Raw genomic sequence first — 69,502 nt, forward strand, 5'->3', positions numbered from 1 at the left:
AATCCAATGTTTTTTCCATGACCTACTCCTAAAAGAGTTTAGAGCATCATAGTTCTTATCTGAGGAGGCAGATGAGGAAAGAAGTCAGGAGGAGATAGAATATGGTTGTTGGGCATCGGAGTGACCAAGGAGGTCAGTGACACAAAAGAAAAGTTTCCCCTTTCCCTACCGCATACCCAATATAGTCAATTGCAGCAAAGACCTGTAAATAAAGCAGATACCCATAAGTTGGGGAATGGCTAAACAAATTCTGTTCCATGAATGTAATGGAATATTATTGAGATCAAGGAAACAACAAACAATAATAGTGAATATTGATATAGAGCTTTAAGGTTTGCAAAGGGTTCAACATATATGATCCCATGTAGATCCTCACAACACTGTGAGGTAGGTACGGTTATTATCATCTCCATTTTATAGATAAGAAAATTGAGGGTGGCTAGGTGGTGCAGTGGATAGAGCACCAGCCCTGGAGTCAGGAGGACCTGAGTTCAAATCTGACCTCAGATGCTTAATAATGACCTAGCTGTGTGGCCTTGGGCAAGCCACTTAACCCCATTGCCTTGCAAAAAAAAAACACCCTAAAAAAAAAGAAAACTGAGACTGAGAATAGTTGTGATTTACCCAAAGCCACCCATCTAGTCAGTCTGAGACAGCATACAGACTCAAGTTTCCCTATATCCAGGTCCATTAGCAACAGCCATTGGCTGCAGAGACATATGGAAAGACACTGAATTGTTGAGTCAAGTAAATAGAGAATGATAGCCCCAACTTTTTCTTTTTTTTTTTTTAGGGCATTAGCCAAAAGTTTTATTTTTAATTCAGATCAAAACGGAAATCTCTAAATAATTAGAAATTAAAATGTTTAAATGGTCTTAGGGATTCATTTTACATTAGGAATATGAATCTCTAAGTGATCTTAGGGATTCATATTAAAATCATATTAAGTCAATAAGTGTAGACCCAGCTTCTACAATGATGTAAGTGGAAAGAGTGACAATCATGGAAAGGATCAAAAATGAAGGTGGCAAAATAGGGATGGCCTGGAAGGAGAGAGGATTCATTATCCCCATTCCTTTGCAGATGGGGTGGTTGTGGTAGTAGTGGGTGCTGGTAGTGTTGGTTCCATGGTGTGGAACTTTTTTGAAGTATTGATCAGTTTTGTTAACTTTAAAATTTTTTTTCTTTCAAAAATTCTCTGTTTTATGGGGCAAGGGAACAGGGAGAAGTTTAAGTGATGTAAAAACAAAAGTGAGCCCTTCCCTCTCAAAAAAATCAGTAAAAACAATTAACAACAATGAGGAGGTATTAGAAAGAGCCAGAAAGTCTTGCTTCCAGTCAGGGCCTGATTCCCTTTCTCTGGACTCAGTTTCCTTTTTTTTGTAATAAAATTCCTCCATCCCCCCACCCACCCCAACACTTTCTCCTTAGGACATGCTAGGAAGAAAAAGGTCCAGGAATGGATGGATGCTCACGTCATATGGTAACCTCAGCAGCTTCAACTCCTTCTAAGTCTTTGGTGTCTACACTGCCAGCCCCCCACCATCACTGGAACATTCCTGCATTCCATCCCAGATTGAATTTTTCAGCTGTGTCCCCCTGAGTGGTTGCATTAAACCACCCAAACTCCCCGACTCTCTCTTTTGTGATTAAAATGAGTTAGGGCTGGGTCCAAGGGTCTGGAACTGGGCTCTGGGTTCAGTCTGAGGCCAAGGTCAGAAATTAGTTTGGGGTCAGGATCAAGGGCTCCGTCTGTTTTGAACTGAGCTAAGTTGTTCAGCCCCACTTCCAGCTTTTGCCCCTCTCTCCCCCCAGGCCTCCTGACCTGATCTAAACAGCTCAGCTCCTCGAGCTTAGTTTGGGAGCCAGATAAATCCAGGTAATAAATATCTCTCCAATGAAATATTTACACTGGCTGCTGGCCCAGGCTGAAGTGTGTGGGAGCCGGTGGAGGAAGGGTGGGGTGAAGTCCCCTTCCTGCATGTCCTCCCCTAACCTCCTCTCCCCACCCTCTGCCCCTCAGCTCAAGCTTTGCCAAGGTCCAATGAGGGCACCTCCCAACAGAGCCCAGCTTAGCTCTCTCTCCGGACCTCCTCCCCTGGGCTTGCGTGCCCCCCTCTCAGCACAGGGTCTGGGGGAAGGGCCATGGACAGACTTGAGAGGAAGGATGAAGCAGCCTTGAAATTCCCCAGGCTGCCCGCTCCGGGCTCTGCCTTAGGGAAGATGGAAGAATTCCCTTGGGGAGCTCACTGTCTATCAGACTGGGAGATGAGCTGTATTCCCAAAGGAAGGGCCAGGTGTGAGCCAGGCTTGATAGAAGAGAATAAAGGGGAGATTGTGTGACTGACTAGTGAGAGCTCCTGAACCGGAGCTGGGATGCAGAGGCAGAGAAGAGATGCCATGGAGAAAAAAGCTCTGGGCTTTGCAGTGGGGGAGGCCAATAATGACATAGAATGTCCCTCAGGACCTGGAATGTCAGAGCTGGGAGGGTCCTTAGAACCCAGGATGTCAGAGCTTGGAGGACCCTTAGAGCGGAGGATGTCAGAGCTGGGAAGACCCTTAGACTAGAAGATGTAGGAGCTTAGAGGACCCTTAGAACCCAGGATATCAGAGCTTGGAGGAACCCTAGAATACAGAGTGATAGAACAGGTATAAGGTCCTTAAAAGAGAACGTCAGAGTTAGGAAGAACTTGGGGACTACCGAATGGAAACTCCTCATCTTACTGGTAGATCTGGCTGAGGTAAAGTCACTCAGCGAATCACATCAAATAAATAAACAAATAAGTAAATGAATGAATGAATAAATAAGCAAATTAATTCTCAAAATAACTAGAATCCAGGTCTTGTGATTCCCAGCACTGGCCTGTCTCTTTCCTGTTGCCTTGAATATGGTTTCTAAGGGGCATAATTCCTTCTCCTCATCCAGACAGGAATCTCTTGGGGAGCTGGAGGGGGAGATTTCCCAGAGGTTGCCATACAGATTCCTGGACTGGGCAGGAGCTGAATTTCTGATTTATCTTCCATTGCTGTGGATAATTGAGAAGTGGTCAGATGATCTTGTTTAATTGCTAAAATCCAAGTGAAAGCCAGAGGCAGCCCCTGGCTCCCCCCCCCCCCAACTCTAATGCACAGAGGCCCCTGCTCAGCCCAGAATCAAAACTGAAGAGGAAGCACAAAAGGCCTGTAAATATTTCAGGCAGCAGCTGTACCTGGCCCTCTCAAGGGCTAAATATTTAACATGTCACATTCCAACCTCATCTCTTATTCACGATGTTTTTTGCTCCCTGTCTGAGGGCAGGCAGCCCAGATCAGCTCACCCTCTGCCCTACCAGATGACCCCCTCCCCAGGCGGCCTGGCCCGTCAGTGGGGTCGTGATGATAGACCAAAGGACCAGAACAACATAGCTTTGCTTGTGGGGGGATGGAGGCATCCCTTTGGATACTTTTAACCCAGGTAGAAACTACAAAGGCAGAGAGAGCCCTTGCAAAAAATATTTTCCCCATTCTATAGAAGAAAAAATTAAGATCAAGTCACTTCATGAACAGACATTCCTAGTCCCATCACACCCACACCCAAGGCAAAATCAGAAAAGTTTAGCTGTTTTCACTTAGTAAGACTTCCTTGGAAGTTAATTCCTGCTCACAAAATTAACTTATTTTATTTCTTTTAAGGGACTTCCCTACTCTGACATCCTGTGTTCTAAGGACCCTCCCAGCTCTGATATTCTTTATTCTAAGGACTCTCCCAGTTCTAGTATCCTGTGTTCTAAGGACCCTCCCAATTCTGACATTCTCTGTTCTAGAGGCCTTCCCAGCTCTTTCATCCCACCTTCTAGGTCCCCTAAGACATAGAGGTCATACAGGCAGTGAGGAAATGTTAAAAATTTAGGGTGAGAGTTTAGCTTTAGAGGATGGAAAATTTAGAATCGAAAATGAGAGAGGGGGCAGCTAGGTGGTGCAGTGGATAGAGCACAGGCCCTGGAGCCAGGAGGACCTGAGTTCAAATCTGACCTCAGACACTTAATAATGACCTAGCTGTGTGTCCTTGGGAAGGTCACTTAACCCCATTGCCTTGCAAAAAAAAAAACAAACAAAAAACAGAAACAAAAATGAGAGAGGACACCACGGAGGGGGTTGGGGGTGGGGTGTGCTAGTGGAGGTGGGGATGACATCTGTTGTCTTTGCCTCCTTGTGGTCAGTCTCTTAGAATCAGATGTGGAACTGAGAAACACCTTTTAGGTCATCTAAATCAGTTCCCTCATTTCACAGAAGAGGTTCAACACCCTGGCCATACTCACACAGGTAGTGACTTAAGTTAGAATTTGAACCCAGACCCTCCAGCAATCAATTTCAGCATTCTTTCTCCTTTACCTACTTCTGTTTTCCCATTTCTGTGTCTCTGATTTGGCCTGTCTACCCCCTCTGCTTGAGGCTTTATGAGGTTGCTGGGGTTCAGCCACTTCTTTGGAATTTGAATTGCCACCTCCTTCCCTCAATGTCTCCCAGGAACACACTTTCAGCTTTATTTCAAGTCTCACTCCCAGAGAACTATGTGGTTTAGGGTCAGAGAATTAAGGAAAAAGCTAGTCAAGCCTTCCATCAAAGCCCCCTCCCCCCCACCCTGCCCAAGTCCAAGGAGACATGACCCACAGTCTTACTAGGTCTGGGGAAGGTTGGTGTGGCTGGGCTTGAAGCTGAGGATGGGCTCTGGTGACAGCTTCTGCCTCTCTCCCCCTTTCCAGGAAGGGGCCTTTGAGTTGGGGGAAGTTGCAGGAGCAGATAGAGCTCCAGGGCTCTAAAATGAGCAGGTCAGTGTTCAAATTCTGCACCTGCCCTTGCCTCAAAGAAGCTATTCTTTCAGAGCTGGTATAGGCCTCAGAGGAACTGCCATTCAAACTTCCATCTCCTACAAGAATCATTTCTAATACCAACCTGTCATGAGTCCCCCTCCACTGGGAGACCTCCTGGGAGAAAGAGCATCCTGAGCCAGGAGGCCCTTGAGGGTTAGCTTGCTTCATTAGCAAGGCTTTTCGTCTACTGAGCTAGAATCTGCCTTCCTAGAATGTCTCCTCACTGCTTCTAGCTGTCCCTTGGGGGGGGGGGGGGATGTGGAATGCTGGCATCTTGTGCCTTGTGATGCCTTTTAAGGCATCTGAGATAACAGTTGTTTCTGTCTACAGTTGCCTCTTCTCCAGGCTAAACATCCTCAATTCTTTCAGCCTGGTCATGATCTGGTCACTTGCCTTCCTCTGGAAATGTTCCATCCACATTGTAAGAGTCACTTCTAAAATAAAATTCCAGAACTGATATAATCTCAGCAGGGCAGAATACAAGGCAGCATCTATGTAACCTCCTATGTTCTGGAAACTATTTTTCTATGCATTAAGGTTCTTCCCAGTTCTGACATCCTGTGTTCTAAGGTTCTCCCAGCCCTGACATCCTCTATTCTAAGGGCTCTCCCAGCCCTGACATCCTCTGCTCTAAGGGACCTCCTGGCTCTGATTGTGTTAGCTTTTTAAACTGATATATCACACCTTATAGTGTAACCAAATCCCTAGATTTTTCCCACATGAATTCTTGCTTAGTTACCTCTCTGTTCTTGGGCAATCAGTCTTTTCAGATCCAAGTCCATGGTTTTCTGTTTCTTTCTCTTAAATTTCATCTTATGAGATTCAGAATCTTATGAGATTTTTATGAGAACTCTTGCCCATTGAGGCTTCTTTGCCTGCCTCTGGCATCCAATGAGTAAGCTATCCCAGTCAGGTTCACATGGTCCACAAATAAAAGCAAGGATTGATAGGAAAGTTCCTTGATTCATTTGATGAGCTTTCCTGGAGTCAAAAATCATGGAAACTGGATCCTTCTCAATGGTAGCTCACCCTTCATTGCCTTAACCAAGCTTACTGATCAAAATATTTAACACATAGGACCAAGTGTGGAATCCTGAGGCTCTCCGTCTTCCAAGTTGACTAGAGTTGCATCTGGTCATTTGGTCCCCACTTCTAACTGCACTTTCATACAATCCATATTTCTCCAGCTTTTCCCAGAATGAACATAGGTAGGAGAAACTTTGCAAAATCATCTGCTGAAATCCAGGGATATGAATTCTATTGTCTGATTCACTTTATCAAAGCATTTCATCCTTGGGGGTATTCCCTTCATGGACATAGATCCCAAGCCCTCCATAGTTGAGGAGCTTCATAAGTTAATTTTTAGGGATTGAGAGTTTTCATCAGAATAAAGAATTTTAAGTGTTGAGCTTCCTCTAGCAAAACAAATGAATAGTTTACCTACAACGTCTAGGTCTAGAGTTGAAAGGGACCTTTGGGCCCCTTCATTTTGACAGGTGAAGCTAACTAGATCCTTCAGGGCCTCCTCAGTCAAGGTGTCTCACATCTGGCCAGGATTCAGACAGAAGGCCTGGGATTCCAAGTTGGGGGTTTTTCTCATAGCACCATAATGCCTCGTTTTCTACTTTGGTTACAGAGGGCAGATTTATGAACAGTTAGCGGGATGGCCTGGAAGCAGAGGAGAAGGTGGTGAGGGGAAGTTAGGATTTCAGTTCAACCTTAGGAAAAACTTCCCAACAAATAGAGCTGTCCCTTAGTGGAAGAGATTGTCGTAGTAGGGAGGCTCCCCCACCAAGGAGCTTCCAAAAACTGGAGGACCAGTGGTTGGATATGAGTCAAGGGGGTTATTGCTTGGGGACAGGTTAGACTCACTGACCTAATCTAAGATTCTGTGATTATTCATTTAAGTAGCAGTTCAAAGCTGACAAGTTTCTCTATGAAGTCTTTGATAGTCTCTATACCTCCCCCAACCCAACCTGAAAATGTTCTCTCCTTCCTTAGGGTTTTCTATGTAACTTTTGTCGGATGTTCTTTTATCCCCATCACAGTCTACATTGGATGAAATGAGAAATTTGCAGTTTGCAAACCTTACAGCGTCCTAGAAATGCTAATTATTTATAGCTTGCAATATACTCATTTGTTAGATCATAAATTTCCAATCTCCCTTCCCTTCCAGAAGACTGTCAATCCCTTGAGAATAGAGACAGAGCCATTTTAAGAAGGTAGTGCTCTGGGTGGGACTTCTAAGGAAGGCCTAATGAAGAATAAGAGAAGAATCCTAGAATCCTAGAATTCCAAAGAATTTCTGAGTCTAGAGAGACTTCAGTGGATAGGTTTAGGGAGTTAGGAAGACTTACTTTGAGCTGTGTGACAAGTCATTTAACCTCTGGGTGTCTCAGATTCCTCTTAAATAAGGATAATTGCACCCACTATCCAGGGTGATTATGAGGATCAAATAAAATAATCTTTGTAAAGTCCTTTGTGAATATATGATGCTTCATAAAGGCCTGCTTTCTTCTTGCCTTCCCAAAGTCATCTAATTCTTCTTTCTTCTTGATGTCATTCTAAACCTCTTTTCACCCTCATTACTCTTTGCTCTCTCTTCTGCCCTCTGAGCAGGTAAAATGTGAATTTCTTTCACTAGATAGTCTTTCAGCTATCTGAAAACAGTGATTGTGTCCCCCAAAGTGTTCTTTTCTTCAACCAAAGTGTTCTCTGCCTCAGTTCTCCCATGCAAAGTCTTTCCATTGTACTATCTCATTGGTCAAGTGGAGGGGCAAAGATGGGTTGTGATCTATGCCAATGAAAGGCATACATTTCAATGAGATCACAAATGCACAGAAATATTGATGCCTTCCTTCCCAGAACTTAGCCCACTTCACCTGCTTGGGAATACACTGCCCCCAGATTCTTAGAATCTCTAGCAGCTTCTTTCAAAGCTCAGTTCAAATTGAATTTCCCACATGAGGGTTTTCTTGAAGCCCCTCCCTCTCCAGATGCTAGTGCCCCTCTGAATCATCTTGTATTTATTTATTTTTTCTATATGTGTACAGGGAGGCATGGAGTCAGGAAGACTCCTCTTTCTGAGTTCAAATCTGGCCTTAGATGCTTACTAGCTGAGTGATCTTGGCTAAGTCACTTAACCTCTTGTCTCAGTTTCCTCATCTGCAAAATGAGCTGGAGAAAAAAAATGACAAACCATTCCAGTTCTTTGTCAAAGAAAATCTCAACTGGGATCAGAAAAGTCAAATAACAACATTTTTATGTATGTATGTGTAGATGTGTGTATAAACATACATATATCCATGTTGTCTCCCCCTACATTGGCCCCTTGCAAGTAGGGACTTTTTTTTCATTTTTGTGTCTGTATCCCAACATCTATCTTGGGGTATAACAAGAGCTTACTAAAGGCATGTTGATTGACTGACTGATCTCCTTGCACATTTTTGCTGAATTTAACCTAACTGAATCCTGACAAGAAAAGATGAGTTTGGTGAATTGTTCCCCATGAACTTAGATTGGGTCCTAGTAATCTGTATTTTCGATTCTGTTGCTCATTGCCTGACTTCCTTTTTTTCTTTTAAATGACAGCCCAGATTTGAAACTTTGAAGTCATCTCTGACTCCTTTACTCACATGTCCTTTCTGTCATCAGCTGATTCTTTCTGTTGAACTACAAAGACTCCTGTCTTCTCTGTTTCCAGCTCTTCCCCTTTCCGTCTATCCTGCCTAGATTAATACAAATCCTGACTGGTCATGACTCTGCCCATAACCTTGTACTACTCAGGTATCTTATATGGCTTCTCATGGTTGGAAGGAGTAAGTCTAAATTCAACTCTACACAAAGTAACTTTGACCTTCCTTAGCAGTTTTATCTCACTCTTTTAGGGAACAGGCTTCCTTCTCAGAGCTTTGTCGGTATTTTATATCAGAGTAATAGAAGTATGTAACACAGGATATCAGAATTGGTGATGGGGGGTGGGGGGGTGGCTAGGTGGGGCAGGGGACAGAGCACCAGCCCTGGAGTCAGGAGGACCTGAGTTCAAATCCGGTCTCAGACATTTAATAATTACCTAGCTGTGTGGCCCTGGGCAAGCCACTTAACCCCATTGCCTTGCAAAAAAATCTAAAAAAAAATTGGTGACTGGGTTGTATGTCAATGAGATCACAAAAGCACAGAATTGTTGAAGTCGTTTTTCCCAGAACTTAGCCCGCTTCACCTGCTTGGGAATACATAGAACAGAGAATGCCAGAGTTGGGGGGTATTTCAAAACAGAGAATACTGGGAAGAATCTTAGAACACAGACTGTTGGAGCTAGCCTTGAAATACTGAACATAGCCTCCCCCTTTCATGGTCTATGTTAACAAACGAATTCTTCTCCAAATCAATGTGCCATCTCCTGCCTCAATGCTGGTCATCTCCCCTATTAGAGACTCATTTGCCTTTTAGAATTCCTCCTGTTTCCACTGGGCAACGGAATTGTGCCAAGTCCTGGATCTGGAGGCAGGAAGACCAGAGTTGGCACTCGACCTGAGGCAGGTGGGAGTTGTGTGACCCTGGGCAAGTCACTCGGCTGCGAGCCTCGGTTTCCTCACCTGTCAGTGGGACCAAGGAACCCCTGTATAACTTGCATGGCTATCCGTCGTTATTCCTGACCTCCCTGGACCCCCCCCGGAGGATGCCAGGGCGGAAGACCTCCCAGCTGCTTCATCTCCCGCCGGACCGGGGGTCACGCGCACCCAGGTGGGGGAGGGGCAGCCCGGGCTCCCGAGGGTCCTCTTCCCCGGGCGGGGGGCGCGTTGGGGGGCCTGGCCGGGGCCACGGCGGAGGATGGGAGCGGCTCCCGGGGCCGGCCGCGGGAAGCCGGGCCGGTTAGATCCGTGTGCGGTAATTATACTGTGCAGCCGCTCGGCTCCGGGCGGGGGCGGGGGGAGGAAAGCGGGGACCCACGTTACTTTGATTGACAGCCGCGAGCGACGGTTCGCTTGGCCTTGTGGGGCTTGTAGTCTTTCAGGCTCAGGCCGGCCCGGAGCTGACTGCGGAGGCGGCGCCTTCTGTCCGGGCCCGTGGCGGGCGGCTGCGGGCCGGCTGGTTGCTCAGGACTCCGGAGTCCTGGGGCGTCCCTTAGCCTGTGCCAGCCCGCCGGGAGGGCCTGCCCTGCCCGGCGCCGCTCTCCGGCCCGCGTCCTCGCAGCCCGCAGCAGCCCGCGCCGCAGCAGAGGCGGCTCCCCAGGGCACAGCCTTCAACTCTGAAACCCCACCCGATTGGCCCGGAAGGCCCCGGGCGCAGCCTGCCATTGGCCAGCCGCATTTACCTCCCATTGGTCAGCTGCGGGCGTGACGCCACAGGCCCCACGTGGGGGCGCCGCCGGCCGATTGGCCGGCGCTACTGGCCAACCGCAGCCCGGGGATGGCATTTCCACGGTAGCCAGGGTTGCAAAGCTCTTTTAAGGTGGTCCCTCAATCCGTCTCCAGGGCTCCTTCTTTCTTCCTTCCACCTCCCTTGTTTTTTTTCTCTTTAAAACTGAATCCACATAATAAAGTCTGGGGATGGAGCCAGGAGGAGGCCGACAGCCCAGTGTACTGGAGGGCTCTCGGGCCAGCGGGGAGCTGCCAGATGGAAGGCCCAGAGAGGATGGGTGAATCCCTCAGGGTCACCCGCCTACTCGGGGGCAAGGCCCCTTCCCCTCTCTGGGTTTTACCTCATCTGTCAAATAAAAGGAGTTGCAGGGCCGAGAAGGGGAGAGCTATCTGAAAGGCTGTCTAGACAGGCTCCATGTGAGGGAAAGCACAGTGAAAGGGAGTGAGCTCTCCATCCCTGGGCAGTCACACAGTCTGGGCCACCTGGTTAGGTGTGGATTGGACCAGATAACTTCCGTGTTCTCTTTATTCTCTCAGCTTCTGTTATTGTGAACATTCAGTTCTCCCCCCCACCCCACCCTCACTCTTTCCCAGCTTTGACATTTTGCAAGCTTCCCCATCCAAGGGCTTCAGTTTCTCCATCTGTAGAACCAGGGAGTTGTACTAGCTGATCTCTAAGATCTCATCCAGCTTTCACTCTGTGTTCCATGCTATGCTGGCTTTTTCCAGTTCTTAATAGTTTTCTGTACTTTATTCTAAACTCCCAGATCCATAATTGTGTTCCATTAGAAAGTCCTCTCAAAATGTGAAATACCATATTCCAATTTCTAAATATTAAGCTCTTTTAAGTCAGAAATCGACCCAGCACCTAGGACAGTGCCTTCCTATATTAATCACTTCATAAAGTTTTTACTGACAGCACCTAGGGTGTGCAGAGAGCAAGCTATCTCTGAAGATAAAATCTTTTTCTAGAGGAAGGCAGAGTCTAGAATAAGCATAGAAGTTCTAAGGTCCCTTCTAGCCTTGACTTTCTATTTTATGATTCTCCCTTGTTCTGACATTCCGTTTTTTTAAAAAAAATCTTATTTTCATTTTATTTTATATTACCTTCATTTCCAAAATTTAAAAGAAAAAGGGGGAAATAATTTAATAAGACCAAGTATATAAAATATAATATATATAATATGTACAGTTATGTATATTTTAAGTATATTTATGTAATGTTTAATATATAAATATATAAAAAAGAATGCTTCACTTCCTTTCTCACCCACTTCTGTAAAGAAGAGAGGTACATATTCTCATCTCTTCTTATAGACACTCTGCTCTAATAACAGTTTGACATTTATTTATTATTGTGCTATTAGGTTTGGGAACTACTTTATACATGCATTCAACATTTATATATGTTTCTATTTATATAATAGATTCAATTTATATATATTTCAATGAACTCAAAACAACCCTGTGAAGTAAGTATCACCGATATTATGGCCCCCACTTTATAGATGAGAAAATGGAGGCTTAAGAAATGTGAAAGGATTTTCTCTATATCACCTAGTTAAGTGTCAGAGATAAGGTTGGTATCCCCTAACTCCAAACTCAGCATCCAATCTACTACAGTTCTAAAGTTCCTTCCAGATCTGACATTCTGTGTTTGATGTTCTAAGGTTCCCTCTCGCTCAGACATTGTGTCATGTAAGATCTTTTGCTATTCTGGAGGCCCTTCTGGCACTGTCATTCAGTGCAGTACAATTCAGCCCACAGATAGCAATCCATTTTTTTGGTTGCATTGAAGTGAATTTAATTTGTACAATCATAACAACTCAAGATGGAAAGGAAACTCAGAGGCCACTTGTCCAGTCTATAGCTGCATTAGCCTTTCCAGGGCAACATTTTGGACAAGTGTCCCATTTGGGCTCTGCTTAAAGATCTTCAGTGACCATACATTTTTTAGTCACCTGCAGAAAACAAAGGTCTCATGTTCAAAGTTGAATGTACCAAGAACTATCCAAACAATCCAGATAATTCCATAAAGATTTATTGATTGCCCATTATGTGCCAGTTATTGCCTTTGGCCCAGTGAATACAAAGATTAAAAACGAAGCAGTACCTTCAGTAGAGGAGCTTACTTTCTACAGAGAGGATGCAATATGTAAATAGATAAGGTGATATGAGAAGGAAGAATATAACTGGGGTTGTCAGAGAAGGTTTCACAGAACCTCAAATTCATAGAATTTTAGCTCTCTGCTTCTGTTTTCCTAAAGCTATCAGGTCAATAATGATTTATTAAGGACTGTGTTAAGAACTGGAAACATCAAGGAAGGCAAAAACAATGTCTGCCTTCAAGGAGTTCCCAATCTAATGGGAGAATATGGGAAGAATCATATTCTTTAAGGAGGGAAATGAAGTACTCAGATTGTCAGATCTGTACCTTACTTAGGAAAATTATTTGATTGTCATGTGGGAGATGTATGGGGAGGAAATTGAAAGAAGGGAGACCTTTTAGGAGACTGTTCCAGAACTCTAGGCAAGAGTTGATAAAACCCTGAACTCCACTGATGACTGGATGAAAGAGAGAAGAGGGTACAAGTCCAAAATTTTTGGGAGGGAGATTTCATGTAGGTCTTGCTCTAAGGAAATTTACAATTGAGGGAGCAAATCTATCAATAACTCTGGTATGAGGCAGAGTGGGAGAAGTGCCAAGAAGTGGTTGAGGTCCTGAGAAGATGGAGAAGAGTTGACATTCCTATGAGGGGATTCAAGAAAGGTTGTATGGAGGAGGGGACCCCTGATTTGGGACTGAAACAAGGGAAGGAACTCCAATGGAGGGAAATGGAGGGAGAAGAGTCTATTTGAGCCAAAGCAGATGGATAAAGAGAGGTTAGGAAGAGAATGAGGGATGGAGAGACTGCTTGCCCAGAGCATAGCACGTGAGAGAAGACTAGTCCTAGATAAAGTGGGGGGGGAGAAATTGGATTGTAGTGATCCTGGACCAGCCAGGCACTTAACCTCTCAATTCCTCCCAGGCAGCTCTCTGAGCCTTTAAATTGCAGAATAGTTGCCAATTCTCATTAGCAGAGGGAGTTTTCATACTAAGAACTTGCCATACCAACAAAGCCATGAGTCTAGACCAAAACAAAATTAAATAAATAAATGAAGGAACAGGAGGCAAATTGCATGGTTGAATGTAAGGTAAAGGAGTGTCTACTTTTTAAAGTAGACAATGGGGAGCCTCTAAAGGTTCTTGAGCAGAAAAGGGATACAATTCAAATATTGCATTAGGGAAATGGTTTTGTCAGCATGTGGAAGACATTCTGGAGAGACTAGAGGCAAGGTGACCAGCTATCCAATATAGGTTTTATAACTGGAAGGCACCTTAATGACCATATAGTCTACCCCTCAAGGAAACTAAATCTAATCTAATTCTAATTAACAAGCATTTATTAAACCCATACTATTTTTTGAATGTCATTTTATTTTATTTTTTCCAAGAACAGGCAAAGATAGTTTTCAACATTCATCTTTTTGTAAGCTTTTGAGTTCTACGTTTTTCTATCTTCCTCCCTTCCCTTCCCCCTGCCTGTGATAATGAGCAATCTGATATAGATTATATAGATATAATCCTGTTCAACATATTTCCATATTAGTCATGTTGGAGTACATACATTTGCAAACTTTTGTAGCAAGTTGGGCATAGATGCAAAAACAAAATGAAAAACTGTCAAGTAATTTATTCACCATTGGAAGTCCTGATAGATTCAATGATTTCTCAGATCCAGAATCAAATAGTCACTAAAGTTCTTATTGAACGATTATACTATCTATCTATGCATCTACTATAAGTGACAAAGTGAACAGAGTCCTAAGCTTCAAAACAGGAAGACTCATCTTCTTGAGTTCAACTCTGGTCTCAGACATTTATTTGCTGTTTGGACAAGTTGTGTCATCCTCTTTGCTCCAGTTTCTTCATCTGTAAAATGAGCTGGAGAAGAAAATGGCAAACCATTCCTGTATTTCTGCCAAGAAAATCCTAAATGGGGTTCGACACAACTGAACAGCAACCAGTAGAATCGTTCAAAGACTCTGATTCTAACTCTGGTGTCTTGGTTGCTCCTACTATGCCATATTCTCTCTGGTTGGGACATGAAGACTGAACCAAGAAGATGGCAGGGGTAAATGAAAGGATTGGACTGGTATGATGATTATAACTCTGTCAATGATTGGCAGCCTGGCATGAGGGAGGGTTGCCAGATTTGGAACTGAGCCCGGATGGGGGACAGGAGCCATATCGACTAAAGTCTCTCTCCTGAGGTTTTGAATCATCTGGTGCTTCCCCTGGAAATATGAAAGTTGGGGAGGAAGGGCAGGTTTTAGGGATAATGTATTCAATTTTGGCCCAGACAGGTTAGTGACTGGTCCAAGGGTGAACAAAGAAAATGCAGCAGAGCAGAAATTAGCATCTTCTGATGTTAAAATGGATACTCTTTCTGCTACATCACACCCCTCCCAACCTAAAAATGGCAAGGCCACCCAACTCCTTTTTTTTTTCTTTTCTCCCTTCCATTCCTCATATCTCCTTTTGAACAGGCCACTCTCGGATCACTGTAGTATGTTTAGTGGGAAGTCTGTTCTGTGTTCTAATAGTCTTGCCAGCTCTGATATTTTTTGTTCTATGGTTCCTTCTAGGGTTAACATGTTTTAACATCTTTCCCAGCTTTGGCATCCTCTGTTCTAAGGGTCTTTTCAGGTCTGACATTATCTAGGTTTTTAATAAAGACTTCTTAATTGAATGACCTATGTTGCCAAGTCCCTCCCAGCTCTATTATTTTAGGTTGCAAGATCCCTCCTTGGTCTGACCTTCTGTGTTTTAAGACTTCTCGCTGTTCCAACCTTCTGTGTTCTAAGATTCCTCCTAGCTTTGCTATTGTTTGTTCCAAGGCTCTTCTCTGCTCTGACATCTATATAAGGATGTTCCCAATTCTGAGCTCTGGGGGATTCTGTTCTCATTCTGAGACCATATCCCCACTGGTGTGTGTGTGTGTGGGGGGGGGAAAGTCCCCAGGGACGAAGAGATCCCAGTACCAATCAGGGACGGCGTCCTGGAGGAAGTGAAGTTGGGTTCTGCCAAGAAACCAGATCCTTCTTGTTTGGCGCAGAGGCTTCCTGATCCCCCCGATGCCCACCTGGACCCCTCAGCGCCCTCCAGGCCCAGCCTCTCCATCTTCCGTTTCCAACTCTTCTCGATCGTCTCTCTAGGTCAAGTTCAGAGGAGATTTCCTCCTCAGGCAGCCAGTCTCCGCCCGGCTCTTTGCAGGTGGAGGCTGGCCAGGTCTGGGGGGAGCAGAATGGAGCCGGGTGGGTAGGCAGGGGCTGGGAGGATCGGGAGGCGGGCCACCTTAAGGCCGCGGTGCTAGCGACGTGTCTGCCAGAGCTGAGCCCCGAGGCGGCTAGATTGGACAGAGCGCGGCCCCTGGCCCTGCGGCTGCCCCCGCTGCCCGCGATCTGCCCCTGCTCCTGACCTTGCCGCCCGCCGCCCGCTGCGCTCTGCGCTCGCCCTCCTTCCCCTCCCCTCTCCCCTCTCTCCTCCCCAGTTCCTCTGGAACCTCTTGGAGAAGAGGCAGCTGAGCTCACGCTCCTTCTGGAGCGGGAGCCCTGGGGCGCCCCCCTTATCCCCCCCAGCCCCGGGCGGCCCTGGGGAGCCCCAACTCCAGGGTTCTGGGGCCCTTTGCCTGGCTGTCCCCAGCTCCTGCCCATCTGCCTCCGCAGGGACACTTGGACTCCTGGGTCTCTCTGCGGCATCCCCTTTTCATTGTCCCTGATTTCCTTTCCCTCCTTCTTTTGGCTCTCCCCAACATTTGGCCGGGCGGCGCCTCGGGGCCCGGGGGTGCTTTCGGGGACTGGGAGGAGCTGACGGGGCCCCGCAGGATGTACCCCCAAGGCAGGCCTCCGGTAAGGGACTTTCCTGGGGGGAGTAGGGGTGGGGAGGGGGGATTCCCGGGCCAGTTTGGTCCTTATTGCTTCCCCCCGCCCCGCCATCCCGGACCACGCTCCCCTCCAGGCCGGACATTCCTTCAAGTTCTCCATCCCGGAGATCTGCGACCGCGTGAAGGAGGAATTTCAGTTCCTGCAGGCTCAGTACCACAGGTGAGGCGGGGGCAGGGCAGGTGGCACTGGGCAGGAGGCCCCCCAGGCCCCAGAGTCCAAGAGCCTGAGCCTCGGAGCGGGAGGGAGGGGGCGGCCAGGTGAGGGCGGGGTCTCAGCGTCCAAAGGGCCAAGGAGGCGGAGAGTGGGAGAGGCCAGGTGAGGGCAGAGCCAAGGGCCAATAGCGGGGGGAGGCGAGGGGCGTGGTCCGGGGAGGGCGGGGCCAGGTGAGGGGAGAGGAGGCCGAGCCCGGGAGTGAGTGGGGGGGTGGAGCCCAAGAACAGGTGGGGGGAAGAAGGAGCCAATAGGGAGGGAAAGAAGGCGGGTCCCCAGAGCGCGAAGGGCCAATAGGGAGAGAAGGAGGTGGGGCTTGGGTAGGAGTGGCCAGGTGAGGGAGGAAGAGCCGGGAACCGCCCAGGCACTGGCTTCCGAAGGGGAGGTATCCTGCAGAGGCTGGGACTGGGGGCGGGGCAGGATCCCATGCCAAGCTGGCCCTCTCCTTGATCTCCTCAGCCTCAAATTGGAGTGTGAAAAACTGGCCAGTGAGAAGACCGAGATGCAGCGTCATTACGTAATGGTGAGGAGGGCAAGCCCAGGGAGCCTCCTCCGAGAACGCCACCTCTTAGCCCAGTCTCTGCTAATTATTTCATCTAAAGCCCTGGCTTCCAATCCCTGACCCTTGCTGGAGTTTAGGAGGCCTTTGGGAAGGTCCCTTTCCCCCTGAGCTTCAGATGAGTTAAGGAAGAGGAGTCAAGTAAGCTAAACATCACAAAAAGCTTTAAGCTGAAAGGAACTTTACAGGATGACCTATTTCAACATACCCCTCCCACTCACCCAAGTGAAGGTGAAGGGCTGCTGAAGCCCTGGGAAGGGAGGTGAAGGCCAGAGAGGACTTCCTCTCATTTCAGCTAGGGGCTCTTCCTTCTACTGGCAGCTAGAGCTGGTTTTCTGAGATTACCATCTCTAATCGTAGCTGACATTTCTAGAGTGATTTAAAGTTTTCAAAATGCTTTGAACAGATAATCTCAGTGGTTGCTAGAGGTTCCACTCCCCCCCCCCCCCCCCGCAGAAGACTTTAAGTTCTTTTGAGAGCTAGAACTGTGTCATTCCAGAAGGGAACCCCCTACAGAAAATCTTAAGCCATAACTCATAGTCTCCTAAGAAGTATTTGTTCCTTTTGATGAGTATGTTCTCCTTAGGCTAATGGAGTAGGAGCTTAGGGTTGGAGGGAGCCAGAAATGAGAAGGGTCCTGGTGAAAGAAAAGGAGTACAGGCTAAGGTCATTAGTGATGGAGGGAGAATGTGTTAGGAACCTTCTTTCTCCTGCTCTTGGAAGTATTAGGAGTTCTCCAATGCAATCTAGAAGGTGAGGGTAAGAATGAGGCCACTCCAGCAATGGGGCTGAGATGGAGTTCTGCTCCCAGGAACAAACTAGACAGGAAAGTTTGGGGATCAAAAGTATTTGGGATATTTCTTTAGGATAAGTGATAAAGACTTAAAATTTCTAAATGCAAGCTTGGTGGGGCCAATGTTGGGGGGTAGGAGAATGGGGAGGGCAGTGTCAGGAGCTGGGCTGGTTAGTTCTGACTTGACTTGAGGTTATGAATGTTCTTACTGAACCAAAGGGAAGGCAGAGAAAGACATCTCCCTCTTCTTGCCTTTCAGTATTATGAGATGTCCTATGGCCTCAACCTGGAGATGCATAAGCAGGTGAGAGGATGAGGGAGCAGGCTGTGGATTTCACAATCCTAGCCATACTCCAGGTAACCTTTAAAAGGAAGTAAGTATTTCACCCTAGGTCTCTAGGATCAGGGTTGAAAACAAACAGATTGCTTTTCAAGATAGGGAAGTCCCAGTCTGGATTCTGCCTGAGCTTGATGTGTGATCTTGGGCCAGTTCCTTTCCCACTTCTTAGCTTCAGTTTTCCCTGGTGTAAAATGAGGGGAGGGATAATTTATAGAACTCATAAAACATCAAAACCATAAGGGAAGGTAAACTATCAGTACTAGAAGTCTTAGGAGAAGATAGAATCTAGAAGAAAGTAAGGTATCTTGGAAATGAGGAAGACTGAATATCGAGTCTGAATTCCAACTCATAATACTGTGGACCCTGAACCAGTCACATAATCTCTCCCTCTCCACCCCCCAATTTCCTCACATCCACACATATACACTAGGGTAACTTTATTTTTAAGACTGTAAATTGTGGAGGGTATCTTCTCACTAAGACCTCCTTACAACAATGATATAACTGTTCAGTAGTTGTTTTTTTAAAGGGTCCTTAGAGATTAGTACCTCAGACATAGATGTTAGTTAGAGATAGTCTGATCCAATCCTTTTATTTTACACCTGGAGAAATTGAGAGTTGGCTCATTGCCTGAGGTCCCTGTAAGGCTGGCCCTGGGTGATCTCTAAGGTGCTTTCCAGATCTGCCATCCTCTAAAAGTCACCCATGCCCTACCCAGGCTCACTCTCTGCTCCTGCCTTTGCTCCCTCTCCCCCACACCCCTCCCTCCCTCTGTTCCCCCCCCCCCCATCCTCCTCGTGGCTGCCTGCTTTGTTCCGGCAGTAATTTGCTGTCACTCTTCAGATCCATCAATCCCGTCATCGCGGGGCTGCCTGCCAGAGAAATTAGTTTGGAGCAGAGCCCGATGAAGTGGTGAATCCAACAGCCATATTTCTCCAGCTGGAGAGGCCTCCCTCCCAGTTTGCTCCTTTTATGATCGTGGGAGTGAGACACACACATGCTCTCTCTCTCTCTCTCTCTCTCTCTCTCTCTCTCTCACACACACACAGACATTCACCCACATATTCACAAATAGGCAGGTTCAAGGGTACACACACACACACACACACACACAAACATATCCCTCCCCTGAGTCCCTTCGGCTCTGTAAACAGCTAGTTCCTTTCTCCTCTTCAAATGGGGGAATGACCTACTCCATCTTCCCTTCACCCCTCTGAAGAAGACTGGACAACGGCTGCCTTCTCCTTTAACAGAAGAGGAAGCTGAGGCTCAGAGAGGGAAAGCAATAGAGAGGAAGGGGGCAGAGCTGGGGGGGCTCCTTAGGCTAGGGAGCAGACAGAGCTCTGCTAAGGACAGTGGGGAGGGAAGGCTTCTTTTTCTTCTGCCTCCAGCTTTCCTTGTAAGGGATTGTTGGGGGGACTGGGAGCTGCTGCCCTCCTCCCCATGCCTCCAGACTAACCCTTTTCTGTGTCTGTCTCTCTGCCAGGCAGAGATTGTGAAAAGACTCAGCACCATCTGTGCCAAGATCATCCCCTTTGTGAAGCAAGAGGTAAGCATGGAGGGCGTGGGGTTTCCGGGAAGGACAGGGTACAGCAGGGAGCATCAAAGGAAAATTGATCCTTAGAGCTGGAAACGACCTTCAAGGTCATCCAGTGACCTGAGTGAAACAGGTGTCACTTGTCCAGGATCACACAATCATTATATGTCAGAGGTAGAATTTGAACCCAGATCTTCGTGACCTCAAGTTCAATGTTCCATCCATCCTTCCTCTCTGTTTTAAGGTCCTGAAGTATTGGACTATGGGATGACAGAGACCTATAAGGGACTAGGACCTTTATTCCCAATGCAATTCAGCAATTCAACAAACATTATGCATCTGTTTGGTTTGCTTCTAGGCTTGGGGAATCAGTTTAGTTTGAGGGAGGGAGCACAGGTAGTAGAAAGAACATGCATAGTTTTAGGGGTGAACAAGACCTTAGAGACCATCCATGCCAAGACACTCATTTTATAGATGAGATTGTAAGCTCCTTGAGGGCAGGGACTGTCTTTTACCTCTTTTATATCTCTTGTGATTAGCCTGGTGCTTGGTAATAGTAGGCATTTACTAAGTGTTAATTGATTAGGAATTAGGAATCTGCCAGATACTAAGTAGCAGACCTGGGTTCTATAAATTCAGAGCTGGCTCTTTCCATCAACCCAAGGTGCCTCTGGGGAGTCTGCCATGACTGACGGGCTATGACTTTAGGCAGGTCGATTCAGGCATATTTGGCTTCTGTGCCAGATCTGGGAAGATGCAGGCTGGTAGAGAGGGAGCCAAGGGGAGTACAGTGGCTCTGTCTGGTAAAGACCCCCCAATTCCATCTTCTCCCTACTCCCCACTTCTTCCCACTCCCACCTCCTTGTATTTCCTATCCCAAGCACCAGCAGCAAGTCCTTCAGGCTGTGGAGAGAGCCAAACAAGTGACCACAGCAGAACTGAACAGCATCATTGGGGTGAGTCAGCATCCTCCGGGTTGAGGTTTTGTCCAGAACTTGGGACCAAGCCAAGGAGTCTGACACTTGATGAGGTCAGACTGGGATGCCCTCAAGACCCTCTGTTCCCTAATTTCCCCTTGACTTTCTGTGAGACCTTCTCACCTCCGTGCCTCAGTTTACCCTCCTGCAAAATGGAACCACAAACCTCCTAGGGAGCTAACTGTCCTCCCTCCCAACCTGGACCCTTCTCCAATCTAGCAGCAGCAGTTACAGCACCTGTCACATCACATTCCACCTGTACCCTTGAGCCCCCACCCTTCGGCAGGGCTGCTAGCCTTGTCTGGAGCTCTGGCCACCCAGGCACAACTGGCAGTCACCACCACTACCACTGACACTGCTGTCAAGGAGGATCAGAAGAGTCCAGACACCGGGGAACCTTCAGGTGAGGGGCTCATGCTAAGACTGAAAGAGAAGGAGGGATTATTAGGTTAAGAGGAGACCTTGGGAGGGGATAAGAAAAGGACTGTACCAAGAAGAGGGAAAGAGAGTGACACAAAAATACAGGAGAAAAAGAATACAGGATAAGAAGGAAAGGAAGCTGTCCTCACTCATAATTCTTTTTCTGACTTTTTTCTCTCTCTCCATCCCTCCCCCCTCCTTTTCCCCCTTTACCTCTCCCTCTCTCCTTTATTCTCTATCTCTCCCTCCCTCCCCTCCCTCCTGCCCCTTCTCTGTATTTCTCATTCTTTCTCCTCCCTTGGGCCTGGGGAGCAGCAGGCAGAGGCCACAGCAGCCGGGTGAGTGATGGGGCTGGGACTGGGACTTTCTTCCTCTCCCCGAGCCACCCTGAGCTGAGATCACTTGGGGATATGCTGTGGCATTTCCATCTCATCTGCATTCATCTGGCCTTTGGTTTTCCATCTTGGGCAGCTTTGGTCCATGTGTACGTGGTGGGGGAGGGACTCTGGACTCTGAACTAGACTCCCTAGACTGAGTGCTAATTCTTTTGCTGGACTCTCTTCCCTTCCCCACCCTGACCCAGTGAGAGAGAGGACTGCCCCCCCCCCCCCAAGGATCAGTCAAAGTTAGAGGAGTCTCTCTGGGGAGGGGTTGAAGAGAACAGCTATAAACTGACAGCCCACTTCCCTCATCTTCAGTTAGTCTGGTCTCAGCTCCAGGCCCCATCAGTATTTGTGGTATGAGAGGGGTTGGTGAGGGAAGGGTGGAGGCACCTACTGATGAATTCCTTTGACCACCCTTCCTACGCCCCATGGCCTCAGCTGCTGGGTTAGCGTAGCCTGAACAAAAGCTGGGATTGTTCCAGTCATGCCACCTGAAAGACCCTGTCCAGTTCAAGGAGAAGGGAAGCCGGGGTGGTGGGAGTCCAAGAGAACAGGCCATTGGAGGAACTAAGGAGGTTTAGCTGGAGAAATGAAAACCCAAACTAGGTTTGAATATTTGAAGGCCTGTCCTATAGGAGAGGGATCATACGTGGTCTGTTTGGGCTCAGAAGGTCAGAACAAGGCTGAAAGGTAGAGGGGAATTTTAACTCAATGCAGGGGAAGACTTTTTGTTCCACAATGATTGAATATGGAAGGAGGGAGGGAAGAAGGGAGCTCCCCATCACTGGAAGGAAGGAAATGAAGGCTGTCAGAGATGCTTGTGGAGAGTTGTTTCCCAGGTTGGGAAGGAGGGAACGTTAGGTGATTTTCAAGTCCCTTCCCAGATCTGACATTTTGTTTGCTAAAGGTCCTTTTCTTTTGACATTCTGTGTTCTCTATCTCAAGGCCCCTCCCAGTTCTGACAGTCTCTGACCAGGGCAAGAAGAAATAAAAGGAGAGAAGGGCTCTAGGCTGGGCTGGGGAACTTCCATTATGGATATCGCTCATCATCCCTTCCATAGTAAACATCTTACAAGATGGGGAGAAGAAAACAGGGTTGTGGGGCAGGCACTGTGTGTGTGTGTGTGTGTGTGTGTGTGTATAAAAAGACCATGGAGGGAAGCAGGCACACCCAGGTCCCACCTCCCTTGGCTCCTTGAGAAGACATTGTGGCCTCCTTGGTGAGAATGGGGGCAATTTGGAGAGCTAGGAGAATCCAGGCCCTCTCTTCAACTAGGAAACCCTGTGTCTGATGGATAGCCGTATCTCCCTTCTTATAACTCTCAGGAGCTGGGGACATTTACTCATAGACTTGGGAAGGGATGTAGGCTCCTTCCCAGGGCCAGCTGACTCTTCATAGCTCCTTCCAGGACGCCTGAAAAACCTTTGACATTTTCCTGCAGAGTCCGTCTCCTTCACCCCCAGAGAGCCTAGCAGAGGAAGAATGGCTCATTGGTCAGTCACTCAAACAGGAAGAGAGAGATCCTTTGGGGAACTACGTGAGTAGGGTTGTCGGGTTTCCCAGCCATAAAAAGAGAGACCCGGGTATTTTAACATTTCAGTTCTAACATTATATAGTTTGTGGGGTTTTTTTAATTATTGCTAACTTTTGTGGTTACAACAGTTTCATTTCTAAATATGTCCCTTCTTTCCTTGGAAACCCATTTCTTGTAACAGAAAAAAAAAAAGAAACAAATTTGACAAAACTCATCAATCAGTTGTATGTTTGCAGGGCTTTCCAAACCCCAATGTTTTGTCTTCTCTATACTGAGGCTCCTCCCAGCTCTGATATTCCATGTACTATTTACTAAAGCCCTTTTGGCTCTGACCTCCTTTGGTTGAAGGAGATGACTGATGAGGGGAATTTGGGTTTCCCTATGAGCCTGCTTATCAAGGGGTCCCTCTCTGCCTGCTCACATCTAGCTTCCCCCTTTCTCTCTTTTAGGACAGTGATGAGGACAAGAGTGATTATAATCTGGTGGTGGATGAGGTAAGTCTGGCCTTTGGGGGTGAGAGTGAGGGTGTACAGCTGGGATTTCTTCCCACTGGGATAGGGGAAATAGGGACTTCAGAATCAAGAGGAAGGCTTTTTTTTTCCTGAGAAGAGGACATTGAATATTGGTTTCAGGGTCTTGATGAGGAGGGAGATACAAGTCCTGATTTCCTGGGCAGGACCTAGGACAGGGACTAGAGAAAGAGATGGGAGCCCCCTCCTCCCCTCTCCTCTCCAACATTCTCCAAAAGAATTGGAGCAAACTCAGTGGTTTCGATTTGTTCCTCTTTTACCTTATGGTCTTATGAAGATTGTGAACCCCGGAGCTTGAAATATCTTTAGAGATTCTCTAGTTTAGGGATTTTTTTTAAATGAACACTAGGGGCATCTAGGTGGCACAGTGGATAGAGCACTGGCCCTGGAGTCAGAGGATCTGAGTTCAAATCTCACCTCAGATACTTAATGGCCGGCCATATGACCCTGGACAAGTGACTTAACCCTGATTATCTCACAAAAACACAATGGATTTCTGATCTGGCCTCATTCCCCCTCCATTTTATATTTGGGGAAAATGTGGTCTGTAGAGGGAAGGGGACTTGCCCAAGGTTATACAACAGTCAACAGTATAATTGAGATGGGAACCTTGACTTTCATAGTTTTGTCCCAGGTTTCCTTCCTTTGCCTTCTGGGCTCCAGTCTTCAGTTTTTACCAAAGTTACAACATGTTTTGTTTTCAAACTGGTCCTGAGCAAGTCTCCTTCCCTCAATGAGCTTCAGGAGAACTGGTCCCTAAGCTACAGGGTTAGGTGTGCTCAATCAGAGACTTCCTTCTAATCAAGGAACAAGAAATTCCCCTTTAGGAAGGGACAAGTTCCTTAAACTCTCTGACTTTCCTGTTGCCAGGATCCCATCTCGGAACCCCCCAGTCTGGTACCCACACCCAGCCCGAAGCTATTAATCAACTCAGATATGCCTGACAGCCCAGCCTCTTTGGCCTTGAACCAGGCCACACTGACCCCCAAAGACAAGGATCCCAGCCTGGTAAGGAATCAAAAAGCTTGTCCCTAGGAGTCATAATCACCATCTCTCTAGCCCTGGGCTGCTGTGAACTAGGGGCAGAGAGGCTGAGGCAGTGACTTGTGATGGGAGCTTTCTAGAAGAAAGCTGAATTTGGGGAAGCTAGACGGCCTATTGGACAGGATCCAGAGATCCTGAGTTTAAATCTGATCTCAGATGTTTACTTGCTGTGTGAACCTGGGCAAGTCACTTAACCCCAATTAACCTCAAAAAAAAAAAACCAACTGGATTTGAGTACAGACCTCCCTTACTTACAATTTCTGTGAACCCAGACAGGTGACTTCCCTTCTCTGTACCTCATTTTTCTCATCTGTAAAATGAATAGCTATATATATATATATATATATATATACATATATATATATGTATATATATATATATATACATATATGCATATGCATATAAAGGACAAATAAATTTGTATCATATACATGCGCTTTCAGGTAAGTGATGAGAAAAGTGTTTTGCAAACTTCAGGGACCAGAGAAACGAAAGCTGTGATTTTTGTGATCTTAGTACTAGTCCCAATCTCCCTCCCCCCATCCCAGGCTCAGCATGGAGTTTAATTCAATAATTCAGTTTTAAAGGTGGTTTTACAGGCCATACTGTTCACAAGGGGTTAATGTGGCATTTCCTGGCACCCAGGCCCTGCAGGCCTTCCTGCTGGCTGCTGTCTGAACTGCTTCCCTGGGTCCTGATCGATCGGCCAAGTCAGATTCTGGGATTGAAACATCATTGGGAGGGTTGCCTTTCAGGACCAATCAATCCGAGTTCCCCTGGCTCAGGCAGATGAGGGAGGAGGGGACTGGAGGGAGACAGAGAGTCCCTATCTACTCCCTGACTTACCTTCCCCTACCCCAAATCTGACTACCCCTCCCTCATTCCCTTCTCTGTACAGAAGCTGCTTCCTGTCAGTTCGACTCCAGGGGGCAAGCCCAGCAGCCCCTCCTCCTCCCCAGAGGCCTCCACTCCTGGCCCCAGCTCTGCCAACCACCTCCGTCAGCTTGGCACCAAAGCCCTGCCTACCGCAGACAGCACTGGTGAGAAACCTGGCCTCCGGTCCCCGGGAGGGGAGAGTCAGTCTATGAACAATGGCTGATGACTCTCTGCTGGAGCAGGATGTCACTAACACAGACCATGGGCTGGGGATGATAAGGGAGCCTGAAAGCTAGGAACCCTGAATTCTACTATCAGGTTTATCAACTAAGTTGTTGTGTCATCTCGGACAAATATCTTTTCCTCTCTGGACCTGTAAAATGGTGGGGCTGAGGAGGAGAACAAGATGTCTAAGGTCACTTCTAGATCTAATGTCTTGTGTTTCTGTGTTCTAAGACCCTTCCCAGTCCTCATATTCTCTGTTCCAAGGGCCCTCCCAGCGCTGACATTCTCTATTCTAAGGGTGCTCCCAGTTCTACATTCTCTGGTCCACAGTTCCAAAATTCCAAGTTTATAAGGTTCTAAATGACTAAAGCTTATTCTAGAAGTGGAGAATGATTTGAGTTGAAAGGTCTGAAGACCCTGAATGAATATTGTATTTTGTAGTGGGGGTGGGAGTAGGGAGGGGTGTGTAGATTCAGTTGATAGGCCCTCTTTGGGGTGTAACTGGGAGGAATGAGAAATGTAGTTGGCCAACAGGGAGAGATCTAATGGAATATCAGATTCAGGAATGTGAACTTGTGATGGACTAGGCAACAGGGAAGAGATGGGAAGGAAGAGATGTTTGAAAAAGACTCCATTTGAGAAAAGTGATGGGTAGAGGCTGGAGGGATGGAGGCCAGTGATACTGGGAAGAACACTTAGAAGTGCGTTGTCAAGGGATCAGAAAGCTCTGATAAGTCGTAAATATATAGAATGCTAGAACTGGAAGGACCTCAGAATCTAAATCCAATCCAGTCATTAGATGGATTGGGAAGCTAAGGCCTAGGAAGGGAGGGGGCTTTCCCCATGTCCCAGAGCTTGGGACAGTTTGGACTTAAGGTGTATTGCTGGGGGTCAAAGAGGCTTTCAGACGTGGCTGGCTGAAGAAGTTAGAAGACGGTAGTGCCAATGGCCTAGAGAAACCAGGTTAGAGAAACCAGGTTTTTGGATGTGGTGAATATGAAGCAATAGTCCCATCCCCAGAGAGAGATGGATGCTGGGGACTGGAGCCTTCGGGAATCTATATTTTGGGACTGTGTGAGTAAATGGGCGAGTTGAGGGAAACAGGAATGTAGATGAAGAGAAGTTGTCTGGGAGGCTTCCCTATCCTCCACTCCTTCCTCTTCTCTAGGGTTCAGTGGGCACTGTTGAATCCTTGTGGGGGTCCCAGGATTACTTTGTTGTGAGGGCGGACTTGTTGACTGGATTTGGGGGCACTGAAGCTTTGAACTAAGGAGGCTCAAGAGCTGAAGTCCCTTTCTTGATGCTAGAAGGGGGAGGAGGGGATGTCTAAAGGCCTTGTCCCCTCCCCACAGCCTTGAGGAGCCCCCTGACCCTGTCTGGCTCCTTCACATCATCCTTCGGCGTGGGACCCCACGCTCTACTCAATGGGGACCTTGCTGTGCCTAGCTCCTACGTGAGCCTTCACCGCTCCCCACAGGTCAGCGGCCCCGTGATGTACGGCCGCTCCCCCATGGTGAGTGAGCACTGGGCTCCCAGTTGGGGAAGGCGCAAGCACTCTGACTATTCTTGGAACTAGGCCAGTCTCCGTTATCCCATTTGTGAATGGGGCACATATGGTCTTTGGTTATCCTTCAGGACTAGGAGGGAATAATCTGAGGCTCTCAGGAGCTTTGGTTGAGAGTACTGTCTACTATAGGGGGGAAAGTGAAGAGGGCCTGGGGGGAGGGGGACATTGGAACCTGAGGCTCCTTCCTCCTTACCCCCTGAACCAGCAGATGGAAATCGAATCTCACTCCCACATCCGGGTATCTGCCCTCTCTTCCACCTTGCCTGGCATCCCTGGGGGAAAGCCGTGAGTACCCACTTAGCTGGTAAGGGCCAGGTGAGGGCAGTGGGCTTCCTGGAAGAAGTGGCTGCATCTGGAGAATAGGGTGGATTCCTTTGTGACTTCACATCCAAAAGATTCTTCAAGACCTTAAAAGTGGTTGTATCCCGGGTTGGCCTAGGGAGCAGAACCCTCTCCAGGATGTCTGAGAGAAGCTTTCCCTAACCTGTGCTTGTTGGATAAAGGGCCAGCTGCTTCCTGTAACTGGGCTGGTTGGGGGCAGAGCCTTTGTCCAGGCTGAGGTGATAGCTGAGTGGGGGCTGACCCCTTCTGACCCCTCCAGGGCTTATTCCTTCCATGTGTCTGCTGATGGGCAGATGCAGCCGGTGCCCTTCCCATCGGATGCCCTCCTGGGCACCGGCATCCCCAGGCACGCCCGACAGCTGCACACCCTCACCCACGGCGAGGTCGTCTGTGCCGTCACCATCAGCAACTCCACCCAGCACGTCTACACGGGGGGCAAGGGCTGTGTGAAGGTGTGGGACGTGGCCCAGCCAGGCACCAAGACCCCCGTGGCCCAGCTCGACTGCTTGGTGAGCCTCTGTCCAGACCCGGCGCTGGGGCTGCTGTGGGAAGCTTTGGGTTGTGCTCTGACTTGGGTTGTGGGGGGGACCTTCCCCTCAGCTCCCCTGCAGGCCCAGCTCCCATTCCATGGCTCCCCGGGAAGTAAGGCCTAGTGCTGAGCCTCACCCCGGCTCCTCCTCTCCCTCTCGCACCCAGAACCGGGACAACTACATCCGTTCCTGCAAACTGCTGCCAGATGGGCGAAGCCTGATCGTGGGAGGGGAGGCCAGCACCCTGTCCATCTGGGATCTGGCCGCCCCCACCCCCCGCATCAAGGCCGAGCTCACGTCCTCGGCCCCCGCCTGCTATGCCCTGGCCATCAGCCCCGATGCCAAGGTCTGCTTCTCCTGCTGCAGCGATGGCAACATCGTGATGTGGGACCTGCAGAACCAGGCCATGGTCAGGTGAGGGCCAAAGTCAGGGCGCCCCCCTAAGCTGAACTTTCCATCCCAATAGGCTCTCCCTGATTTCTTGGTCCTTTCCTCGGGGCTAAGTTGAAGCTTTGGCCACCCTCCTGAGCCTGGCTGTGGTCCTGCTATCCCTCTGTTCTCACTGGAGGTCTCTCTGGCCTGCTTGGCCACCAGGGGAAGCCTCAGGGGCCTTCTTCTCCTGACCCTCTCCTTCCCTCCAGGCAGTTCCAGGGCCACACGGATGGAGCCAGCTGCATTGATATCTCTGACTACGGGACTCGATTGTGGACGGGTGGTCTGGACAATACCGTGCGTTGCTGGGACCTGCGCGAGGGCCGCCAGCTTCAGCAGCATGACTTCAGTTCCCAGGTGGTTCTGGATGGGGCTTCTCAGCAGTGGCAAGGAGGTGGGAGGGAAGACAGGTCAGCCCCCCAGCTCAGTCTTGGTTCCACTGGGGGGGTATGAAGCACCATGGCATGAACCTCAAAATGGCAGTGTGGAACATCTCATCTCTCCCAGAACTGCCTGGGAATTTCATCTCCAGGCAGTGTGGGTTCGTAGAATGAATTGGGGAGCTACAGCACTGGCTTCAGATGCTGCTTCTGCCTCCAGTGTGACCTGGGGCTGGTCACTACTTCTCTGAATCTCAGCTTCCTCATTTGTAAAATGGGTGTTTGGACCTGATGTCCTCAAAAATGGGATTCTTTAATGACTCACAAGTGGTCCTCCAGAGATCTTCAGGGATGGGGAACTCAGCCCTTCTTTGAACCAGCTCAATTGTTGGGCTGTTTCCTTCCATGGAATAGAAGAGTGCATCTCCGAAGCTTTTCCCCAGCGTTCCTGGTTCTGTCCTGTGTGGCCAAGCAGAGGAGGACCACTCTGTCTTCCCCAACCCAGCCCCTCCTCCTATTGGAGACAGTCTTCTTTGGCTAACCATCCCCAGCTCCTTCAGACCTTCGATGACTTGGGTTTAGAGGCCACCATCACCATCTTGGGCTCCTTCCAGTTTGTTACTGTCCTGCTTAAAATGCAGCACCAGCTCCCACCCTCCAACCCCCAGAACTGACCACAACCTGATGCTGGCAGAGGGCAGAGAGGTGACCACCTCCCTTGGCCTCCCCCTCCCCCATCTGCCAAGGGCTGGGCATCCCATGGTTGGAGCAGCCTCAGAAGTTAGTGCTTAGACAGGAGTCAGGGATGTTGGGCGAGATGATTAGGAATCAGAGAAGGGATGAATGTTGGCAGGTGTGTGTGGGGGGGAGAAGGGGAAGCATCTTAGATGCCACCTCCTTCCTGGCTTAGCAGAGCTAGGCTCCTGACCCCTTCCTTCTACTGTTCTCTAACAGATCTTCTCCCTTGGCCACTGCCCCAACCAGGAGTGGCTGGCAGTAGGTCTGGAGAGCAGCCACGTGGAAATTCTGCATGTCCGCAAGCCAGAGAAATACCAGTTACACCTGCACGAGAGTTGTGTCCTCTCCCTCAAATTCTCCTCCTGTGGTAGGTCAGGTGACCAAGGCTCAGGGATATATCTAGGGTCCCCCACCCCTCCTTGTGCCCTTTTCCTTCCCTTGCAATATGGTCCAAGGGGTCCTGGTAGGCTGTGTTTCTGCTCAATTTCCTCCTCCCTCCTAGCTCTAGATTTTTAAAAATTGCGACATTAACTGTGTCTTCCTCCCTTGGATGAGTCATTTTACTCCCTTGAGCCTCAGTTTCCTCATTTGCAAAAGGAAGAGATGGAGGGAGGCAGGTAGGTGGTGCAGTGGATAGAGCACCGGCCCTGGAGTCAGGAGGACTCTGAGTTCAAATCTTACCTCAGATTTAATAATTACCTAGCTGTGTGATCTTGGGTCACAACTCCATTGCCTTGCAAAAAAACAAACAAACAAATAAATAAAAATAAGAGCGCTGACCTCTAGGAGGTCTCTTCCAGCCTAAGATTGGAGGGGAAGAGGTTGTGGAAGTCCTTGGAGCCCCACCTTGGCCCAAGTCCCCTGCTTAGTTTATCCTTCCCCTCTGACCCTACAGGGAAGTGGTTTGTGAGCACAGGGAAGGACAACCTTCTCAATGCGTGGAGGACACCCTATGGAGCCAGCATCTTCCAGGTGAGGGAAGGAGGCAGAGGATGCAGGTAGCCCTGAGGCCAGCCAGGGCTCTGTCAGTTGGGAGTCCCCACCCCCATAGTGAGATTCCATGGTTTGGGATCATAGCCAGCGCAAAGTATCTTGGGGTCATTACAAGCCAGAGAAAATGGTGGTCCAGAGAATGATAGGGTTAGCTGGAAAGTTCATCTAGAGACCGTCTAGTCCACCTCTATCATTACATACAGATAAAGAGGCACAGCGAGGTTCACGGGCCTGCCCAGGGTCATGTGGCTGGTGTTTGAGGCAGGATTCAAACTCAGATCCATCTGCTCCCTAGCAGTCTAACTTCCTCCTTCTAGGCGGTTAAGGGATGGGATGGGGTTCCCCCCTTCACTCAGCCCAGGGGACCAGGGGATAGGGAGGAGCACCTCTCCCAGTAGGGGCTCAACTCACCTCCTCCCTCCCTTTTCCTCCCCTTTCCCGGGCCAGTCCAAAGAGTCATCCTCTGTCCTCAGCTGTGACATTTCGGACAACAAGTATATTGTGACTGGCTCAGGTGACAAGAAGGCCACAGTGTACGAGGTGGTATACTGAGGCTGCCCCCAACCCCTTCTTGCTGGGGGAGGGGCCTCCCCTTCCCTAGAAGCCCAGGTCAGGATCTCTACTACTGTTGAGCATTTCATCCTCCAATTCCCCAAAATTCACTCCCCAGTTTCTGTGGAGTCTGAGTCTCTGACCTTCATAGTAAATAAACGTCTCTATCACATGCGTTGGTCCATACTGGGCTGCACCAAGGCAGCCTTCTCTTCTCACCTCCCCCCGCCCCAAGCCACCCTACCTGGGGTCCCCTGTGGGAGGTAGCCCAAGGTGCACTGGGTTGAGCCTTCCTTTTTCCTCTGACCCAGACTCCAAGGGTCCCTGGGGGCCCCAGGACCTTTGTACAGTCAAGTGTTCCTGCTGAGACTCAACACCTTCCTAGGCCCAAGAGGCTGGAACTGGAGAATGGGCCCAAAGGGAAGTTGAGGGGGCTGGGGAGCAAGTCGTGATCATCTTTGTCGGCTCAAAGATCGTGCTTGGAGGGACCTAGGCCAGCGCTGTCATGTTACCTATGGGGAAACTTGGGGGGAGGAGGTTTGGAGGCTTGTCCCAAGTCACACAGGTAGCGAGCCTCAAGGGAAAGAGCCACATGGAGAAAGTGGGCCCGAGAGGGGAAACTGAGGCCAAGGAAGACCGAGGGAGGCCAAAGCAACCCAACCCTGGGCCAGGCTGATGGCCTTCTACACAAGCTGGATGATGTCCCTTCCTGGGGAAGCCCAGAGGGCCCCTGAAGAAGACACCAAGTCCCACAGGTGCCTCTGGCATTTTATTAAATACAACCTAAGGACGGGGGTCTACAAACCCTCCCGACACAAAACAAAACCCATTAAGTAGAAAAATAAACACCAAAGACCACAAAAAATGTCAGAGTTCCCGTTCTGGGGCAGGGGCGGGGCCTACCTCCCGAGCCCCAGGGATTCTTTGGGACATCGCTGGGGGTGGGGGAGCCGGGTGGGGGCTGCTCTTCAGTAGATGACTTCATAGACCGTGGCCTTCTTGTCCCCCGAGCCGGTGACGATGAACTGGTCGTCCGTGGAGATGTCACAGCTCAGAACGGAAGAGGATTCTTTTGACTGGGGTGGGGGGGGGGGGCAGAAAGAGACAAGGAGTCATCTGAAACTGGACTGGGCCCGAATCCAAACCCAGAAGGAATGAGTCCCCTCTAGGCCCCTGGGGCCCTGGGTGGAGTTAGTGAAGTCACCAGAGCCCAGGCTCACCTGGAAGATGCTGGCTCCATAGGGCGTCCTCCAGGCATTGAGCAGGTTGTCCTTCCCGGTGCTCACAAACCACCTCCCTGGGGGAAGAGACAGGGCCATCACAGAAGGACCCTGAGAACAGCCGGCTTTTCTAGGAACACCTTCCATGCGTTCTCTCACTGGATCCTCAGGACAACCCAGGGAGGGAGGTGTCCTTCAGTCATTTTACAGTCATGTCCCACTCTTCAGAACCCCAGGTGGGGTTTTCTCGGCAAAGATCCTGGAGGGGTTTGCCATTTCCTCCTCCAGCTCATTTTTACAGATGAGGAAACAGGAAGTTAGGGTGAAGTGACTCGTCCAGGGTCACCAAGTTAATAAGCCAGATTTGAACTTGGGAAGAAGTGTCTCCCTGACTCCAGCTCTGGTGCCCTATGTACTATGTTACCTAGCTGCGCACATCTCCACTTTACAGATAAAGAAACTGAAACAGAAATAGGTGATGTGACTTGCTTAGGGTCATACAGCTAAGAAGTGAGGCAACATCTGAACTCAAGTCTTCCTGACTCCAGGCCAGAGGCTCTATCTACTGAGTCATTTAGCTAGCAGTGGGAAGAGCTTTGGACCAAAAGGAAGAAACTAGAAAACATGGGATCTGGGCCTTTTTAAGTTATTTACCTTGTGACTCCAGGAAAGTCACTGAATTTGTCAGCTTCTGTTTCTCCATGTGTAAAATGAAAGGTCTGAATTCAAGCTCCAGGGCTCTCCCACCTCTGCCATCCTGTTCTAAGGGTCCTCCCACCTCTGTCATCCTGGGTTCTAAGGGCCCTCCCACCTCTGCCATCCGCTAGCTCTAAGGACCCTCCTGGCTCTGCTATCCTGGTTTTAAGGGCCTTCCTTAGGCATTCTGGGTTCTATGCTAACAGCACTGCCAGAAAACCACAAACAGTCCCAGCCAAGGCCATGGCTTTTCTCCAGCAGCTCCCCCACCGACATCTTCCATTCATTTAACAAACGGTTGCTGATGCAATGCCGGTCAGGTGGGGAAGGGTCTACACTAAATCAGAAACTGCTACTGAAAAATGAAGCAGGAGAAGTAGCAGCAGCAGCTGAGACCCCGTGGAGGGGGGAGGTGCCATTCTGTAAAGCTCCAGAGGCCTGGTCTTCCCCCAGTCAGTCAGGGCCCTTCTGTCTGGCAGTCTGCCCTCCCCTGCCCTGGGCACCCCTTGCCACCTACCGCAAGAAGCAAACTTGAGGGAGAGGACGCAGCTCTCGTGCAGGTGCAGCTGGTACTTGTCCGGCTTGGTGACGTGCAGGATCTCCACTGTGCTGCTCTCCATCCCCACTGCCAGCCAGTCACCCGTGGGGCAGTGGCCCAAGGAGAAGATCTGGAGGGCAGGAGGAGCATGTTCAGGACTAAGCATCCTGGGGCCTGCCCATCCCAGTCCACGAGAGCTGAAGGAGAGTTCCAAGGCCCCCACTGCCTCCTGGAGCAGGCTCGGGGCACGTCCCTCCTGGAGGCTCTGAGAGGGGCTGGTCCCCAGTCTGGGTACCTGGGAGTTAAAGTCATGCTGCTGGAGCTGGCGCCCCTCACGCAGGTCCCAACAGCGCACGGTGTTGTCCAGGCCGCCTGTCCACAATCGTGCCCCGTCATTGGAGATATCGATGCAGCTGGCCCCATCTGTGTGGCCCTGGAACTGCCTGGAGGAAGAGAGGGCTTGGTGGGCCCGTGGGGTCCCCCTCTACCACCGGCTGGCCCCGGCCCACATGGGCACCTCTGCGGCCTCACCTGACCATGGCCTGGTTCTGCAGGTCCCACACCACGATGTTGCCATCGCTGCAGCAGGAGAAGCAGACCTTGGCATCGGGGCTGATGGCCAGGGCATAGCAGGCAGGGGCCGAGGACGTGAGCTCGGCCTTGATGCGGGGGGTGGGGGCGGCCAGATCCCAGATGGACAGGGTGCTGGCCTCCCCTCCCACGATCAGGCTTCGCCCATCTGGCAGCAGTTTGCAGGAACGGATGTAGTTGTCCCGGTTCTGGGTGCGAGAGGGAGAGGAGGAGCCGGGGTGAGGCTCAGCACTAGGCCCTACTTCCCGGGGAGCCATGGAATGGGAGCTGGGCCTGCAGGGGAGCTGAGGGGAAGGTCCCCCCCACAACCCAAGTCAGAGCACAACCCAAAGCTTCCCACAGCAGCCCCAGTGCCGGGTCTGGACAGAGGCTCACCAAGCAGTCGAGCTGGGCCACGGGGGTCTTGGTGCCTGGCTGGGCCACGTCCCACACCTTCACACAGCCCTTGCCCCCCGTGTAGACGTGCTGGGTGGAGTTGCTGATGGTGACGGCACAGACGACCTCACCGTGGGTGAGGTTGTGCAGCTGTCGGGCGTGCCTGGGGATGCCGGTGCCCAGGAGGGCATCCGATGGGAAGGGCACCGGCTGCATCTGCCCATCAGCAGACACGTGGAAGGAATAAGCCCTGGAAGGGGGAGCACGGACGCTGCGGAGCAGTCACCTTCAACACACACACACATACAGACACACATACGGACACCACATAGCCACAACACGCAGACACACACCTCATACACACCACACACACCTCCCCACATACAACCTCTACTTGGTTCAGCCTCTCCCACGTCCTCCCCCAGCGGGGGACCAGCCACTTTTGCAGCCCACCCTCGATTCCCCAGTCCATTCCTCTTGGAGCATCCCTCAGCCCTGGCTCTGGAGGAGCCTGGAATTTCTGCTTCCTCAGCCCAGGGGGGCTGTGGAAGGGCTTCTGGCTAGCATTACATCTTTTCTCCTTCTAGCCAAAGGATCTCAGATGAAGCTGACCCCTGAGGGCCGGGCACCAGGAGCCCAGGGATCCCCTTCTCCCCCTTACACTCACGGTTTCCCTGAAGAGCCGCTGGGCAGGTTAGCAGAGAGACTTGAGACCCGCATGTGTGAGTGAGGATCGTAGCTGACCTGGAGATACAGTGAGGGTCTCTGGATGGTTGCGAGGTAGTGTCCCCTCCCCTCCCCCCAAGGGGAACCACAGTCCCAGTCTAATGGAGCCTCGTGGTGGGGATGGGGCAGAGGAGGGGAGCAGGGCTGGGACACTGTGGTGGTTCGGGACCACTCACCAGGGCAGGGCGGCCGTAGCTGGACGTCCCTCCCAGAGTGCTGGCCCCGTTGAGTTGTGAGGATGCCAAATGGAGCCCGGAATAGGCCCCAGTGGTGGTCAGGTCTCCATTCACCGCAGAGTGCACCATTCCCATGCCGAAGGGGCCGGTGTAGGAGCCAGCCACAGCCAGGGGGCTCCTGAGACCCAGGGCTAGGGGAGGGACCCAGAGCTCAGGGGTGGTTGGTGTGTGTAGGTGTCCCTATGCATTCACAGCTGAATCGCCCAGCCCCTGGCCTTCCTGCCCGCCCTCACCACCCTCCTGTGCTCCAGAGCTGGGTTACCCAGGGAGTCCACTGTGGCCTTGCCCAGCCCAGGCCGGAAAGGTTGGGTCCCAACATTGCCGCTTCCGCCGCCGCTGCTGCTGCTGCTCCCAGCACCCCCCGGCCCCAGACCATCTCCCTGGGACGTGGGGGTGCTGGACTTCAAGCCAGGCGTCCCGGCCTTCTCCACCTGCAGCAGGAGGGTCAGGCTGACTCTCATTCCATACCAAGTGAGACCCCTGGAAAAGTCCAGGACGTGGGGAACCCACGATATCCCCCCCCACTGAGGACCTGTGCTCAACAAATGACAAAAACAAGAGGCCTCTTGCATTGTGGCTGCCCTTGGCTGCCGGTGTCCCACTTTCTGATGTTTTGGTCACTGAGCCCATCATCCCCCCTTGTTCTGCATCTTTCCATATTTCTTTGAATTCCTCACAAACTGTATTACCCAAATTGTTCTGGCAGCCTTGTCAGGGCATCCCTCCAATTCTAAGGTGGGAGGCCAGGCCCAGGGAGGACCTGCTGACCTGGCGGAGGTTGAGTCAGGGGCAGATATTCCAGAATGAGGTCTGCTTGGGTCCCTGGCTCCCCTTCCCCAGCTCCAGGTGGGTCTGAAGCTGCCTATCCCTCCCTCCCTCCCACCCACGTACCGGGGTTAGGTCCTTGCTTCGAGTGGGTGAGGCACTGCGGGACGAGGAGACGGACGGTGGGCTGCCGGGGATGGCCTCCTTCCGAGGCAAGGGAGTCTTGTCCAACCCGTTTTCCCTTGATGAGTAAGAGTGAACACTATGGGGGGACTGCGGATCCTAGGGAGGAAGTGGAGTATCAGCTCCTGGCCCAATGGCCCCAAGCTCAGGTTCCCTCTCCGGAGCCCCTCCTGGGCTGAGGGGGCCACCCATCCATTTTCTTTGCCTCCTCCCCATCCCCATTGTCCACAGTGAGATCCTGGGGTTCCTAGAGCAGCTATGAGGAGGAGGGGGAAGGGAGCCTGGAGCTCACTGACCTCATCGACCACCAGGTTGTCCTCACTCTTGTCAGCATCGCTGCCCTAGAAGACAGGTGGGGCTGGGGGCATTCAGGCCACCCGAGCCTTCCCGGACCCCACCCTCCCTGGCCCAGAAGCCCTTACATAGTCAGTAAGAAAGTCCTTTTCTTCTGCCCGTCTCTTCTTGCTGCTGCTCAAGTACTCAGAAATGGTCCGGACCCGGTCAGCGCTCGGGAGGGCAAGGGAACTCTGGAAGGGAGAGAGCCAGAGGAGGCCCAGGGGCCTCTCATCAGACCCTGCACCAGGCAGGACATGGCGAGGAGGGGTACAAGCTGAACCATGGATCACCGGGGCAGGTAGGCAAGTCTACCTCCTTGTCTGACAGAGGAGGAAACTGAGGCAGAGAGGGTAAGGGTCTTGTCCAGAGTCACATAACCACAAAGTGTTTGAGGTGGGATTTAAACCAGGCTCTTCTGGCCCTGTACTATGCTCTGTTCCTGCTTACTGAGACCCCCCCACCCACAAGAGTAGAACAAACCCCAGACACCTACCGGGCCCGGGTCTCTGTCTGTGGCTGGCACACCACAAGCGAGGAGTAAGCAGGTGGTTGGATCAGAGGAGAGAAATAAAGGCACAGTGAGTGGGAGAGCCACGGCATTCACCTTTCCCCTCCACCCACCATGCCACACCACAACCTACCTCGGTGCTCCAGATCCTGCAAACCTCGATCGTCCTTGGGGCCAGCCTGGGCTGGAGCTGCCAGGGCCCCCGTTAATGCCAGGAGACCCGAGGCACTGCCCAGGCTGGCCAGGCCTGAGGGATGTGGGGTCAGTGGGATGGGTGGTGCAGAGTGGGGCAGGTGCTGGGCCTGCAGTTGGTGCTGGGGAAGAAAGGAGGGGAGTTCACAGGAGAGACAGGACGGAGGGACGTGGGAGACAGGACAGAGAGGTGGGAGAGACAGGATGGAGGGATGTGGGAGAGAGAGCAGAGAAGGAAGACAGAGAGGGAGAGAGGGCAGAAGCAGACGGTGGTGGATGGGGGGAAGGCAGATGGGCACTGATGGACAAGTGGGAAATGGTGAAGGTGTAGACAGCCCAGGGAGGAAAGGGAGCTTCCATATGAACAGCCAGCAAGGCTGAAGGGGTCCTGGAGATGATTTTCATTTCATCCCTTCAATTTATGCAAGGAAACCAAGGTCCTGTGAAGGCTAGGGGCTGCTCAGGATTACAAGGCTGGTTAAGAAACAAGCTGCCACTCCTCGGTCCCCCTCCTCAGGGTTCTGGCCCTGCTACCAGTCCTCATCCCTCCCCACCAACAGGGGTCTGCCTACCCCAATGGCAGCGTTCAGCTCCGCCATGGTCACCTGCTTGGCTCTCTCCACTGCCTGGACCACCTGCTGCTGGTGCTGGGGAAAGAGGGAAGCTGGGTAGAGTTGTGCGGTGGGGAAACAGGTCAGAAGATGCCCTCATGCACTGTGGGGCGGGCCGGAGTCCCACCAGCAGCACCCCTCTGAGCAACCTACCTCCTGGGAGAGGAAAGGGATGAGCTGAGCACAGATCACGTTCAGCCGTTTGGCGATCTCTGTCTGGAAGAAGAACCAGAGAGCCAGCTGTCGGGGGCGCCTGCCTGCCCACCCCGGGCACTGGGGAGACCCTGGACAAACCTGTCAAGACTCAGGACATCAGAGCTAGGAGGGATATCAAGGACTCAGATAATGCCCTCATTTCATAAAGGGGAAAAAAAAAGGTTCTGTGAAAGGAATCAAGAACCAAAGTCTGAGCCAAGTAGCCACACCAGGATGAGAACCAGTCTTCTTGAATGCTAAGAGGTTTTCAATACATACAGCTGACATCCTGGGTTCTAAGGGCCCCCCAGCTCTGACACTATCCTGTGGTTCTAGAGGGGTCTGGTGGATTCCAGCAGGCCAGGACTCAGGGCCCTGATGAAAGGGGCGCCGCCCCTCCTCCTCCTCCTGCTGCTGCCCTTGCCGGGAGGACGGGTGCTGAGTGCTAATTGCCACTCTCCAGGCTTGTCAGGAAGCCCTGGAGAGGTCCCCCTTCCTTCCAGCTGCGGTTTTCCCTGTACCACTTGTGCACCACAAGCAATCAGGGGCCTCAATTGGCAGCAGGGCTGGTTGAGGAGGGGGAGCGGGGGTGGGGAGGGACCCGGCTGGGCTTGGATCGATGCTTCAAGCCGATGAAGGGTGTGAGAAGCAGCTCTCACCTCCTCCCTGGCCGCCGAGGTTGCAGGAGAAAGGAACAGCTGGAAAGGGATGGAGAGGGGGAGGAAGGGGGGCCTGCGGGCTGCCTGGGCAGGGGGAGCCCCCAGCAGGTCGGAGGGTTGGCAGGGAGGGGGGCTCTCATAGACCCTGTCATGAGCTAGAGGCAACTGGGGATGGGGGGCTTCTTCTTTGGGATGGGCTCAGCTAAAGGCCGGCGGGGGGGGGGGCTTCCGGCCCCTGGGATGGGGGGGATGGTTTCTGGGCAGGCTGGCAGTGACGGATCCTCCTGCCCGCTGTGCTGATGGGCAGGGCCCCGGGGGAGGCCGCCTCCAATTCACTCGGGCTCGTTAATGTGCAATTTACGGGCACTTTAACGCTCTCAGCATGAAAAATGATCCTGCTGCTCCGGGCTCCCTCTCACTCTCTCCTCGCTGTGCACTCAACGCCCCCCCCCCCCAAAGGAGGGCTTGGGGGAGGGGAGGCAGGCAGCCAGTGGGGGAGGGGGGCAGGACTCCAGTTCCTTCTCTAAAGGCCAGAAGTGGGGGTGGGGGCAGGGCAGGTAGGCCCTCAGGCCAAGGAGCAGCCCCTGGTGCCCAGAAGACTTCCACAAGATCAGCAGTAGGAGGGTTTTATAATGGAGAATGTCAGAGCCGGGAGGGTCCTTAGAACCCAGGGTGAGAGCTGGGAGGACCCTGAGAACCCAGGATGTCAGAGCCAGGAGGACCCTGAGAACCCAGGATGTCAGAGCCGGGAAGCCAAGAATATCCCTGTTCATCCTTCCCCGGGGCATACATCTCCTATGCTGCAAAGGGTACCAAGTGATGGAGGCAGAAGATCTGAGTTCTAGTTCCTGACTGTATGGCTGTACTGAGAGATCCTGGGCAACTCCCTCTGCTTCTCTGAGCGCTCCCCCCCTTGGTTATTGCCATCTCTGCATATTCAGGAGTCTAGGAGAACCTGCTGCTCCCCTCCCCAGACTCAAGTTCCCAGGTTGGGCCCTCAGGACTGACAACTGTCCCACCAAGCCCCTCTACACAAGTGTGTGGGTAGGACCCAAGCCTGGAAAGTAGGCACTGATCACTGGGGAGGGCTGGGAAAGCAGGCCAACAAGGTCCTGCCCATGGGGGGGCTTGGCCCCACTTTACTCCTTCCTCCCTCGCTCTCCCTCCCAGCCACCGCCTGTCAGCCCAGCCTCCTCTCAGGCCCCTGTGAAAGCCCAGACAGGGCCCTGGCAGGCGGCCAGCAGCACCTGGGATCGGATCTCCGTAAATACGGCTGCCTGGGAGCCCCTGGGCCAGATGAGACAGGGACAGGCAGGCAGGGGGTGGGGGGGGGGAGGAAGGCATTGGGGGGAAGGGAGATGGTGGCAGCTTTGCTGGAAAGAAAAGCCACAAGAATGCCCAGGAGGCCCTTCCTACTTACCCCCAACCCCAAGGCTGCTGGTGGGTGGGCTACCTCCCACCTCCAGAGCCCAGGACACTTCTTGGAGGTGGGAATAAGGACCAAAACCATCAAGGCCACTCACCTGTTTATGCATTTCGATGTTGAGGCCATAAGACATCTCATAGTACTGCAAAGAAGGTGAGCAGAAAGATGGAGGGAAAACAAAGGCAGACTTGTCCCTTCCCAAAAGGAGCTGTCCTGAGACCCCTACCCTCCCACTGGACCTCCTCCCCCACCAGAGAGCAGCTCACCATGACATAGTGCCTGTGAATCTCCGTCTTCTCAGACGCCAGCTTCTCACACTCCACCTTCAAGCTAAGGGGCAGATACAAGTGCTGAGTGCGGGTCCCAGAGCAAGCCAGGCTCAGAAAGGGGGCTACCAACCGAGGAGAGCCCAAGGGACTTACATCTGTACCCACCAGAGGAGGGCTCACCCAAGGCCAGGAGGGAACAGAGAACTTCAGAGGTAAAAGAATGACGTAGTCCAACATCTTAAAGATGGAGAAACCTGAGCCTAAAGAAGGGAAGGCTCTTCTCCACAGCAAGTCAGTGGCAGCCACTTTCCAGATGAGGCTTTGGGGAGGTGGGGGAGAACAATGGAGACCCTTGGGAGATTGGAGGCCTGGGGATTCGAGCTAGAAGGGATCACAGGGGAAGAGGGGGTCATGGTACAGATTTCATGGCTGGTATATTCCTGACCTCCTGTGGCCAAACGGTAACCCCAAAGCTGCCTGGGTCCATCATCTCCTTGAGCCCCAAGTCTGCCTCTTGACCTCTAACAAGATGCCTAGCCAGGATCATCCTTCTTCTCAAACCCCTTACCTGTGGTATTGACTCTGAAGGAACTGGAATTCTTCCTTGATCCGATCCAATGTCTCTGGGTAGGTGAGTTTTAGAGTCTGGGGGGTGGTGGCTGAAGCATTGGTGGTCACGAGCACAGCTGCTGCTGAGGCCACTGGTGGGGCTTGAAGGTGGGTCTGCGATGGTGGTAGGGGAGGGCAAAGGATCAATCAGACAGCACCCACCCCCGTGACCCCCAAGAGACCAGGAGGCAGCCTTTCTAGATCAATGGGAGAGAGAACACAACTCTGGTGCCTTGACCCAGGGTCGATCCTCCAAGGAACACAATCCTCCCTCCCCTTCCCATTAAGAAAGCAAGTGAATCTCAGAGAGAAATGGGACCTGCCCCAAATCACAAAGCTTTTAACTCAGATTTTGAAACCAACACTTGTTTCTCTAAATTAAAATCCAAGACTATTTTGGGCCAGTCAACCTGGGGTCAGAATTAGGAGCTGAAAGAGGCTGATGCCAGGAAGTGGCTGAGTTGGGACTCAGACCCACGCCTTTGAATTTACATTGTCTGAGATAGGAAAGGGTCATGGGGACCAGCGAATCCAGTGCATTTTTATTTTTATTTACTTTTTTGCAAAGAGTGAGACCCAGAGAGTCAGGGAAGAGATTTATCTGCAGTCACACCATGAAGGCAATGTAGGAGCTGTCAATGACTGCAGGCTGGGGTCCCCTTTCTTCTCTCCCCCATTCCTACTGTCAAACCCTGGCAGTCTCAAGGGGAACCTGGCACCAGGCACCTAAGCTGATTGGGACTAACTAGGGGTTTCCAGGATGGCTCTGAAAGCAGGACTCACCAAAGGCGGCCTGTTCTGGGGAAACATCTTCAGCCAGAGCGGGCAGCCCTCCGTCTTATCCACCAGCCACCTCTCTGGCTACTAGATTCAATCTCTGGCCCTTTGCCCAGGCCCTCGGACAGGCTCCAGCTCGAAACCGCCAAGGCTGCTGCCAACGGGTTCTGAAAGGCAGCCGGCAGCACTGGGTTGGGAGGGGAGGGGGGAGGTGTCCCCTGCTGTGCCTGGGTCTAAGGTGCTGTCTGGGGACAGAGATTGTGATAATCGCCCCCCCCAACCGGGCCACACTCTGAACTCAAGGCTTTCTTGTCCCCCCTCCTGGCCAGGCCCTTCCAATCCTGCCAGCAGCCTCTCCACCTGCTGTCCAACTTCAGCCTGGCCCAGGCCCAGAGCTGGCCAGCCTGGGGCAAGCAGGCCACTTTGGCCGGCATCCCTCTTCCCCAGCTCAGCACTCTTCTCCCCACTGCCAACCCACCCAGCTCTGGCTCCCTCTCCCTCTTCTCCAGCCAGACAATGAGCCCTCCTCCTTTCTTTTTTCTTCCTGTCTTCCTCCCCCCTTCCTTCTTTCTCCCCTCTTCCCTTTTCACTCTTTTCTCCTCATCCTCACCCATCTCAACTCGCACCTCTAGCTCTCTGCACTTCTGGCCTCCTCTCATCTCCCTTCCCGTTCCTCTCCCCACTTTCTTCTCCCCTCCCTCCTGGGGCTCACCCACCCCTCCTGGCACCTCCACCTCTGCACTTCTCACCCTTCTCCCCGTCTCCATCCTGTTCCTGTCCCCCCTCAGCCCCCCATCTGCACTCCCAGCTCTGCCCTCAGCCCCCCATCTGCACTCCCAGCTCTGCCCTCAGCCCCCCATCTCCACTCCCAGCTCTGCCCTCAGCCCCCATCTCCACTCCCACCTCTGCCCTCAGCCCCCCATCCGCACTCCCAGCTCTGCCCTCAGCCCCCCATCCGCACTCCCAGCTCTGCCCTCAGCCCCCCATCTGCACTCCCAGCTCTGCCCTCAGCCCCCCATCTGCACTCCCAGCTCTGCCCTCAGCCCCCCATCTGCACTCCCAGCTCTGCCCTCAGCCCCCCATCTCCACTCCCAGCTCTGCCCTCAGCCCCCCATCTCCACTCCCAGCTCTGCCCTCAGCCCCCCATCTGCACTCCCAGCTCTGCCCTCAGCCCCCCATCTCCACTCCCAGCTCTGCCCTCAGCCCCCCATCTGCACTCCCAGCTCTGCCCTCAGCCCCCCATCTGCACTCCCAGCTCTGCCCTCAGCCCCCCATCTGCACTCCCAGCTCTGCCCTCAGCCCCCCATCTGCACTCCCAGCTCTGCCCTCAGCCCCCCATCTGCACTCCCAGCTCTGCCCTCAGCCCCCCATCTGCACTCCCAGCTCTGCCCTCAGCCCCCCATCTCCACTCCCAGCTCTGCCCTCAGCCCCCCATCTCCACTCCCAGCTCTGCCCTCAGCCCCCCATCTCCGCTACTACCCTTTCTATCTCCACTTCTCCCCTTCCTCTTCTCCCCTCCCCCTCCCCGCGCCCCCCGCCCCCCGCCCCGCCCCGCCGCCCTCTCTGGGCAGGGAGGGGGCCGCTCCCCCAGGACTCACCGGGCAGGCTGGGCACGAGGGGGCAGCGGCCCGGCCCGCGCAGCCCGGCGCCCGCGGGGGGCGGCGAAGGCCGCGGCCAGGAGCGCCCGGAGCCCCCCGGGCTGGCCTGCGCTGTGGGCCCCGCTCGGCTCCGCCCGGCCCGGTCCGGCTCCAGCCCCAGCCTCGACTCTGCCTCCCCGCCCCCTCGGCCGCCGCCGCCGCCTCTCCTCCTCCTCCTCCTCCTCCTCCCCTCCCCCTCCGCCCCCTCCTCCGGGCCGCCCCCCGCCCCGCTCCGCTCCGCCCCGCCCGCCCCGCCCCCGCCTCCCCGGGCCGCGGCGGCCGCGGCGGCTCTGCGGGGAAACTGATCAATGAACGCGCGCCAGGTCCACGTGGGCCTGGGCTCGTGCGGGCCAGCGCCGAGCCGGGCCGGCCAATCAGGGCGCCGCGGGGGCCACCGCGCCCCCACGTGGGGCCCTGGCGCCGCCGCCGCCGCCCGCGCCCATTGGCCAGCCCCGGAGTTCCGCCCCGGGAATGTGTCAATCATGCCGGAGCCTGCGGAGCGAGCTAGCCGGGCTGGGGCTTTAACCCTTGACTGGAAGGCCTGGAGTGGAGTGTTTTGTTCCAGGAAAAGGGAGGGGGGCTGGGAAGGGGGAGGACTGGAGGACAATTGCGGGAGGAAGCCGGGGCGTCAGCCCAGGACGGCGGTGTTCAAGCGCAGATCCCGGATGGCCCCGTAGCCCTGGGAAGCTTGGAAACCATCTCATTGTTTGTCTCTCTGGGGAAACTGAGGTCCAGGGCCCGGAAACGATTTGCCCCCGGTCGCCCAGTGACCGAGCGGCAGAATCCGCACTGGCTCTGGGCCCAGACCTTCCCTCCACTCCAGGCTCCCCCTCCGCTTAATCCCCCCCGCAGCCCGGGGAGGTCCCCAGGGCAGGGATGCTTAATCCGTTTGAGTGATGGAGTAATCGAGGCGAGGGGGGCCGAGGTCACGGAGCATGCTACCTAAATGCACCCCAAAAGTCGCCCCCCTTCTGAGAAAGATAGCTTAGCTTTCCTTGCATCCCTCATCCAGCTTTCTGGGCTTTCCCAAGAACTCACCAGAACTCAATTAGTGAGTCATGTGTGTCAGTGCATGTGTGTCTGTGTGTGTGTGTGTATGTTGGGGGGGGTGGAGATGAGATGGGAGGGGGCTGGGAAGAAGCTGAGTTTCCAAACGAATTAGCCCCGAGATGGTCAGTCCCACCAGGGGCCTGTTTCCCAGGGCTAAGGCCAGCCCTTCCTTCAACTCTGGATAATTACAGCTCCCTAGGGACTGGGTTGGGCCAGGATGGGGGGGATGGATTAGGGAGGGGAAAGCAAGTGAGGAAGAAGGGCCTACTCCATGCCTGAATCCTCCCCTATTTCTACCACCTGACCCCACCTAGCATCTCCCCTACCCAGCAATCCCTTGAAGAGGGGCAGGTTGAAAAGCTAGCTCCCCGGATCTGGGTGTTTTGACTGACAGAATGAGTCCTTCCTAGTGCCCCATACCCCACGGCCCTCCACCATCCCCTGTCCCCTGGCAAGGCTTTGCTTTGAACTTGAACTCGAAACTGTACAGAACAACAGACAATTATTAATCACCTGCTGGGTTCAGAGATGCTGGGAAAGTTTAAACAGAGTCAGGAGACCTGGGTTCTCCTTGTTCTCTTACACTGATCAAACAAAATAATACATATAAAACACTTTGCAAGCCTTGGCTATAAACGACATCTCCCTTTCTTAGGGTTACTTATTATTAACTGTGTGATTCTGGCCAATCCCTTTCCCCCTTTGGGGGCCCTTTTCTGAAAAATGAGGGTGACAATGGAGCATCACAACACAATAGAGGGAACTGAAGCAACTGGAATCAAAGAGCCTTGGGTTCCAATGTCACCTCTGATACTTGCTCCCTGGGTCACCCAGTGCAATTCTCTTTGCCTGGATGAACTTATTTTCCCCCTCTGTTAAGGGAAGGGCTTGGATGGACTACACGGTGTCTAATACCTCTTTTGAATTTATGAGCCTCATCCTTCCTGTCCTTCCCAGGACAGTTGGAAGGAAATTACTTTGTGAAAGTCGTTGTGGCATTATTACTCTGTAACCAGAACCTTCCCCCAGGTCCAACAAAAAGCCCCAGCTCCCCATCGATCCACCACTGGCCTAGACCCACCTCTGGCTTGTCATAGCCAAAATCAATCTGAACCAGCAGACACCAGACCTGGACCACAGCAAGACAGAACTAGGTTAGACCAAAGGAACGAAGATCACAACAGATTTCATTTGTAACCCTTGAAAGGCAGCTAGGTGTGATGTAAAGGATTCAGGAGACAGGAACTGAGTTCAAATCTCACCTCTGGTGGTGTGGTATGACAACCCCTTTCTCTGTAATCTTCAATTTCTCCCTGTCTCCTTGTTTTTTCCTTGCTCCCTTCCCATGAACCATGTCTTCCTTAACCTAAAAGAACTTCATTTCCATACTAAGTGACTTGAGGGGACCATCCACAACTGGTGCCCCCACTTCCTTTCCTCATCTAAATTGGCTTCAGTTCTGGATTTTGACCTCAGATCATTTGACCTCAGATCGTTCATCTGAAGCTGTCCTCTTTCCAAAGTTACCAAGGATCCTCTTGGTTTGACAAACTGAATGGCTTTTTCTTCCATCCTCATTTCCCTCTTTTTCTTATTGCTCTCTTCTCTCTCTGACTTTTTATGACTCTGTCCTCCCTGGTTCTCCTCCTGTCTTTCCTCTCCTTCTTAGTTTTCTCTGCTAGATCTTTATCCAGGTCACATTTACTAATCTTGGATGTCCCTCAAAGCTCTGTCCTGAACTCTCTTCATCTCAACTTAAAGATCTCATTGGCTTCCATAAACTTAACTATCACCTCTATGCTGTTGGTTCCCAGATCTATATATCAGCTTTACTTTCTGTCTTGAGTCTTTCATCACCAACTAACTACCTTTTGGATACCTCTTAACACTTATCTCAAGCCCAGTAGGTTCAAAATGAAACTTATTATCTTTCCGTACAAAACCTCTTTTCTGAACTGCCCTGTTAGATAGTACCCTCTTAAGGGTACTACCATCTTCCCAGTCACCCAGACTGGAGACCTGAATGTCATTTTCCACTTTTTTACTCTCATTTCATTTCACATAGCTAATCTGTGTCAAGTCTTGTTTTTACCTTCCCAAAATAGCTTATATATTTCTCATACAGTCACTATGCTGGTGTAGACCTTCATGGCTTCACACTTGGACTATTGCAGTAGCAGTAGCCTGCCTCCAGTCTTCCCCAATTCCCATTCATCCTCCATTCAGCTACTCCATTCAGCTACTAAAATGATTTTCCTAAAGCTTAGGTACTATTATGCCATTACTTATTCAAGCAACTCCAGTGGCTGCCTGTTGCCCCAGGATCAAATATAAAATTCTGTTTGGCATTTGAAACCTTTCCCAACTGGTCCCTTCCTATTTTTCTGTTCTTATACCTTACTCCCCTTTACTTCATACTATTCTTACTATCTGACTCTCTGCCCTGATTGTCCCCCTCCTATTCTTGACTTTGCAGGCCTCCTTCAAAACTCAATTTAAAAAAATTATTTATTTAAGGCAATAGGGTTAAGTGATTTGCCCAAGGTCACACAGCTAGTCACATAGCTATTAAGTGTCTGAGGTCAAATTTGAACTCAGATCCTCCTGGCCCCGGGGACCGGTGCCCTATCCACTGACTGCACCACATAGTTGTACCTCAAAACTCAATTTTAATCCTACTTTGGACAAAAATCCTCTCCCCCACCTTGAAAAGTACATTCCAGTTGAGGTCATCTCCCACTTACACTGTCTACATCCGCTATGTAGGTAGTTATTTGCATGTTGTCCCCTCCATTAGAATGTGAGTTCCTTGAAGGCAGGAAACTTATTTTTGCCTTTCTTTACACACCTAAAACTTAGGCAGCACCTGAAATATAATAAGCAATGAATTCATCTCTCTGAGCCTCAGTATCTTTCTCTAGCTAGCATCCATATAATCCTATTTACTGTGCTACTGTGCTAAACCCTTTACAAATATTTACTAAATACAGAATCACTCATAAAAACCTTAGAAAGAAGGGGCTATTGTTATTCCCATTCTACAGTTGAAAAAACTGAAACAAACAGGTTAAATGACTTGCCCAACATGACACAGCTAATAAGTGTCTGAGGCCAGTTTTGAACTCACTTTCCTGACAGAAAGTGAATGAATTATCTTTCTACTGAGGTTACCTATCTGCTTTAAAAACTGTAAAATGAAAGGATTAGACTCAATAGGGGATGACCCATGAAATTCCATTTTTGGATATATTAGCCCATCTAAATCTTTTTTTTTCTTTAGGTTTTTGCAAGGCAAATGGAGTTAACCAGCTTGCCCAAGGCCCCACAGCTAGGTAATTATTAAGTGTATGAGGCCAGATTTTAACTCAGGTACTCCTGACTCCAGGGCTGGTGCTCTATCCACTGTGCCACCTAGCTGCCCCATAGCCCATCTAAACCTTAAAAGATAGAAAGAACTTCAAAAGCCACCCAGTTTAGTCTTTGCCTGAAAAAATGATTCTATTCAATGTACAAGAGTACAAAGATCATCCTTTTTGTCTCTTCCAGCAGATTTCTCTTACTATCAAGTTCCCCCCCCCTCAAATCTACAAATAAGCCCATGTCATCAAAATCCCTGGACCCCGCAACCTTGCTAGCTATTGTCCTGTGTCCCTTTTCCCTTTCTCTGTTAAATTTCGTGAAAAATTTGTGTACACTTGGTACCTCCATTTTCTCTCATTCTTTTAAACCAGAGTACCAGCTTCTAACCTCATCATCCTACTGAAATTGTCTTCCAAATTATCAGCAATTCCTTAATTGCTGACTCTAATGGACTTTTCTCAGTCCTCATTCTTCTTGATCTGCCTTCAGCCTTGAATGCCATGGATCACCCTGTCTTTCTAGATATTCTTTCTTCTCAGTTAGACAGCTAATTGATTGAATCTGATAGATCTGCCGTGCCTGGATCAGGAAGACCTGTGTTCAAATCCAGCTTTAGTCATGTGGACCTTTTTGTTTGCTTCAGTTTCCTCATCTGTAAAATGGGGATGATAATAATAGCACACTTCACTCTCAGGGTTGTTCTAAGGATCAAATGAGATCATAATTATACGTGCATGGCAAAACTAGATGCTTATATAAATGTTAGTTATGCTGATTATACTTGGGTTTGGGTGATACAACTTACCTCCCTGATGACTAGCTCCTTTTTTATGCTGGATTGTTGTCCCTGTCAAACCCATTAATCGTGGATGTTTTCTAAAGAATCTGCCCAGAGCCCTCTTCTCTCCTCTCTCTGCGTTATCTCCCTTGGTCATCTTATTAAATTCAGATTTGATTAACTTCTGGATGAAGATGACTCCCAGATTGTATATCCAGACCTCATCTCTCTCCTGAGTGCCAGTCCTGAATCACCTGCTGCCTATTGGACATTTTGAACTGGAAACATAATACATATCACGAAATCAACATGCTCAAAAAGAAATTCTTATTTTTCCTTCCAAATCTTCTTCTTTTCTTAACTTTCTTATTACTGCCAAGAGCACTTCCAGTCTTCCAGTTCCCCAAATTTACCTTCATGTCATCCTCAACTCTTCAGATTCTCACTGATCTCCCAAATTTCATCATTTGCCATATTGTGGCATTTCTAGCTCCATGACATTTCTCCCATCCTTTTCTATAAACATACAACCTCTATCCTAGTTTAGTCTATTATATCCTTTAAAATATATATTTTTTATAACTTGCTGTCTCTTATACTTTATTTTTCTTCCTTAAGGATATGATTTCTCTCTCATCACATTTCAACTTAGATCAAAGTATACCATGGAAACTATGTAAAGACTAACAGACTGCCTTCTGTGGGGGGTGGGGGGAGGAAGTAAGATTAGGGGGAAAAATTGTAAAATTCAAAATAAATAAAATCTTTCTTTTATTAATATATATATATATTATTTTTCTCTCAATTACATATTAAAACAATTTTTAACATTTGGGTTTTTTTTAAGTTTTGAGTTCCCAACTCTATCCTTTCCTCCTTCCCTTCTTCCTTTCCTGAGACCATAAGCCATATGAAATAGGTTATATTTGTGCAATCACCTTCATCATATCCTTGACTAGACTATTGTAGTACCTTCCTAATTATTTTCCATCTGCATGGATTTTGCATGTATGAAGTTGTTTTCAAGTTATCAACATTATTAGAATGCAAATTCCTTAGGGGCAGGGATTTTGTTTCCTTCTCCCCATCAATTTTCTTGGTATTTCAAGCACTTAGGCTTATAGGATATTCTTAAAAGATGCTTATTGACTTTTCAGCCTCTAGTTTCTCCTCATTCCAATTCATCCCCTATCTGCTCCCAAAGTGATTTTCCCAAAACTCTGGTCTGACTGTATTGCCCCTACTCAATAAACATCAGTGGTATGTTATTGCCTGCATGATCAAATATAAATTCTTCCATTTGGCATTTAAAGCTCTTTGCAACCTGCCCCCATCCTACATTTCCAGCCTTATTCTATATTAACCTCTTTCAGGCAGTCATATCAGCCTTTTTGCTGTTCCTTTATCTGCTGTCTCCTATAGATTCACAGCCTAGATCTCCTTCACTTCTTCTTCTTGGAGTGTCTGGTTTCTTTCAAGAGTCAACGTAATTGTTACCTTCTGCATAAGGCATTTCCTTGTGTCTATCGCCTTTCTAGAGGCAGGCAACAGGTAGCTGGAAGACACAGTGGGTAGAACAATGGAAAAACTGAATTCAAATCTGGCCTCAGACACTAGCTATGTGACCATTAATGAAAAACTGAATTCAAAAAGTTATTTCAGCTTTGTCTGTCTCAGTTTCTTCATCTGTAAAATGTGGATAATGATAGTATATGGCCAATTTGTGCCAGACCAATAGAAGAGCAGTCCTAGCTTGTATTGGTCTGATCAGCCACAGGGGGCACACTGCAACTTGTTTCTAACAGTGATGTTGTTTGATCTTCTTCGATAACAAAGGACAAGAACCAACGTTATAGGACTGTGAGATAGTATTTGGTATTTTTTTAAAAGATTTTATTTATTTTGAGTTTTACAATTTTCCCCCCAATCTTACTCCCCCCCCCACTCCCACTCCCCACAGAAGGCAATTTGCCAGTCTTTACATTGTTTCCATGTTGTACATTGATCCAAAATGAGTGTGATGAGAGAGAAATCCTATCCTTAAAGAAGAAACATAAAGTAGAAGAGATTGCAAGATCAGACAATAAGATAATCTGGTTTTTTTTTTCTAAATTAAAGGTAATAGTCCTTGGTCTTTGTTCAAACTCTGTAGTTCTTTCTCTGGATACAGACGGTATTCTCCATCGCAGACAGCCCCAAATTGTCCCTGATTGTTGCACTGATGGAATGAGTGAGTCCATCAAGGTTGATCATCACCCCCATGTTGCTGTTAAGGGTGTGCAGTGTTTTTCTGGTTCTGCTCATCTGTGGGATAGCATTTGTAAAGTGCTTTGCCAATTTTTAAGTTCTCTATAAACTTCTTATTCATTCTGAGTCTGGAACTATGATTGGTCATTGCTTTGAACAGAATTTTGAAGTCTTTCAAAGTTTTTGGTCTTTTTAGCCATGTTGTTTTTGTATAAATTGTTCTCCCTTCTCTCTGTACCAGTTCACACTAGTCAGGTGCTCTGAAATTGTCTCTTTTGTCATTTTTTATGGTATAACACTATTCCATCTGATTCATATACTACAACTCTTTCAGTCAGTAAATAAATGTTTATTGAGCACCTACTGTAGGCCATGGCTTACACACTATTCTAACTAAGCATGGGGTTGCAAAGAAAGGAGAAATACAGTCCCTGCCCACATCAGTTAAAATTAGGAAATTGAGTTTGATGAGTTTTAATGTAATCGATTCCCTAAAGTGAGATCCCAAATGGAGGCTTTGAGAATTGAGCATTTGTAGGAATTTGGAAATGAAAGAAAGGGGAAGTATAGGGAGATTTCTTGAAGGAATGGCAGGACCAAGGGAAGTTTTGAGCTCTGGGAACACTGCTTTCTCCTGAGCCTTCTCTTCCAGTTATAAGTATCACTATGTGCTACATCCACAAGCAGAAAACAATGAGACAACCTGCCCTAAAGGATCTTTAATTCTGATGGGGGAAGACAACACACCCATGGAAGGTAACCAGGAGGCGATGTGGTTGAGGAAGTCTAGAGAGTCAGGAGTAGAATTGGGAGAAGGATGAAGACAAGGTTGCTCTGGTTGTCCTTAAAAATGGAGGTTCTGAGAGAAACCAGTTAATCAGAGAAAAGGGCAGAGGACACAGTGTGAGGAGGCCAGGGGTTAGAGGTCCTTCTATTTTTCTGACCATTCCTTCTCAGACTTCTTTGATGCATCAACCATGTCCTACCCACTAAGGGTGGGCACTGCCTTAGACCCTCTTTAATCTGTTGCTCTTTTCTTTGATGAGCTCATTTCATCAGTATCCATAAAGGTTCAATGATTATTTCTTCAATGATGACTCCCAGATCTATAAATTGATTCCTAACCTCTCTCCTGAACTCCATATTTCCAACCACCTGCTAAGCATGCACTCTAGATATCCCATAGTTCTAGTAAACTTAATATGTCCACAGTGGAACTCATCATCTTCTGCCTCCTACATTCCCCACCCCCCAACCTAGTTCTCCTTCAAACATTCTTTGGTTTTTGTTGTTCAGCCTTCATTCTGGAAGAGGACCAATGATATCACAGGGTGATGTCTTGATGTGATTGTGAATTAGATTCAAGTGAGGCAGAGTCACACAAAGTCATCATCATCCTCTCTTGCAGAATCATTGGCATCCGGTGGCAGGACAAAAGGCAGGACAACTGAGATGACTTGACCTTTCTAAATCACGGTCTTTTCCAGACCTCAGTTTTTATGAGATAACACCCATTCAATAACTAAAGACTTGGTGAAGGCACCGCAATCCTCACAGTCCTAAGAACCCACCATGAATCAGACATTGGGCTAAACAGTAAGTCTTCTTCATTCTAACTCTTTCACATGTCTCATATCTATTCCTATCACTCTATTCACAGGGTCAGTTATGCAGTCAATGAGCATTTATTAAATGCCAACGTTGTACAAAATACTAGAAATAGGGGCAGCTAGGTGGCACACTGGATAGAGCACCGGCCCTGGAGTCAGGAGTACCTGAGTTCAAATCCGGCCTCAGACACTTAATAATTACCTAGCTTTGTGGCCTTGGGCAAGCCACTTAACCTCATTTGCCTTGAAAAAAAAATACTAGAAATATAAGAAGGAAAAAACATAGTTCCTGCTTTTAAAGAGGTCACATTCTACTGAGACAGAAAGGGAAAAGACATACAAATAGTTTGTTTTGTTCAAGATACATAGATACAAAATAGATAAAAGGGGCCAAATTGGCAGTTGGGTATTGGGGCAGATCAGAATAGGGCACTTGGAGAAGGTGAGATTTTAACTGAATCTTGAAAGGATTCAGGGAGTCTATAAATGAGAGATGAGGAAGCAGAGCATTCCTAGTACAAGTTCACAGGCTGGAAGATGGAATGTTGCAATTTGAATATTGCAAGTGGGGCAGTGTAGACAGATCCCAGAAGATATAAGAAGATTGGAAAGGTAGGAAGGGAGCCAAGTTATGAAGGACTTGAAAGGACAAAAAGATTTCGTAATTGATTCTGGAGGTAATAGGGAGCCACTGAACTTTACTGAATTGGGGGGAGGGGTGACATACTTGAGAAAAATCACCTTGAGTGGTGGTTAGTTAGATTGGAGTGGGGAAAGACCTGAGGCATAGTTAGAAGGGTATTACCATATTCTCAGAGAGAGGTAAGTGCCTGAACTAGGGTAATGGCTGATTGGGGGGAGATAGGATAAGAAATATGCTGGAGGAAGAAATAACAAGTCTTGGCAAAGTCTATAAGATGTAATGTGAGTGAGAATGAGGAATTGAGAAAGGTTCCAGACTAAATGAATGGGAGGAAGGGAGAGCCCTTGACAGTGACCTGAAATGCAGAGGGTGGGGTTTCAGAAGGAGAAAGTTGACTTTGGACAAGTTGAGTTTGAGAACATCTAATTGGAGAGGAATATCTTAGCTCTTCTGAGAGACTAAGCTGGATATATAATAGATCTGGGATTCATCAGAATAGAAATGAAATTGAACCCATAGGGGGTGATGAGATCACCAAATGAACTGGTATAAAAGAAGAGAGCCTAGGAGAAGCCCTCAAGGGACACTCACAGTTAGTGGATTTGACATGGATGAAGATCCATCAATGGAAAGAAAAGTGATAAATGTTGCAAAGGCAATGAGCCAACAACTACAGGAATACACTGTTGATGGAGCTATAAATTGGTCTAGCCATTATGGAAAGAAATTTGGAATGATGCCCTCAGAGTCACTAAACTGTAATATCACCACAAGGCCTATATCCCCTAGAGTTTAAAGAAGAGGAAAAGGACCCTTAGGCACAAAAATGATTTTAACAATTTTTTTTTCCTAAAACAAAGACTAGAGACTAATGGGGTGCCCATCAATTGGGACTGAAGAAATCATGGTATCAGAATGTAATGGAACAATAATTTGCCAAAGAAATGACAAAAAGAACTGTGTCAGAGAAACCAAGGAAGATTTGGTACATTTAGATGCAGAGAATGAAAAACCAGAAGCACAATTTATTCAATAACTACATTCAAAGACACTTCAAAGACTTATCAATGCTGTGATCAGCCCTGATGGGGAAAAAGCTACCCACCTCCTGATTGAGAAGTGGTGGACTCAGGGTGAAGAATGAGATATGCATTCTTAGATGTGGCTAATATGGGAATTTATTTTGCTTGAATATGTATCATTGATACAAGGGTTTTGGGTAGGGGATTAGTGGGGCAGAATATAAATATCTGTTAATTGAAAAATATATTTTTTTTGCAAATATCCATTAAAGGACCCTGAAAAAGAATTAGCCCAAACAGGAGAAAAACCAAGAGAAAATAGTGCCACAAAAACAGAGAGAAGAGAATATTTAGAGGAAGGGGTTTGGGAAGGAAGGAACAAATAAAGTAAAATTTAAAAGTGCATAGCAGAGAAGAAAGAAAAACTCGAAGGAAATGTAGAAAAGTCAAATGGAAAAAATTGTGTAGGATATATTACATAGATTCTCAAGAAAAAATTTATTGTTTTATATTGAATACTCTCATCTTCTCTGTGTGCATGGAAATCCTCTTTTTTTCCCTTTTCTCATTTTGTATTTAATTTAAAAATGAATACAGTTTTTTTTTTACAAAAGTAGAAAGCAGTAATCAAAAGGGTCAAAGGCTACAAATAGGCAAGAAGGATAGAAAAAAAGGTCAATAGATTTGGCAAGATTTGGTTTAAGAGATCATTGGAAACTTCAGAGAAGGCAGTTTCAATTAAAACCATAGCTACCTCACTACTTTAGGCCTTCATTATCTCCTGCTTGGAAAAATATGCTGGCCTTTTAAAATGTCTCCTTGTTTTCATTCTCTCTCATCCCCAATCCATCATCTCCCTAGCTGCCAAGATGATCTTACTAAGGCAAAATCACCCTAGTCTTCCTTGGCTTCCTATGCCCATAGGATAATAGGCAAACCACTTAAGTTGGCTGTTAAGGATAGCTAAAATCTGGCTCTACCCTCTTTTTCTAGTCTTTACTCATATTATATAGTCTGTGTTTCAGCCAAAGTGGCCTATTGGTGCTCAGCTTACCATTTTCTACCATCAGACACTTTCCTCAAGGAGACACTCTCCCTCATCATCTCTGCCTCTCAAAATTTTTTTCAAAGCTTAACTTAGTCCTCTAGGAGGACTTTCTGGAAGTCCCCATTCCTACCCTTAATGCTTACTCTGTGCCCAAAGGATTCAATATTTACTTTTCTCTCTGTTGACTTTAAATTTCAAGAAAACAGACAATTTTGTGTCTGGCTCCCAGGGCCTAGCACGGTGCCTTGAGAGAGGTTGAAATGACTTGAAGGATGAAAGAGAACCAGGTACCTTTGTAGGGAGCAAGGAGGGAGCCAATAGAAATAGAGAGGATGAAGATGGGAGTGGGGGCAGATAGGACAGAGTAACTTGGAGGGATCTTAAGGGATCTTGACAAGGAGAAAGTCCAGCCCTTCCTTCCTCAGAGACTCAGTAATGGAGAAAAGAATGGGTAAGGGTGTAGAGGGGTGCTAAGCAGAGGGGAGATGAGGCAGCTCATAATAGATGGCTTCTATTTTCTCAGGAATGTAGAAGACAAGGTCATAAGCTGAGGGAGAGGGGGGAAGGGAAGAAAGAAGGCTGGAGGAAAGACATGGAATAGCTGCTACTAATGTTGTGATAAGGAGTCCATCAGGGAAGAATAAAAGGATTACCATACAGCCATGAAGGCCCAGTGGAGATTAGATAATGGGAATTTATGGTGGACCCAGGCAGCATTATTACATGATGTCCCCCAGAGACATTCATCAGCCTGGGAGTAGGAGTGGAGAAGTGGTCAGCGGAGGTGACTCAGGGTTGAGAGCAGACGGAACAAGAATGATGGGAGAAGAGGGAAAGGGATTCAAAGAAATGGTTCAGCCATAGGGTCAAAGATGGGAAGAAAGCCAAGGGATAAAAATTGGACAAATGTCCTGATTTTCAAAAAAAAAAAGTGGAAGGGGGTCTACAAAGTATAGGCCAGTGAGTCTGATGTTGATTCCTGATAAAGTTCTGGGAGAGATTATGAAAGACTTGGTGGAAGAAGATCCAGGTAAATAAGAGTTGATCAGCCTCACCAAAAACAGGTCATGTGACCCTGACCAAATTTTCTTTTGGAAATTTGTAATAACAATAATATTCATATACAGCTTTAGGTTTGTGAAGAACTTAACAAATTATAGCTTACGTAATTCTCTCAATGACCCTGGGAAGTAGGTGCTATTATTATCATCCTCATTTTACAGATGAGAAAACTGAGGCTGAAAGAGGTTAGGTAATTTGACCAGAGTCACACAACTGGTAAGTGTCTGAGGCAGGACTTGAATTCGGGTCTTTCTGATTCAAACTCCAGTGTGCCATCTGCCAATGTTTTAGATGTGCTTTTTGTCCTTATTGTTAAGTTGTCTGACTCTCCATTGACCCCATTTGGGGTTTTCTTGGCAAAGATACTGGAGTGGTTTGCCATTTTCTTCTCCAGTTCATTTTATAGAAGAGGAAATTGAGTCACACTGCTAGTAAGTGGCTGAGTCTGGATTTGAACTCAAGTTGATGAGTCTTCTTGACGCTAGGTTCAGTAACTTATCTACTATGTCAGATGTGATTTACTTGGATTTAAATGACTTGATGGTTTTTCATGTTGTTCATCCTTTGTTTTCAAAGAGGACCAATGACATCAAAGTGATGTTTTGCTTCCAGTCATCGAAGTCCAGTGTGGCAAGATAAAAGCCGACTGACTGATGATGACCCAGAATGAAGTTTTATAAGCCTGGCATCTCTGAGGTCTGACTAAGTTCTAAAGCATTCCAGAGTGCCTATTTCATACATTTTTTTGGTTAGGATTTTGCAAGGCAATGGGGTTAAGTGGCTTACCCAAGGCCACATGGCTAGGTAATTATTAAGTGTCTGAGGTCGGATTTGAACTCAGGTATTCCTGACTCCAGGGATGGTGCTCTATCCACTGCGCCATCTAGCCACCCCACAGTGCCTATTTCAGCTGCCTTCATAGCCATTAAGATAAACTGATCTTATTTACCCATTCTACTTGGTGAAAAATCTTCATATGCTTGGGGTAGATACCCCACCTACCCACCCAACTCACTGATGAGTTTGAAGTCAACTTGGTTTAGCCCATCTACTGAGAGGCGTTTACTGAGTTATGGCCATCCCTCATCCTGGAGCCTTGGAGTCACAGGTGAGACTTGGGTGACAGATGGAGGAGTAGCCCTGAAAAGGACTTGGTAAGCCCTCACACCAGAGGAGCTTGTCCTCCTTGTACACCTCTTAAAGAAAAGATGGAAAGATGTGTTCTAGATGCTAGAACAAGTATTTAGAATCAGACTTGGTCAATCCAAACCTAAAGAGTAGTCAATATCAACTGGAGAAGGAGATCTCCAGTGGAATGCGGCAGGAACCTATTCTTGGCCCTGTGTATTGTTTAACATGTTTATTTGTGACTTGGTTTTAGGGATGTCATGCTTACCAGTTCTCCAACCAACACAAAACTGGGAGGGATGGTTACTACCCTGAGTGACAGTCAATTAAATTCAATTGAAAAAACATTTATTAAGCACCAGATCCTGCTAAGTGCTGAAGTTACAAATTAGGAAAAGAAAGACATTCCCTATTCTCAAGAATCTAATGGAAGAAAGGAGGGGGCATCAGGGAGTATCCTATATCTTCTATAAAGGAAGGTTTGGGGAGAAGTTCATTGCTACACCCTCCAGTCCTCCAATCAGAGGGGAGAAGGTGAGGAGTGTCAAAAATTGAGTCAGTTTGCTTGATGATGACTTTTCAGATGATCCGGAGGGATGATGTTCTTGTGGAATTGAAACCAAGCTGATGGAAAATGGAGAGTTATCTGGAAAGCAAAAAGGTCTTGACAGACTAGAGAATGAGATGAAATATATTTTTCTTCATTTTTGCAGTCTTCATCTTATTTATATTAGTGCCTTTTGTTGCTACATCATATTAATTTCTGAATATATCCTTCCACCCAATGGACCATCCATTCCTAGTAACAAAGATTTAAAAGAAAAAGAAAAGTAGTTTAAGAAACATAACCAATATGTCAACCAAATCTGAAAATATCTGCAATGGACTACCTACATAGCAGCTAGTTGGCTAGATGACACAGTGAATAAAATGATGGGATCGGAAGTCAGGCTCATCTTCCCAAGTTCATATCTAGCCTCAGCTACCTATTAGCCGTGTGATCCTGAGCAAGTCATTTCACCTTCAGTTTCCTGATCTGTAAAATGAGCTAGAAAAGGAAATGGCAAACCAAAGCTGTATGATCCTAGGCAAGTCTCTTCACCCTGTTTGCTTCAGTTTTTGCATCTGCAAAATGAACTGGAGAAGGAAATGGCAAATCACAAGTTGTATGACCTTGGTCAAGTATCTTCACCCTATTTGTCTCAGGGTCCTGATCTGTAAAGTGAGCTGGAGAAGGAAATGATAAACTACTTCCATATCTTTGCCATGAAAACCCCACGTGGGATCATGGAGAATCAGACATGACCGAAAAAACAACTAACCAAAAACAATAACAAATGCAGAGTTGCCCACCTTTGCAAAAAAAAAGGATAGAAGATGCATTTTCCTTTATTTTTTTCATATTAATTTATATCTGTTGATTCTATATAACTTTAATTTTCAACAAATTCGCCTCCATCCACCTCCAAAGTAGCCATCCTTTATAACATAGATCAAGAATGAAAAAAAGGAGATGTGCAGCAAATAAACACATCAGATGAATGGGGCAGTGATTACATACTCATAGTCCTCAACTTCTGCCAAGTAGTAGGGTGGAATGGGATTTTCTCATTTTTTCTTTGGGGCTAAGCTTGGTCAGGGCAATTATGAGGCATTCCATTTAATTGGGGAGGGGTTCTTCCTTTTTAGGAGTTTCTTTTTTTTTTTAATTTCTAAGTATTATATTGTTGCCTACTGTTTTCCTGGTTTTCTTCCCTTCAGTGAAGGGCTTCAGTTCATATAAGTCTAACCATGTTACTCTGCATTCTTCATAGGACAATAGATCTAGAATCTCAGGGCTATCATTCATTCCACAGATGAGGGAACTGAGGCCTAGAGAAGTTCAGTGGACTTGTCCAAGGTCATACAAATAAATAGCAAGCTTCATTTCTTGTATCACTGAAATAGCTCTTTATATTTAAGCACAGCAGTTTGTTTATCTGGTCTCCAATCAATGAGCAGCATCTATTTTGTTACCAAATCATTGTTACCACATTGTTACCATTGTTACCACACAAAAAAAAGAAGGAAAGGGGAGGGAGAGAGAGAGAGAGAAAAGAAAAAAAATCTCCTGAGAATATTTGGTGCAAGATAAAAATTAGAATATACTCACACTTTTTAAAAAAGGGCAAGGACAAACTGATAGCTATACCTTGCCTGTTATTGGTTTGAAAAAAAAAAGATCTTATGGTAGAGTCCAAAATAACCTTAATATAAAACCTTAGTGGGATTGCATATAGTTTAGAGATCAATGGGACTGGGAGTCCTGAGTCCTTGAGTTCAAATAGGACCTCAGACAGTTCCTGGCTAAGAGACACTGGGCAAGACTTTGACCTCTGTCTGAACCAGTTTCCTCATCTGTTAAATGGGAATAATAATAATAATAATACCTACCTCTCAGGGTGGTTGAGGGAATCCAAAGGAGATTCAATTCATAAAGAGTTTTGCAAACCTAAAATCCCTTGATAAATGGGGTGGCTAGGTTGCTGCGCAGTGGATAGAGCACTGGCTCTGGAGTCAGGAGGACCTGAGTTCAAGTCTAACCTCAGACACTTATTAATTACCTAGCTGTGTGGCCTTGGGCAAGCCACTTAACCCCATTGCCTTGCAAAAACCTAAAAAAACCCTTGGTAAATGCTATTGTTTTTTGTTTGTTTGGTTTTGTCAGGGAAAAGGCTAATGGAAGAGGATTGGATTTGGAAGCAGAGGGACCTGAGTTTGAATCCTAGTTCTGTCTCTTCCAATGAATTGGTCACTTAACCTGGAAGGGCCCTCTTTGGTCATCTGTCCAACCCTCTCATCTTACAGATGATGATGATGATGATGATGTTTGTCCTTTTTTTTTTTGCAAGGCAATGGGGTTAAGTGGCTTGCCCAAGGCCACACAGCTAGGTAATTATTAAGTGTCTGTGATCGGATTTGAACCCAGGTACTCCTGAATCCAGGGCTGGTGCTTTATCCACTGCACTACCTAGCCGCTCCCCTGTCCTTCATTTTTGAAAAAGACCATGACACCAGGGAGGTGATGCCATGACAAACATGTGAATTGGATTTGAGTGAGGGGGGACTATGCTAAATCACCAGCCTCACTTTCTCGTCCAGAACTATCTAAGAAACTAAAACCAAATCCAGTTCAACCCTCTTTCTACAATACCATCCCACCTCTCCTGGTCTTAGTTTTCTTATTTGTAAAATGAAGAATTTGATTGGATCCAAGATGTGAAACTTGAAGCTCACCTCCCCCCCCCCAAAGAGTTCAAACATGAATTAGATTAAATGTAATTGGGAGGTGTTTAATGAAATTAAGAAAAAGGCAATGATCATAGATGTTAAAATTGTCTTTTTCTAAGTCAATCTGTGGTTCTTTTCAATGTCCCTGGACTGGGTGGGTTTCAGATCTATTTTCATGATCTTAGGCTCCTAAGAGAGGCATATATCGAGCCAGGGAAGGGATTGTCCACTGTCCTCTGTCCTGGCCCAACCATGCCAGGAGTGATCTGCACACACTATATCCAAGTCTACAGAACTTCCAGAGGAAAGCAGTCAGGATGGTGAAGGGTCTTATCTTGTCCTCTGAGAATTATTTGAGGAAATGGGGATTTTTTTAGACCTTGAAGAGAGAAGCCTTAGGGGCACATGATAACTGTGTTTACCTATTTGAAGGATTGTCCCCTGGTTGTTCCACTTGGCCCCAGAACCAGGAGTTGTGGTTGGAGGTTTTGAAGAAATCCCATTAGGCCTGGGATGAAAAAGTTTTCTTAACAATTAACTCAGAGCTGTTTCAGCAGCAGAAAGGGGTGCTACCTCAGAAGGGGGGTGGCTTTTCCCATTGTTAGAGGGCTTTCAGCAGAGGTTGCTGACTCCTTGTTCAGAAGGTTGTAGGGGGTTTCCTTGGGCAGATACAACTTGGACTCAAGGCTCTCCTTGAGTCTTGGGATCCCTTCCTCTAGTTAGATACTTTGATTCTGTAAGCATCTATCCCTCATTGAATCCCCCGCCCCTTTATTAGGTCTCCCTCTTGTACATTAAGCCACCTTCCCTTTCAATAATGCTGATTTCCCTTCTAATGAATCCTCACTCACTTCACTGCCCGCTCAATTGTCACCGAGCCAGGAGTATGCTTGTTAACGTTTAACAAGGAGGCCCTCCTCCAAAAAAAAGTATATAAGCATATTTTTAATTTCAATTTACATCATTAACATTTTTTCAAGTCTCAAAAATCAACAAAACAATAAATGAAGCCCTAATTTGCAGTTTGCTGGTTTCTAACATGTAAAACCTCACAATGAAAAATTGACAATTGGCTCTCCAGTTAGACCTGACTCCATCAATTCCTTCCCATCCCCTTTGGTATTTCTTATAGTACAAATGCATTCCATTTCATTTCCATACCATATTGTGTTCAGCATCGCCTGTCTGATAGACATTCTTTCAGTTTCCAGTTTAAAAAAATGTTGCTATAAATATTTTTGTACATATGGGGTTTTCCCTCTTTCTTTGATCTCTTTGGGGGTCACGGGGTCTTTGATCTCTTTGGGAGATGATATGTTATATACTGGGAAACAGCAGGTAGGCCTATGAAGGGCAATAATGTGAAATAATTCTAAAAAAGCTGGATCAGAGCCAGATCGGGAAAGGCCTTCAAGGCCAAACAGAGAGGTTTGTGTTTTATTATGGACACAGTAGGCAGCTGGGAGCTTCTTGGTCAAGGGAGTGACTTGTGCATGAGAAACAGCGAAGTAGACATTACGTGGACGTTGGTTTGGAGAGGCCAGAGGCTGGAAGCAGAGAGACCAATTAGGAGAATATGACAGTAATCCAGGTTAGAAGGGGTGGGAGCTTGGACTACAGTAGCAGCAGAGAGAACAGCAAGATGTCCAAGGTGTTAGAGAGGGAGAAAGGACAAGATTTGGCTGAGTCCAACAGAAATAGGGAAGTTAAGAAGAGGACTGAGGTTTGGCGGAAAGATGATGACTTCTCTTTCCAATGAGTTGAGGGTAGCTAAATGACTCAGTGAATAGAGCAATGGGCCTGGAGTCTGGAAAATGGATCTCCCTGAATTCAGATCTGTCCTTGCTTTGTGACCCTGGACAAGTCACTTTATCCTGTATTTACCTTAGTTTCCTCATCTGTAAAATGAGCTGGAGAAGTAAAGGGCAAATCATTCCAGTAGCTTTGCCAAGAAAATCCCAAACAGGGTCTGGAAGAATGAGACCCAACTGAAAAAACAACTGAAAAACAAAAAGGTTGAGATGACTCTGGGACATCCAGGTGACAGCATCTAGCAGGGTGGTCTAGGACTAGAATTTGGGGGAGACAGATGCCACAGTCTCCTCTGTTTGATTTTTTTTTTTTTAGGTTTTTGCAAGGCAAATGGGGTTAAGTGGCTTGCCCAAGGCCACACAGCTAGGTACTTATTAAGTGTCTGAGACCGGATTTGAACCCAGGTCCTCCTGACTCCAGGGCCGCAGCTCTATCAACCTATCAACTGCACCACCTAGCCGCCCCTCTTCTGGTTGATTTCAACTTCATCATCATCTTCTTCATTCTGCCCTCTGGCATTCCCTCTTTGAGCTGCCTTAGTGTATTGTTTTCTCCTCTTAGAGGACAAGCTCCTTGAGGGCAGGAACCATCTTTCTTTTCCTTATCCTAGCTTATTGCATCAATATTAACAAATATTATTGTAATATATATAAAAATTAGGTAAATCGGGGCAGGGAATTTCTAACAGAAGAAATTCAATAAATCTAGGAGCTTTTTAGGAATGAATTAATTAAATGTTTGATCATATTTTTGAGTTTTTAATTTTGTATGGCCCAAGAATAATGGTATAAATATCCAAATGGCCCTTGGCAGAAGAAAAGGTTCCCCACCCTTGAGATAAATATTTAAATGTCTGTCTAGATGGGGGGGGGACAGCTAGGTGGTGCAGTGGATAGAGCACCAGCCCTGAAGTCAGGAGGACCTGAGTTCAAATCCGGCCTCAGACACTTAATAATTGCTTAGCTGCATGGCCTTGGACAAGTCAGAGGGAGGGAAAGAGGTAGGGAGTTAGAGAAGTTGTCTCTGCCTGTGTATATGGGTGATAATTTAGTACATACTGATGAGGTCACACAAAGAGAGTACAGAAGAGATGAAAAGAGTGTCAAGGCTCCAGCCCTGGGTTATGTTCATGTTGTTGCTGTGGTTGTTTGTCCTTTAATCTTTTTTTTTAGTTTTTTGCTAGGCAATGGGGTTAAGTGGCTTGCCCAAGGCCACACAGCTAGGTATTTATTAAGTGTCTGAGACCGGATTTGAACCCAGGTCCACCTGACTCCAGGGCTGGTGCTTTATTCACTACACCACCTAGCCACCCCCTTGTCCTTTAATCTTAAAGAAGGTCATGGAGTCAGGGAGGTGATGCTATGACATGTGAGTGGATTGGATTTAAATGAGGGAGATGTGCCAAGTCACTGGCCTCACTTTCTCCTCTGGAACCACCTGGGTCCAGTGGTATACCTTTACAGAGAAGGGGAGAGAGGAATGATGATCCAGCAAAGGAAAATGAGGAGTGGCGACAGATAGAGGGAGACTCAAGACAGTATTTCCATAAAACCCCAAAAAGAAAAGACTATGGCTCACGTCAGATGCTGCAAAGAGGTGGAGAAAGATGAGGACTGAGAAAAGGAAAGAGATTGTTGGTTATCTCAGAGAAAGCAGCTTCACCAAAAGAAACAAGCATCAGGGTCCTGGCCTGAAAACTTTTCAATTCACAGGACCTTCAGAACAACCCTGAGAAGGAGGGGGCTGTTATCATCTTACTGTGGAGGAAATGGAGGTGAAGTGACTTGCCCAGGGTCACACAGCAAGTAAATAACAGACTGGATTTGAACTCAGGTCTTCTAATGTCAGGCCCAGTGCTCTATCTATACCCTATGTAGCTGCTTCTTGGAAGGGATGAAGAAAGAAGTGAGAGGAGAGTAAGTAGAGCCATAGTATAGGAAGTTTTTTTTTTTTGTAGAAGTTCGACCCAGAAAGAATTATAAGAGGGGATGGAATAATCAAATGAAGATATTTTGTTAAGGATGGGTGGTAGGAAGGGCCAGTGGGTAAAAGTGTGTAAAAAAAAGATTGATGATTGGATAGTTAGAGAAAATGATTAAAGAGACAAGCTCCTAGAAATTTTAGAAATATATATATATATAAAACATATAATATATAAAAGAGATATATATATAAATAAGATTATATAATATATAGGTTTTATATAATATGAAAAATATAAATACATATAAGAAAATTATATATATATATATATATTTTTTTTTATATGTTCTGTTGTTTCAGATTATTCATGACCCCATTTGCTACTGGAGTAGTTTTACCATTTCCTTCTCTGGCTCACTTTACAGATGAGGAAACTGAGGCAAACACAGGGTTAAGTGGTTTGCCCAGGGTCACACATCCAGTAAGTGTCAAGTGTCTGAGGCCCAGACTTGACATCAGGGTTTCTGATTTCCAGTCAGTGTTCCATCCACTTGGGTCACCTCACTGCCCCCAGGGGACTTCTGGAGGGCCCAAGGAAGGCTAGGGACCTGGATGAGAGGCAGGGGAGTGCAGGGCCAGAGGAGTTTACTCCTCCCCAGTTCAGCTGGTCTAGCAGAATTCCACAGGAAGACGAGTTAGCATAGGATGAGTGGAGATGATCCCTTATTAATTTTTAATTAATTTGACTTTCTCACAATCCTGGGCGAGGGGAGGATGCAGTCACTCTCAGATGGCCAAGTTGGGAGAGGCCCGGTGTTTGGACCCTTTATCCAGAGCCATCACCTCACTAGACCTGTCATTTCTTCACTGATCCCCCTTCCTTCTTAGTGAGCCCCTAATCCCTTTCCAATGACCTCCCAGGCCTCTCTTCTGTCCTCATTCCTTTACTGAACCTTGATCCTTTTCATGGAGTTTCTTTCCCAGACTCTTCTCCTCAGGGAGTCTCTCTGCTTGTAAAAACAAGACCCCTATTTCCATCCCCAGTACTCATCTTCTTTCAGAACCTGAGTTAAACTCCTGCGTTCCCAAGTCCATAACCAATTTGCCATTACACCCCAATTTTCATTTCTTCATTTAAGTGTTTCTCTTCTTCACTAGACCCCATCCTCCCCATTTGAACCCCCTTCCTCACACTGAGCTGCCATTCCTTTCATTTACTGACCCACATTTCCTTTGTTGAGCCCCTGGCTCCCCCCTCCCATGAGCCTCTAGATGATTCACTGTGACCCTTGAATTTCCTAGCCCTCCCCCAGGGTTCCCTTCTTTTCACTGATTCCCTAATTTCCTCACTGTGCCTTCCAGACCCTTCCCTGATCCTCCATTCTCACTGAATCCCTAGTCCTCTCACTACCCCCCTTCCCTCCTCCCCCTGAGCCTCTGGTTTGGGGCACCGATTATCTCTGAAGGCTTGATTTCTCTGGAGGCCTGGAAGCCACCAGTTTCCCTCAAGCCACAGCTGTCCCAGCCTAGGCAGGTCCCAGACTTCCTCCTCCCCAAGTCTGATCCCTTTGGAGCCCTGGGCCTCTGTGGTCAGGTCAGGCGGGAGAGCCAAGGGCGGGAAGAGGAAGAAAAACTTCCCCCAGTGCCCCTGGGGAGCAGCTGAAGCATCAATCATTGGTCCTCAGAAAGCCACTGACCTCAGGGCTGGCCTGGCAGCCACAGAGCCCGGCAGTCTCTGGGAATGGCTGTGGGCCAGCGGCCTAAACTGGGCTGGGATTCCCACTGGAAACTGGGCCTGGATGGGCAACCTTTCCAAACCTTGGCCATCCTGGGAGGAGGTCCCCACCAAAGGAAAGGATGCCAGGCCCTCCTAAGGAGCAATGCCACAGGGAGAAGTCTCCAGGGCCCAGAGATGGGGAGGGGGGGAAGGAGACAAAGTTAAAGAAAACAATTTTTCCTTCCTTTAACATGGGAAGGCTTAGCCCCTTCCTCTGTTTGTCCCCATGTGGAAGCAGGTAATGGATTTAGGAAGTATCCCCAAGCTTGGGGAGCAGAGCATGAAAGAGAAGAAAGGCCAAGTATTCTAGATCTCAACAACTATCACCAAACCTCAAGTCTTCATTTTACAGCTGAGGCAACTGAGGCCTGGGGAAACAAAATTGGACTCCAGGGCTTTTTAGAGAAGGAAAGCCTAATAGTCTCTCTATATCCTCCTGTTACTTCTCTGCTTCCTAAACCCTCAGGGGTGGCACCCCAGAAGGTACCCTGTGTGGGAAAGAGGGAGAGGTGGAAAAAGAGTTTTTGTCTCACAGGAATGTCAGCTCATAGTGGCTAAGGATTATTTCTTTCTTTGTCCTTGAATCTTCTCTGCATCTAGGGTTGGACCTGGGTCTTGGGCAATTTAGTGATTAGTCGATTGCCCTCAGAAAACCCTAAATTATAGAAGAGACAACTACAACTCTCCTTCCTACTGGAAGGCAAAATGGGGTTTGTTTCCCCCATGGAGACCAGTCACTACATTGTTTGGAGGCAAGTGTGGTATAGTCAACAGGACACTGGATTTGGAATGAAGATAGACCTGGGTTCAAATCTCATACTATTCAATTTTGTTAAAAGTTAAATAGTAATTTATTATGGATCAGAAAGTTACTATTCAATTTTCAAAACAAAATTCAATAAAGATTCATTAAGAATCTACTATGAGGGGTAGCTAGGTGGCACAGTGGATAGAGCACCAGTCCTGGAATCAGGAGGACCTGAATTCAAATCCAGCCTCAGAAACTTAATAATTACTTAGTTGTGTGACCTTGGCAAGTCACTTAACCCCAGGGCTTTGCAAAAACCAAAAAAAAAAAAAAAAAAAAGTCTACCAAGAGCCAGGTATTCTGCTAATCACAGAAGATACAAATAAGGAAAAAAGATAGTCTGCTCTCTGGGAGCTTACAATGGAGGGAAGAGGAAAGGAATCTGGAAAGGAGTAAGGGGAGGAACCCAGCAAGGGCACTGTTCTCCAAAGTCCTAACCAAGCAGAGCTTTCAAAGTCATTAGATGGAAAGTTCAGGCCCCAGTCCTCTAGAAAGGAAAGGTTTAGGGATTTAGGAGTATGATCCTGGGCAAGTCACTTAACCTATGTAAATGGCTTCCTAGGTCCCATTCAACCTTCTATCTAGGATCCTATAGCTTTTAATTTGACATAATAAGATTCATCTTTCATTTTTGAAGACCATGTGATGCCATGACAAGCACATGAATTGGATTTGAGTGATGGGGTGCTGTGCTAAGTCACCAGCCTCACTTTCTCCTCCAGAGCTATCTGGGTCCAGTGGTCAGATATGATCCAGATGACTGAAGATGGCCCTGGATGCCAGGCAGTCAGGGTTAAGTGCCCAAGGTCACACAGCCAGTAAGAATCTGAAGCTGGATTGGAACTTCCTTCCTCCTGACTCCAAAGCCAGTGCTCAAAGTCCTTTCGGAACAACCACTCTGGGAGAGGTTACTAACGTGTATTGGCATTATTAACATTATCATTCAAGGGAGGAGATTGTGTGTTGAGAAGTCATTAGCAGGGGCAGGAAAGGGAGGGGGAGACCAGTGATTGTTCCACTGCTCCTCAGCCTTTGGGAAACTCCCGGGGTGGCGGGGCAGGAAGACAAAGCCCTGACTTCAGGGAGCTTCTGCTTTGGGGGAAGATGCAGTGAATTCCGAGGGCAGCTCCCCATCCAACCTCAGACAGGGAAGATGGAATGGAGCAAGCATTGTATAATCCGGGGAGGGGGGGCAGATAACCAGATAATCAGAGGGAACTTCTGGAAGAGGTGAACTCGGATGCAAAGAGCAGAATTTCTAAGGGCAAGAGGTTGAGGTGCCCACGGACCTCCCACTTGGGGCGAGGCAATATCACATGATTGAGGACGGCCCTGGCCAGGTCTTAGGCAATCCCTTAGGATTGTGAGGACAGGAAGCGGAAGGCTGAGCTAAGGGAAGAGGCAGCTCCTAGCTTGGCCCAGCCCGGCCCAGCTGGCCCTGCCCTGCCCAACATCCTGAAGATGGGAAAGCTGGGCTTTTGCTGCCCCCTCCTGGATCTGCTGCCATCCAACAAAGGCCTCTAGCAACGACCAGCCCATCACCTAATGGGTTGGGATGACCAAGACTCTCCAGGGTGCTCTCAGACATCCAGGATAGCCAGCCTCTAGTCTCCTGAGGCTTCTCAGTTCAGCCCTCTTCCCTACCAAGGGCAGGCTAACGCTTCCTTCCCAGGTCAGTGCACAACCCAGTGACAAACGTCTGGGTGCTTGCCATGTGTCTGTTGCTATTTGGGTGCTGAAATCCAAACACAAACAATTTCTTTTTATCTACAAAGAACCTGTATTTCAAGGAAATACATATACATATAAAAGCATACTCAAAACAGCTGATTTATAGAGCTCTGAGCACTTTACAATAATTATTTCACCAGCCTAAGAGGTAGGTGTGAGTATTATCCCTATGTTACAGATAAGGAAACCAAGGCAGAGGTTAAGAAATTTGCTTCAGTGCTGTATACAGCTAGTACCAAGGGTTGGATTTGAACTCATATCTTCTTGACTCCAGGTCCTGCACTATAACCATTGTGCCATAAAGCTGCCTCATTTATATGTAAAACACATAAAAAGGACTCAAACAGAAAGTTGCCTGGGGAACTGGTCTTGGAGACAGTGAAACCTATATTGCCTCCAACCCATTCTCAATAGTGGGACCCTGCTCGGGTCATTCAAACTTTCAATCAGGAACTCTCTAAAACTAAGATGTGGAGAAGGTCTAGACTCACAGTGGTAGAGGAAGACCAGCCAAATCATGGAC

The 69,502-nt window shown here is 48.4% G+C and overlaps 3 protein-coding genes across 9 annotated transcripts in view; 1 reads left to right on the forward strand and 2 right to left on the reverse strand.

Moving 5' to 3' along the window:
• Positions 1 to 15,815: 15,815 nt before the first annotated feature.
• TLE2 (TLE family member 2, transcriptional corepressor) lies at positions 15,816 to 32,033 on the forward strand. Of its 6 annotated transcripts, none has more exons than XM_074204897.1 (20): positions 15,816 to 16,162; positions 16,272 to 16,357; positions 16,868 to 16,931; positions 18,020 to 18,064; positions 19,587 to 19,649; positions 20,519 to 20,593; positions 20,834 to 21,017; positions 21,350 to 21,372; positions 22,860 to 22,955; positions 23,402 to 23,446; positions 24,353 to 24,490; positions 25,425 to 25,566; positions 26,980 to 27,140; positions 27,400 to 27,479; positions 27,796 to 28,045; positions 28,233 to 28,480; positions 28,708 to 28,858; positions 29,833 to 29,983; positions 30,512 to 30,588; positions 31,057 to 32,033. In XM_074204897.1, exons 1-20 carry the CDS (start codon positions 16,139 to 16,141, stop codon positions 31,159 to 31,161), a joined length of 2,208 nt encoding a protein of 735 aa, XP_074060998.1. In that variant the 5' UTR covers positions 15,816 to 16,138; the 3' UTR covers positions 31,162 to 32,033. The 6 variants fall into 6 exon arrangements, with proteins under 6 accessions (XP_074060998.1, XP_074060999.1, XP_074061000.1 ...); XM_074204898.1 differs by having other exon boundaries at positions 28,708 to 28,855; XM_074204899.1 differs by having other exon boundaries at positions 27,403 to 27,479.
• LOC141501165 (transducin-like enhancer protein 1) lies at positions 31,878 to 43,763 on the reverse strand. 2 transcript variants are annotated; one of them, XM_074204896.1, is made up of 21 exons: positions 43,672 to 43,763; positions 42,080 to 42,240; positions 41,256 to 41,410; positions 40,685 to 40,748; positions 40,516 to 40,560; positions 38,292 to 38,354; positions 38,100 to 38,174; positions 37,469 to 37,649; positions 37,321 to 37,343; positions 36,914 to 37,018; positions 36,788 to 36,832; positions 36,435 to 36,590; positions 35,806 to 35,974; positions 35,484 to 35,674; positions 35,249 to 35,325; positions 34,582 to 34,831; positions 34,147 to 34,394; positions 33,911 to 34,058; positions 33,595 to 33,745; positions 32,382 to 32,458; positions 31,878 to 32,237 (listed from the first exon to the last, which is right to left on the reverse strand). In XM_074204896.1, the coding sequence occupies exons 2-21, from the start codon at positions 42,104 to 42,106 to the stop codon at positions 32,130 to 32,132; spliced, it is 2,358 nt and encodes a 785-aa protein (XP_074060997.1). In that variant the 5' UTR covers positions 42,107 to 42,240; positions 43,672 to 43,763; the 3' UTR covers positions 31,878 to 32,129. The 2 variants fall into 2 exon arrangements, with proteins under 2 accessions (XP_074060997.1, XP_074060996.1); XM_074204895.1 differs by having other exon boundaries at positions 35,249 to 35,346.
• A 24,298-nt stretch (positions 43,764 to 68,061) lies between these two features.
• The window catches only part of PLPP2 (phospholipid phosphatase 2), a 9,151-nt gene continuing 7,710 nt past the window's right edge, over positions 68,062 to 69,502 (reverse strand). The window contains exon 6 of the mRNA XM_074204907.1: positions 68,062 to 69,502. This exon is cut by the window's right edge and continues 2,959 nt beyond it. The gene's annotated coding sequence lies outside the window, so the exon portion shown is untranslated.

The sequence above is a fragment of the Macrotis lagotis genome, chromosome X (assembly GCF_037893015.1).
Source record: "Macrotis lagotis isolate mMagLag1 chromosome X, bilby.v1.9.chrom.fasta, whole genome shotgun sequence".
Lineage (NCBI taxonomy): Eukaryota > Metazoa > Chordata > Mammalia > Peramelemorphia > Peramelidae > Macrotis > Macrotis lagotis.

What these genes read in the sequence shown, in the direction of transcription:
- TLE2 (XM_074204897.1), top strand. Translation starts at nt 16,139, where the DNA reads ATGTACCCCCAAGGCAGGCCTCCG. An exon ending in AGACACCGGGGAACCTTCAG is followed by an intron (nt 21,018 to 21,349) that starts GTGAGGGGCTCA and finishes CCTGGGGAGCAG; the next exon opens with CAGGCAGAGGCCACAGCAGC. An exon ending in TGTACGGCCGCTCCCCCATG is followed by an intron (nt 27,141 to 27,399) that starts GTGAGTGAGCAC and finishes CCCCTGAACCAG; the next exon opens with CAGATGGAAATCGAATCTCA.
- LOC141501165 (XM_074204895.1), bottom strand. Translation starts at nt 42,106, where the DNA reads ATGTTTCCCCAGAACAGGCCGCCTTTG. An exon ending in CCCAGAACAGGCCGCCTTTG is followed by an intron (nt 41,411 to 42,079) that starts GTGAGTCCTGCT and finishes CCACCATCGCAG; the next exon opens with ACCCACCTTCAAGCCCCACC. An exon ending in AGCGGCTCTTCAGGGAAACC is followed by an intron (nt 34,832 to 35,248) that starts GTGAGTGTAAGG and finishes TCCCCCTTCCAG; the next exon opens with GGCTTATTCCTTCCACGTGT.